The sequence below is a fragment of the Triticum aestivum genome, chromosome 2B (assembly GCF_018294505.1).
Source record: "Triticum aestivum cultivar Chinese Spring chromosome 2B, IWGSC CS RefSeq v2.1, whole genome shotgun sequence".
Taxonomy (NCBI): domain Eukaryota; kingdom Viridiplantae; phylum Streptophyta; class Magnoliopsida; order Poales; family Poaceae; genus Triticum; species Triticum aestivum.
Genome location: NC_057798.1, coordinates 666,598,271 through 666,670,359, shown reverse-complemented (window position 1 = coordinate 666,670,359; position 72,089 = coordinate 666,598,271).

Sequence of the window (72,089 nt, the reverse complement as noted above, 5' to 3'; positions counted from 1 at the left end):
ATGGGGGACGCCGTAACGGTGTACTACCCCTGATATGAAGTCTATCACCGGTCCGGATTCGGCCGTCTTAACAGGCTTTGCCTCTATCCATTTGGGGAATTTATCCACCATGACCAATAGGTATTTTTGCTTGTGGGTTCCTCCTTTAAGGGGTCCAACCATATCAAGCCCCCAGACCGCGAACGGCCAGGTGATGGGTATAGTTTTGAGGGCGGTAGGTGGCATGTGGCTTTGATTAGCAAAGAGCTGGCATCCGACGCATCGTTGGACCAAGTCCTGAGCATCTCCCTGGGCCGTCGGCCAATAAAATCCTATACGGAAGGCCTTGCCTACAAGGGCCCGGGCTGCAGCATGGTGCCCGCCGAGTCCGGCATGAATTTCAGCCAGAAGATTCCGCCCTTCCTCTTCGGAGATACACCTTTGAAGGACTCCGGTTGTGATTTTCTTATAAAGCTCTCCCTCATGGACCTTATAGGCTTTAGATCGCCGCACTATGCAGCGGGCCTCGTTTTGGTCCTCGGGAAGTTCCTGCCTAGTTAGGTAGGCTAGGAGTGGTTCTGTCCACGGGGCAATGACTGCCATTATTGTGTGGGCTGACGGTGTTATTTCGTTGGAAGAGCCACCAACTATGTCAGAATGTTCGGTGTGGGGTAGTGTTGTTGGGTCCGGGATGTTATTTCCGGACTCTCCCTCCCATAATACGGATGGCTTGAAAAGCCTCTCTAGGAAGATGTTGGGAGGGACGGCATCGCGCTTTGCGCCAATGCTTGCCAACACGTCTGCTGCCTGGTTGTTCTCCCGGGCTATATGTTGAAATTCGAGCCCCTCAAACCGAGCTGACATTTTTAGGATGGCGTTGCGGTAAGCTGCCATTTTCGGATCCTTGGCATCAAAGTCTCCATTTATTTGGGATATCGGGAGGTCTGAATCCCTGCGGACCTCTAGGCGCTGAATGCCCATGGAGACTGCCATTCGGAGACCATGTAGAAGGGCCTCGTATTCGGCTGTGTTGTTGGAGTCCGTGTACATTATCTGAAGTACGTATTGGACTGTATCTCCAGTTGGGGACGTCAGAACGACGCCAGCCCCCAGGCCAGCCAACATTTTGGAGCCGTCAAAGTGCATGATCCAGTTGGAATATGCGCCGTACTCTTTAGGGAGTTCGGCTTCAGTCCATTCGGCGATGAAGTCGGCCAAAACCTGTGACTTAATAGCTCGCCGTGGCTTGTAAGTTATGTCAAACGGGAGGAGCTCGATGGCCCATTTGGCAATCCGGCCCGTTGCGTCGCGGTTGTTTATAATGTCATTAAGAGGTACTTCGGAGGCTACTGTTATCGAACACTCTTGGAAGTAGTGTCGCAGCTTCCGGGATGCCATGAACACCGCGTATGCTATCTTTTGATAATGCGGGTACCGTGACTTGCATGGAGTTAGGACAGTGGACACGTAGTAAACTGGTTTTTGGAGAGGGAACTTGTGTCCGTCCGTTTCTCGTTCGACAACGAGCACCGCGCTTACAACTTGATGGGTTGCCGCGATGTATAATAGCATTGGTTCGCCGTGTTGGGCGCGGCCAGGACCGGATTTGTTGCCAATATGGCTTTGATTTCTTCGAGTCCGGCCGTGGCGGCATCCGTCCACTCGAAGTGTTCGGTGCGCCGCAGGAGGCGATAAAGGGGTAATGCCTTTTCTCCTAAGCGGGAGATAAAGCGGCTTAGAGCCGCCATGCATCCAGTCAATTTTTGTATTTGTTTGAGGTCTTTTGGGATATCCAATTGTGACAGAGCTCGGATCTTGGCTGGGTTTGCTTCAATTCCTCTACCGGATACGATGAAGCCCAAGAGCTTTCCGGCTGGTACGCCGAAAACGCATTTTTCCGGGTTGAGCTTAATGTCATATGCTCGGAGATTGTCGAATGTGAGCCTCAAGTCGTCTACTAGAGTTTCGACATGCTTGGATTTGACGACCACATCATCTACGTATGCCTCCACTGTTTTGCCGATCTGGTTTGCCAGACATGTCTGAATCATGCGCTGATATGTTGCGCCGGTGTTTTTGAGCCCGAAGGGCATTGTGTTGAAGCAGAATGGGCCGTATGGAGTGATGAATGCCGTTGCGGCTTGGTCTGGCTCTGCCATCTTAATTTGGTGGTAGCCGGAGTATGCGTCGAGGAAGCACAATGAGTCGTGTCCTGCGGTAGCGTCAATAATTTGATCGATGCGGGGAAGGGGGAAGGGATCCTTTGGGAAAGCCTTGTTAAGGTCCTTGAAATCGACACACAGGCGCCAGGATTTGTCCTTCTTTGGTACCATTACCAGGTTTGCTAGCCAGTCCGGATGTTTTATATCTCTAATGAATCCGGCCTCCAATAGTTTGGCTAGTTCCTCTCCCATGGCCTGTCTCTTGGGTTCGGAGAAGCGCCGAAGAGCTTGTTTGACTGGCTTGAATCCTTTTAGGATATTTAGGCTGTGCTCGGCCAGCCGGCGTGGGATTCCTGGCATGTCTGAAGGGTGCCAGGCAAAGATGTCCCAATTTTCGCGTAGGAATTCTCGTAGTGCGGCGTCTACATCAGGGTTTAATTGTGCCCCGATGGAGGCCGTTTTTGTAGGGTCCGTTGGATGGACTTGGAATTTGACTATTTCGTCCGCCGGTTTAAAAGAGGTGGACTTGGATCTCTTATCGAGTATCACATCGTCCCTGTTCACCGTGGAGCGCAGCGCAGTGAGTTCCTCGGCCGCTAGGGCTTCGGATAGTGCCTCAAGGGCAAGTGCGGCTGTTTTATTTTCGGCGCGGAGTGCTATGTCCGGGTCACTAGCAAGAGTGATGATTCCGTTGGGTCCGGGCATTTTGAGCTTCATGTACCCGTAATGGGGTATAGCTTGAAAAATTGTGAATGCCTCTCGCCCTAATAGAGCGTGGTATCCGCTGCTGAACGGGGCCACTTGGAATGTGACCTCCTCGGACCTGTAATTATCCGGCGTGCCGAACACCACATCCAGTGTGATTTTTCCTGTACAGCATGCTTCCCTACTGGGGATTATTCCTCTAAAGGTTACGCTGCTACGCTCAATGCGGCTCCAGTCTATTTCCATTTTTCGAAGGGTTTCCTCGTAAATGAGGTTTAATCCGCTGCCGCCATCCATGAGTACCTTGGTAAGGCGAAAGCCGTCCACTATTGGACTGAGGACCAATGCGGCTGGTGCTCGGGCTATTCGGAATTTAGGTTCGTCACTGGCGTTAAAGGTAATAGCCGTGTCACTCCATGGATTTGTTGTTGCTACCTGGTGGACTTCGGCGAGGCCGCGGAGTGTTCGTTTCCGCATATTATTTGATGCGAAAGTTTCGAAGACTGTTAATACCGTACTGATATTGCTGGGCTGGTGCTCTGGAGCTAGAAGCTCTTCACCACTTTTGGCCACCTGCCGTAGTATCCGACATGCTCTAAGGCTATGAGTTGGCGTGGCGCCCTCTGTACTATGAATTTTGCAGGGTCCATTGAGCCATCCCTCCAGTACGGTTCCATGCCCTTTAAAGGGTTTTTGCTTTTTGGTATTTAACCCAGGTGCCTGGTAATGATGCACCCTTTTACTTTGGACTAGGGTTGTGTTCAAGGCCGGATTATCCCAAAATTTGGTTTCGGTTTTCCAGGCGCTCTCCATCGCACAGTACTTTCGTACTATGGATGCCAAGTCGGCAAAGTGTGTAATTTCGCGACGACTTACGGCGTTGAGGATTCCTTCGTCCATGCAATTAATGCAGAGGAATGAAATTGTGTCCTCTTCACGGCAGTCCTTTATCCTGGTCATGACCAGGAGGAATCTGGCCCAGTAATGATGTACTATTTCGGCGGGCTCTTGCCGGATTTGGGATAGATCACTTATGTTTGGGTGGGCGGGTGGAGTTAAATTCCGAACTTCGTCTGATCTAAGACGCAGGGGCCAAGAAGCTTCCGAACTTGGAAGCTTGGGTTCTTAGACGTTGTCCGATGAATCTAGCCCGCTGCCTGATTTTAAGTTCAGGGCTTGAGTGGTGTTCTCCCCTCCACGGGAATCCGGCATGGAGGGGTCAGGAATCCGGACATAGCTAGTCCTTAGGATAGAGGAAGGATCACCGTATTGTTCCTCTACCACAACAATGTGGTGGGTAGCCTAGGGAGAGTTAATCTCTCTCAGATCGGTTTTAGGCCCAATCTGGTCGTAGTCTGTAGCGACTCCCAGGGCGGCGATGCGATCCAAGAGCTCGTTTGAGGAGGAGAGCTCCGTCGGATCTAACTACTCGGCGAGTTCCGAGTTGACGTGAAGATTGCTTCTGATGACCCGAGAAGTCGTCATCGGCGCGGCGGCCGAAAAGGCGGTCATAAGAAAACCACCTAGCCGGAGAGTTTGGCCAATGGCCAAAGCTCCTTTAGCAATGGCACCGTCTTTAAAGACGGGATGAGGCATCCTTCCTGATGGCGACGACACAGAGGAGCTCTCAATGAATGCACCAATGTCGGTGTCAAAACCGGCGGATCTCGGGTAGGGGGTCCCGAACTGTGCGTCTAGGCGGATGGTAACAGGAGACAAGGGACACGATGTTTTTACCCAGGTTCGGGCCCTCTCGATGGAGGTAAAACCCTACTCCTGCTTGATTAATATTGATGATATGGGTAGTACAAGAGTAGATCTACCACGAGATCGAAGAGGCTAAACCCTAGAAGCTAGCCTATGGTATGATTGTTGTTCATCCTACGGAATAAAACCCCCCGGTTTATATTGACATTGGAGAGGGTTAGGGTTACACAGAGTCGGTTAAAATGGTAGGAGATCTACATATCCGTATCGCCAAGCTTGCCTTCCACGCCAAGGAAAGTCCCATCCGGACACGGGACAAAGTCTTCAATCTTGTATCTTCATAGTTTAGGAGTCCGGCCAACGGTGATAGTTCGGCTATCCGGACACCCCTTAATCCAGGACTCCCTCACCCATCAATTGATGTCAACATGAGGAGTAGGGATTGCCATGCAAGGGATGCACTAGAGATATAAATGTATGAAAGCTCAAGAAAAGAAACTAAGTGGGTGTGCATCCAACTTTCTTGCTCACGAAGGCCTGGGGCATTTTGAGGAAGCCCATCGTTGGAATATACAAGCCAAATTCTATAATGAAAAATTCCCACTAGTATAGGAAAGTGACAACATAGGAGACTCTCTATCAGGAAGATCATGGTGCTGTTGGGGAACGTTGCAGAAAATAAAATTTTTCTATGCATCACCAAGATCAATCTATGGAGTCATCTAGCAACGAGATAGAGGAGTGCATCTACATACCCTTGTAGATCGCGAGCGGAAGCGTTCAAGAGAACGGGGTTGATGGAGTCGTACTCATCGTGATCCAAATCACCGATGATCCTAGCGCCGAACGGACGGCACCTCCGCATTCAACACACGTACGGTTGGGAAAGACGTCTCCTCCTTCTTGATCCAGCAAGGGGGAAGGAGAGGTTGATGGAGATCCAGCAGCACGACGGCGTGGTGGTGGAAGTAGCGGGGATCTCGACAGGGCTTCGCTAAGCTCAGCGAGAGGGAGAGGTGTTACGGGGGGAGAGGGAGGCGCTAGGGGCTTGGGTGCGCAACCCTCCCTCCCCCCTTCTTTATATAGGGGCCCTGGGGGGGCGCCGGCCCCCTAGAGATCCAGTCTCAAGGGGGGCGGCCAAAGGGGGGGACTTGCCCCCCAAGTCAGGTGGGGCGCCCCCACCCCCAGGGTTTCCAACCCTAGGCGCAGGGGGAGGCCGAAGGGGGGTGCACCAGCCCACCAGGATCTGGTTCCCTTCCCACTTCAGCCCATGGGGCCCTCCGGGATAGGTGGCCCCACCCGGTGGACCCCCGGGACCCTTCCGGTGGTCCCGGTACAATACCGGTGACCCCCGAAACTTTCCTGATGGCCGAAACTGGACTTCCTATATACAAATCTTCACCTCCGGACCATTCCGGAACTCCTTGTGACGTCTGGGATCTCATCCGGGACTCCGAAAAACTTTCGGGTTACCGCATACTAATATCTCTACAACCCTAGCGTTACCGAACCTTAAGTGTGTAGACCCTACGGGTTCGGGAGACACGTAGACATCACCGAGACGACTCTCCGGTCAATAACCAACAGCGGGATCTGGATACCCATGTTGGCTCCCACATGCTCCTCGATGATCTCATTGGATGAACCACGATGTCGAGGATTCAAGTAATCCTGTATTCAATTCCCTTTGTCAATCGGTACATTACTTGGCCAAGATTCGATCGTCGGTATCCCAATACCTCATTCAATCTCGTTACCGGCAAGTCACTTTACTCGTTGCGCAATGCATGATCCCGTGACCAATGTACTTGGTCACATTGAGCTCATTATGATGATGCATTACCGAGTGGGCCCAGAGATACCTCTCCGTCATATGGAGTGACAAATCCCAGTCTCGATTCATGTCAACCCAACAGAGATTTCGGAGATACCTGTAGTGTACCTTTATAGGCACCCAGTTACGTTGTGACGTTTGGTACACCCAAAGCACTCCTACGGTATCCGGGAGTTACACAATCTCATGGTCTAAGGAAATGATACTTGACATTAGAAAAGCTCTAGCAAAACGAAATACACAATCTTGTGCTATGCTTAGGATTGGGTCTTGTCCATCACATCATTCTCCTAATGATGTGATCCCGTTATCAATGACATCCAATCCATGGTCAGGAAACCATAACCATCTATTGATCAACGAGCTAGTCAACTAGAGGCTCACTAGGGACATGTTGTGGTCTATGTACTCACAAGTGTATTACGGTTTCCAGTTAATACAATTATAGCATGAACAATAGACAATTATCATGAACAAGGAAATAAAATAATAACCATTTTATTATTGCCTCTAGGGCATATTTCCAATAGTCTCGCACTTGCACTAGAGTCAATAATCTAGTTCACATCACTATGTGATTGTAATGAATCCAACACCCACGGGGTTTGATCATATCTCACTTGTGAGAGAGGTTTTTAGTCAACGGTTCTGAATCTTTCAGATCCGTGTGTGCTTTACAAATATCTATGTCATCTTGTAGATGCAGCTACCACGCGCTATTTGGAGCTATTCCAAATAACTGTTCTACTATATGAATCCGGTTTACTACTCATAGTCATCCAGATTAGTATCAAAGTTTGCATCGACGTAACCCTTTACGATGAACTCTTTTACCACCTCCATAATCGAGAAAATTCCTTAGTCCACTAGTTACTAAGGATAACTTTGACCGCCGTGTTGTGATCCATTCTTGGATCACTCTTGTACCCCTTGACTGACTCATGGCAAGGCACACTTCAGGTGCGGTACACAACGTAGCATACTGTAGAGCACAGGGGACGACCTTCGTCCTTTCTATCTCTTCTGCCATGGTCAGGTCTTGAGTCTTACTCAATGCTCACACCTTATAACATAGCCAAGAACTCCTTCTTTGCCGATCTATTTTGAACTCCTTCAAAATCTTGTCATGGTGTGTATTCATTTGAAAGTACTATCAAGCGATTTTTTGATCTATCCTTATAGATCTTGATGCTTAATGTTCAAGTAGATTAATCTAGGTTTTTCATTGAAAAACACTTTTCAAACAACCCTATATGCTTTCCGGAAATTCTACATCATTTTTGATCAACAATATGTCAACAACATATACTCATCAGAAATTCTATAGTGCTCCCACTCACTTCTTTGGAAATACAAGTTTCTCATAAACTTTGTACAAACCCAAAATCTTTGATCATCTCATCAAAGCATATATTCCAACTCCAAGATGCTTACTCCTGTCTTTAGAAGGATCACTGGAGCTTTGCATACTTATTAGCATCTTTTAGGATTGACAAAACCTTATGGTTGTATGACATACAACCTTTCCTCAAGAAAATTGTCGAGGAAACAAAGTTTTTGACATCCTATCTGCATGATTTCATAACTAATGCAGTAACTTATAATATAATTCCAACAGACTCTTAGCATCGCTATGAGTGAGAAAGTCTCATCGTAGTCAACTCCTTGAACTTGTCAGAAAATATCTTAGCGACAAGTCGAGATTTCTTAATGGTGACACTTACCATCATTGTCCGTCTTCCTTTTAAGATCCATCTATTCCCAATAGCCTTACGACCATCAAGTAGTTCTTCCAAAGTCTACACCTTGGTTTTAGACATGGATCCTTTCTCGGATTTTATGGCCTCGAGCCATTCGTCGGAGTCCAGGCCCACCATCACTTGGCCCTGCGGCCAACTCGCTTGGCCATCTGGGGCAGATCGATAGCTACGCCCCTGGCCATCAGGTCAGGTTTGGAAGCCTGAACTACACTACCGATATCCGCGGAGACTTGATCTTCGACAGATTCGAACCCATGACAAGAGCGCCGTACGGTCACGATGAGCATGGCCTAGACCTGCCATCGGACGATTTTCAAGAGAACGCACCTGTAGCTGCCCTAGCCTTAGATCTGGAGCAGATCGGGCCATCCGAGGAAGGGTGTATAGACCCCACCAGAGAGGCCGCACACTCATCGGCCATAGAGCCGAACACAGACTTTGCCTCCAATGAGGTCTGTGTCATCGGACCCTCGGACTCATCTCCGGCCATAGGCTCCAAACCGCGCACATCCGTGCATATCAAATCTGATTGGGCACCGATTATGGAGTTTACCTCCGTGGATATCTTTCAACACTAACCCTTGGGCGACGTGCTAAATTCACTGAAATCTCTCTCCCTGTCAGGAGACTCTTGGCCTAACTATGTCCGGCTTGAGTGGGAAGCGGACGACGAAGAAATTCGTTCCCCACCCACCACCCACTTAATAGCCACTATAGACGACTCAACCGGCATGCTTGATTTCGACTCTGAAGACATCGACGGTATGGAAGACGATGCCAGAGAAGAACAGGAACCACCGCCCAAAGGGTGCTAGACAGCCACCTGATCATAAGATATATACATGGTGGACACACCCAAATTAAACAATGGCGAGGAACGGAAGGATGCAACGGAGGATAATCCTCTTGAGAAGCAACCAAAGCGCCAACGTCAGCGGTGCCGCTCTAAATCCCGCCAGAGCAAAAACAGCGATAACGGCACAAGAAAGAATAATACCCCGGACGACGCTAAAGGTAACGACGGCCCCATGGACCCAGTGATGGAGCAGGATGAGCCAGGGATCGGCGAACATAGTTCGGGGCCGCTGTCCGATCAGAGCGATGCCGAGGGTAAAACTCATCAACCCGTCTCCAGAGAAGAGAACAGTTCGGACGATGATGCATTAATCATCCTGGAAAAGCACTTGGAACAAGAGAACCTCCACAAAAGGCTTATCGCCACCACGAGGAGCTTGAAGAAGCAGAAGCAAAAGCTTAAGGCCGCGCAGGATATGCTCGACCACAGATGGAACAAAGTGCTCGACACTGACGAAAAATACGATGGCGATCGCCACACAAAGAGCTACCCAAAGTGCAAGATGCTGCCTGAATTCGACGACGAGGCTATAGAGCCCATTCCGCTGAAAAATAATACGGATGATCTGCCAGACCGACCACCCTGTGGCCGCGACAGGGCGGCTAATGACGCCACACACAAGTCAACACACGATTTACGTGAGCACCTGGAAAAAAAGCCGGTATGGCCAGGTCCATCTATGGATCTAGGAAGCGTACTCCGGCGCAGGATCATGGCCACCAAAAGGACTATACTGATCGAATACGAGCTTGGAATCAACACCGAACACTACAACTGTTGGAAGCATGCCATGACACATCCAAATACAGGGGTGCCGCGCACCCCCTGTGCTTCACCGATGAGGTGCTGGATCATGAATTTCCAGAGGGATTTAAACCCGTAAAGATAGAGGCATATGACGGAACAACAGACCATGCGGTCTGGATTGAGGACTTTATTCTTCACATCCACATGGCTCGCGGATATGATATCCATGCCACCAAATACTTGCCCCTCAAGTTGAAAGGACCAGCTCGGCACTGGTTGAAAAGCCTCCCCGAAAACTCAATTGGAAGTTGGGAAGAACTTGAGGATGCTTTCAGGGCTAATTTTCGAGGGACCTATGTCCGACCTCCGGATGCAGACGATTTAAGTCACATAATCCAACAACCCGGAGAGTCAGCCCGTAAGCTTTGGAACAGATTTCTCACCAAGAAGAATCAAATCGTCGACTGCCCGGATGCCGAAGCCTTAGCGGCTTTCAAGCACAGTTTCCGGGACGAATGGCTCGCCAGACACCTCGGACAGGAAAAGCCGAGGACAATGGCAGCCCTAACAAGCCTTATGACCCGCTTTTGCGCGGGCGAGGATGGTTGGTTGGCCCGCAGGGGCACCAGCGACCCAGGCACATCCGGAATCAGGGATGGCAATGGAAGCCGCGACTCAATAAAAACAAGCGTCAAAACAGTGAAGACAACCTAGACAACACGGCGGTAAACGCCGGATTTAGGGGCTCTCGACCCGGTCAACGGAAAAAAGCCATCTAAAGGCAGCAGAGATGGACCGTCCAGCCTAAACAAAATTCTAGAAAGATCATGTCAGATCCATGGAAACCCCGAGAAACCTGCAAATAGCACCAGCAGAGAATGCTGGGTCTTCAAGCATGCCTGCAAGCTAAACATCACACACAAGGGGAGGGAGCCACCAAGTGAAGACGAGGACGAACCTCGCCAGCCGAACACTGGGGGACAAAAAACATTTCCACCAGAGGTCAAAACAGTGAACATGATTTATGCAACCCACATACCAAAGAGGACGCGCAAATGCGCACTCCGAGACATATACGCTGTAGAACCCGTCACCCCAAAGTTCAACCCATGGTCGGCCTGCCCGATCACTTTCAATCGCATGGGATCATCCGACTAGTATCCAACATGGAGGTTCGGCTGCCTTGGTGCTCGTCCCAATAATTGACGGATACCATCTCACCTGAGTCCTCATGGACGGTGGCAGTAGTCTTAATCTGATATATCAGGACATTGTCCGCAAGATGGGGATAGACCCGTCAAGAATCAGCCTAAGCAATACCACCTTTAAAGGAGTAATACCAGGCGTAGAGGCCCGCTGCACAGGCTCTCTAACACTAGAGGTTGTATTCGGTTCTCCCGACAACTTCCGAAGCGAAGCACTAATCTTCGATATCGCTCCATTCCGAAGTGGCTACCATGCACTACTCGGTAGAGCAGCCTTAGCTCATTTCAATGTAGTTCTGCATTACGCTTATCTTAAACTTAAGATGCCCGGTCCACATGGCGTCATCACAATCAGCGAAAATACAGAGCGTTCCCTGCATGCGAAATAATATGTGGCGGCTCTAGCAGCCGAACCACTGACCGGCTTCTCCAACCCAAGTAGTTAATGGGTCGTCGAAGACCACGGACACGGATAGACGTGTCCGGCACACCACTATTTGTAGCAGCCCAGATAAACCTGAGCTTGACTAACCGCTATACCCCCATATGTGGTGCTAGGGGCTGCCCGCATGAAAAGAATCCATAGTTCGGCTGGATCCTATTTACACTCAAGAAGTTGAATTCTCATGGTTCATTAAGAGTAACCAACTTTTCGCACGGTCACACAAGACTCTTTCACCTGGGCTTTTCCTTTTTTCTTTTCAGATGACCATGGTGCTACACCCTTCCAGGATATGGCACACCGGAGACAAAGGCGCCGACGTGCAGCAGGGCCCCGCTCAAAGGTTTCTTTTTAGATTAAGGCCCTGTGTAAACCTCTTTTTTCATCTCTTGTTGGTTCAAACCCTCTTGGTCGGTGTTATCGGCAATTTTATTATTCGCCGATCTAAAATATACGTTTCAAGGGCAGCAACCAATGTGTTTTTGAGAACTATGCTCTCACCACAGCAGCTCTTTTGTCATGCCAGACTAATGCACATATCCGGAAATTCAGGGATCATTATCGAGGGCGATACTCAGCATAGTATATGTTTTAAAGTCCGAATACCTTCGGGAGTGTTCAGCGTCGCGAGTTTGGCCTTATATGCATCAACTCCGAATCATGTCTTTGGTCAATAGTTGGGTTTGCCCGGCTCCCGTGTTTTGCTACCTTACGTCCGCTCTATCGGCTAAGGTGGCATCGGGAGAACTACTGCGATTGTACCCTGGTTCATCTGGATAAGCACCTCAGTAGAGAAAGCTGAAAACTAACTTTCATGATAAAGCGAGCGACTCGTCAACCACTTGATGACCCAGCAGAATCTTCACGATTCCTTCACATTAACGAAGGACCGGTTTCCCGGTCATGTATGTATACGCACCGTATTCGGATGAGCGCGGACATACTAGGAGCTATATAGTAGCCCCGCCGTGAAACTCCTATGGCTAAGTGAAAGTGTTAAAGCTATATAGTCCGATTGCCTTGTTCTCCGTGCTGTCACCTCCTTAACAGACCAAGATGTTGGATCAAGTGTGATTACACGCTTTTGCTGAACACCCCCCGTATTATATGCGTGGGGGCTGAAGCCGACGGCTACAAACCTCCAGGTTATATAGATAAATGGCCGCATAGGAGGCACTACAATAATTTACGGGCAAAAGTATAAATATAGCCTTCGCTATTAAAAGCATTGTTTTTACAATCAAGATACATGTCACTGGAACATGGTATTCTTTTAGCACTGAGCCTCTATTAAATGGACACCTTCTAGGACTTCTTCAAAATAGTGCCCGGGCGAGTCCTGGCCTCCGGGCGGACCCCTGGTTGCAATAGCGGTGGCCTCCATCTTCGTCCAATATGTCATAACACGGGCAAGAGCCATCCATGCACCCTCTATGCACGCCGACCTCTTGACAGCGTTGATATGCGGCACATCATGAAGAAATCGTTGCACTAAACCAAAATAACTATCCGGACTTGGTTCCTTCGGCCAAAGACGATCCATGACAGCCTTCATGGCAAGCCCGGACAACCTATGGAGCTCGGCCCACTCGGCCATTTGCTTATTCAACAGTAGCGAACGCCTTGGATTACTGAACTGCGACCAGAACAATCTTTCCACCTCATGATCTTTGTGATCTTTAAAATACTCTGTTGCATCAGCATCACTCTTTGCTAAATCCAAGTATGCATCTATAGAACTCCACAATTGATCAAGAGGGGCATACTTTGGATCGCCGAACTTCGTCCGCAATGAAAAGGGCTTCCCAGCCGCAATATCTCCGACTTGACGAAGCTCCTCCCGCACCGCTCTGATTTCAGAGCGACTCTCCTTGGATGCTTCCAAGGCCTTCTTTAGGTCAGCCGCTTTCGCTTGGTTTTCCCTTTCGAGGAGCTCATATTGGCAGGCGGCATTTTGCAGCTCAAGAGCCATGTTCGCTATTTTATCTTCGCTATGGCGATGAGCAGCCTGTTCGGCTTTTAACTCTTTGGCTGCCTTCAGGGCGGCCGCATCACTTCTCCTGGCTTGCTCCTTGGCTCGAGCAAGTTCTGCCCGAAGGGTCTCCATATCGGCAGCTCCATCTGCAATCAAAGCATATTGTAAATACTAGCATCATGCTCCTCTTAATATTTGCTGACCACCTGAATATACATACCCTGTGCCTTGTCAAGCCGCTTGTTCACAAGCATGATGTCCGCATTCGCCACGGCAAGTTGCCGCCTCAACTCGGCAAAGTCAGCAGTTCGGTCAGCCGCCGGATCTGCAGCCACCTGCGCACGAAAGCAACGCCATTATTACCTGAGACTATGATCCTCTGCTCGCCGCGTCTGGACGGCAACCAGATTCTCAGGGGATAGTACAAAGCACACCTTGCGTGTGCAGTATAGTCAAAAATATATATATATTACTTTGCGTACCTCAAAGCCTCTTAGCAGGCTCGTAAAAGCTTCATTCAACCCACTTTTGGCAGATGAGATCCTCTCAACCACCATACCCATTAAGGTACGGTGTGCCTCTGAGGTATCCGCTTGCTCCAGAAGACCCATCAATGTGTCCAGTTGTACATCGGATAATACCAGCTTTTTCTGTTGGTCTCCTTAGGAGCCGAGAACCCCGGACTTCGGGTGGCCGAAGAGTTACCTTCTGGCCTATTCGGATCAGGAGAGATCCTCCGGGATGACACGTCAGGGTCGTCCACCTCATGAGGCGGGGAGGCAGGAGGAGGCGTTTCGATCTCCATCATCTCGGGAAGAAGATCCCTCGAAGATGAACTTTGTTGAGAAGGGCTATGAGCCGAACTGCAAACATATGTCTCGGTTATTATTCTTAGGAAAAAGTAGGGCATATTTACTAATGTGCCTTTGTTCACTTACAGCTCGGCTGACGGCTGACCCCCTTGTGGGCGTTGTGCGGTAAGGATGCCCTCCGAGGCAGGGCCCCCTGGTGAAGGTTTCTTCCCTCATTTGGAAACCTCCGTTTCCAAGTCTTCAGGGGCGGCTCTTTTCTTCCCGATCATCCTCCTTCGTGGAGGCACTAATTCTCCCGATTTGGATGTGTAATGTATGAAGCCCGCTTTCGGCTTCCCTATTCCTCCCCTCGTCTTCTCCTAATGGCACTTGATACGGTGCGCGAGCCAGCATCCTAGTTAGTACAGGATCCGGCGAGCCTTCGGGAAGAGGGGCTGAACACCTGATCCTCTCCGCCTTTCTTATCCTGTCCTAGCCGAGGGTAGTTTTTCAGAATAATGTTGTGACAAATATAAAGACAGCATGTTCAGTCGCTGTGTTACTTACTTGGGTATCTGGATGGTTGCAATTTAGACCTGCATCCTCGGTGGTGTCCGGAAACTTTATTCGTGATCCCAAGAATAATCGATGCATCCCTTCAAGCGTCACGCCGAAGAAATTTCGAATGGTTCATGGTCCTTCCGGGTTGAACTCCCACATACGGAGAGATCAACGTTGGCATGGCAGGACCCGGCGAACTAACATTACTTGAATCACTTTGATGAGTTTGATGTCCCTCTTGAGGAGATCTCGGATGCGGCTTTGCAATGTCAGCACGTCATTAACTGGTCCCTAGTCCAGCCCCTTGTTGACCCATGATGCCAGTTGTAGCGGAGGGGCAGAGCAGAAGGTTGGGGCGGCTGCCTGCTTTGTACCTCGGGTGATGTGATGTAGATCCAATCCCGTTGCCATAGGTTGGAAACTTCCGGGAAGGAACCCTTTGGCCATAAGGCGTCGGCTCCTTTGCTTATTGTAGCGCCTCCGCACTCCGTGTGTCGCCATCGATCATCTTCGGCTTCACGTTGAAGGTCTTCAGCCATAAGCCAAAGTGTGGGGTAATGCGGAGGAAGGCCTCACAGACGACGACAAACGATGAGATGTGAAGGATGGAATTTGGAGCTAGATCATGAAAATCTAGCCCGTAATAGAACATGAGCCCTCTAACGAAGGGATCAAGACTAAAGGCTAGCCCTCGGAGGAAGTGGGACAGAAATACAACACTCTCGTTGGGCTCAGGAGTGGGGATAAACTGTCCTTGAGCAGGCAGCCTATGCGGGATTTCGGCGGTCAGATACCTAGCCTCCCTAAGCTTCTTGATGTCCTCCTATGTAACGGAGGAGGCCATCCACCGGCCTTGAAGGTTGGATCCGGACATGGTTGAAGATCCAGAGCGCTTAGACTTAACCTTGGGTGTTGGAACTCGAGGTAGGAGAAGGGAAGTATCGAGCGTGGACAGAAAAGGATAGATCTTGGCCTCTTTATAAAGAGGGTGAATATCAAACATCCTTCGTGTGGCCGTTTGGAACTTGCCTAAAACCGAGGAGTCATACTAACAGCACGGTTGGGTTACCCACGCCCGTATTGATGAGAATCCCGTGATAAGGGGGACACGATCTCTGCTTCAACAAGACGTGCCAATAAAACTGCCTCGCAATACGTGTAGTAGCAGGCTGGGAAAAATGGTTCATATAATGACCGGGCCGCTGCATGATGTCACGCTATGAAAATTTGTCAGCAGATTAGATTTGTGGAATATTGTGCTCTCTACGGTGGTACGTGGAATTTATTTTGCAGAGTCGGACATGATTCATGTGTTCAAAATCTACCTTGGAGTATTCGGAGAAGGAACCCGCCTTGCAATGCTGAAGACAATCTGCGTGCCGGACTCATCGTCATTGAAGCCTGGTTCAGGGGCTACTGAGGAAGTCCTGGATTAGGGGGTGTCAGGATAGCCGAACTATCACCTTTGGCCGGACTGTATACTTGTGTCGGACTGTTGGACTATGAAGATACAAGATTGAAGACTTCATCCCATGTCCGGGTGGGACTCTCCTTTGCGTGGAAGGCAAGCTTGGGAAATTTGGATATGTAGATTTCCTTCTCTGTAACCCACTCTGTGTAACCCTAGCCCCCTCCGGTGTCTATATACACCGGAGTGTTTAGTCCATAGAACAACAATCATAATCATAGGCTAGCTTCTAGGGTTTATCCTCTACGATCTCGTGATAGATCAACTCTTGTAATACTCATATCATCAAGATGAATCAAGCAGGAAGTATGGTATTACCTCCATAGAGAGGGCCCGAACCTGGGTAAACATTGTGTCCCCCGCCTCTTGTTACCATTAGCCTTAGACGCACAGTTCGGGACCCCCTACCCGAGATCCGCTGGTTTTGACACCGACAGTCGTGCCCACGATCCTCGTCCGTGTCCAGCGGCACCTCGTTGGCCTTAAAGAGCACCTTCCGAATTTCTTCATGTGTCATGCCGAAGAGCCCTGATAGGGTCTGGTGCTTGGCCGGATCAAACTCTCACAGATAGCAAGTCCGGCTTTGGCACGGAAGAATCTGGCAGACGAGCATAACCTGGATCACATTTACGAGCTTGACTTTCTTGATTATCATGCTCTGGATGCTCGTCTAGAGCGCTGTCAGCTCGTCTGAAGAGCCCCAGGCCAGGCCTTTCTCTTCCTAGGAGGTGAGCCACATCGGGACTCCATATCAGAACACGGGGGCCGCCACCCAATTGGTGCTGTGCAACTCAGTGATGTAGAACCACCCTGACTGCCACCCTTTGATAGTCTCCACAAAGAATCCTTTCGGCCAGGTGACATTGGGCATCTTGCCCACCATGGCACCTCCGCACTCTTCTTGTTGGCCGCTCACCACCTTCGGCTTCACATTGAAGGTCTTCAGCCCTAGGCCAAAGTGAGGTCGGATGCATAGGAAGGCCTCGCACACGACAATAAATGTCGAGATGTTGAGGATAGAGTTGGGGGGAAATCATGGAAGTCCAACCCATAGTAGTACATCAGTCCGTGGACGAACAGGTGGAGGGGGAATCCCAGCCCACGGACGAAGTGTGTGAGAAACACCACCCTTTCCTGGGGCTCCGGGGTGGGGACGATCTGTCCCTTGGCCGGAAGTTGATGAGCGATGTCCTTGGCTAGGTACCCGTCCTCCCGAAGCTCCTTGATGTCCTTCTTCTTGACGGAGGAGGCCATCCACTTGCCTCCCGCTCCGGAACCGGACATGATTGGAATGCTTTTTTGGGCGGAGAAGGCGAGAGCTTGGGTGCTGGAGCTCGAGAATGGATGGGCAGAGGAAGGAGAAGGCGTGGGTGTAAAAATGTGAATCCTTATCCCTTTATAAAGGCAGTAAGAGTCATGTGCCTCCCTGCTTGCCTTAAAATTCGCCTATTCCCCAAGCGCCATGCAGATGACACGGTTGTATTACCCATGCCCGTATTGATGAGAATCCCGTGATGAGGGGACATGATCTCTGCTTTGACAAGATGTGTCAATGAAACCACACCTCGAAATACGGAGCGGCACGCTAAACAACGGTTCGAATAAAGACCGGGCAGTGGCGTGATGTCATGCTACAAAAAGTTGTCAGCGGATTGGACTCGTGAAATATTATGCTCTCTACGATTGTGTCTGGTACTTGTTTTGCAGAGACGGACATGTTTTCTATGTTCGGAAGGCTATGTTGGAGTATTCGGAGAAGGAACCCGCCTTGCAATGCCAAAGACAATCTGTGTGCCGGACTCATCGTCATTGAAGCCTAGTTCAGGGGCTACTGAGGGAGTCCTGGATTAAGGGGTCCTCGGACAGCCGGACTGTATACTTGGTCCGGACTGTTGGACTATGAAGATACAAGATAGAAGACTTCGTCCTGTGTTCGGATGGGACTCTCCTTTGCGTGGAAGGCAAGCTTGGTGATACGGATATGTAGATTCCTTTCTCCATAACCGACTTTGTACAACCCTAGTCCCCTCCCCCCCGGTGTCTATTTAAACCGGAGGGTTTAGACTTCTAGGGTTTAGCCACAACAATCATAACCTCATAGGCTAGACTTCTAGGGTTTAGCCATTACGATCTCGTGGTAGATCAACTCTTGTAATACTCATATTCATCAATATCAATCAAGCAGGAAGTAGGGTATTACCTCCATAGAGAGGGCCTGAGCCTGGGTAAACATTCTGTCCCTCGCCTCCTGTTACCATTAGCCTTAGACGCACACTTCGGGACCCCCTACCCGAGATCCAGCGGTTTTGACACCGACAATGAGCCCATGATATATTGTGCCCTATACTTTATGCTCATATTCATTACCTTGCCTCCATGCTTAGTGTAACTTATATATTGTTGCAAGGAATGCCTTGTCTATAAAATAAAGGGGGAGTGTTGATCCTAGTATGTGTGTTGTGCAGTCCAAAGCATTTATATAGAGTGCACACATCTAGGGGGGCCTGTCTATATTTTGTAGATGTTGAGTTTTCTTATATTCATTTGTGTACTCTTATGTGCAAATCCCATATTGTCATCAATCCACCAAAAAGGGGGAGATTGTAAGGGCATATTTCACCCTATGTGGTTTTTGTGATTGATGACAATGCTTCTGCGGACTAATCGTGTGCATTGAGCATTTCAGATATCTCATGTTTAGGCACAAGACGATTCGATGCCCCTTGAAGCCGAGTGAAGAAGGCGTTACTCTATGTTTCTTTTCAGTGGATTTGAGTCATAGGAAAGCCGTACTATTAAGAGGGGGTCCGCCTCGGAAAGGTTAGGGTGGAACCAACACGTACACGTCTGTCCCTTTGCACCACATTTCCTTTGCTTCTTTGGAGCACCGACCGTTTATCCATGTCTTTGCAAAATGAAGGACTCCAAGTGGTATTGTGCTGTGGCATGCGGTAGTACTCCTAAGGGAGTAGTAGTACTATAGAGGCCCACGGTAGTACCGGCCAGGGTGGCGGTAGTACCATGCAGTGCGGTTGTACCTCTCCTCGGGCACGACAGTACCGTGGCTTGTAGGCCAGCACAGCTACTCGTGCGGAAGTAGGGGCGGATGTAATTTTTTACATCCGTGCCCTATGCGGTAGTACCGCTCCCTGGATGCGGTAGTACCATGTCGGATTTTTTGCATAGATCGAAACTCAGCGGAAGTAGCCACAGATGTAATTTTATTCGTCTGTGCCTTTCCAGCCTAGTCAAACCCTGCCTCATGGTAGTACTGTAAGGGCGCGCGGTAGTACCGCTCCGGCGGTTCTACCGCTCGTTGCGTCAATGCAACAGGGCCTCGTCTGATCTCTATCGCGGCAGCGGTAGTACCGCACCGTGTAGCGGTGGTACCCCAAGGCCTTGTGGTAGTACCGCAAGTTTGGTGCGGTAGTACCGCATGTCGCGGGATGGATAAGTGGGTAACGGTTGGATTTGTCCTCTCACTATATAAGGGTGGTCTTCTTCTCCGAGTTGACTACCTCTTCCATCCATAAGCTCCATTGTTGCTCCAAGCTCCATTTTCGCCCAATCTCTCTCTCTCTCTCTCTCTCTCTCTCTCTCGAGCCAATCAAACTTGCTGATTCTCTAGGGCTTGGTTGAGAAGGCCTCGATCTACACTTCCACCAAGAGAAATTTGACTCCCCCCCACTAATCCCTTGCAGATCTTATTACTCCTGGGTGCTTGAGCACCCTAGACGGTTGAGGTAACCGTGGAGCCATATTCCATTGTGGTGAAGCTTCGTTGTGTCGTCGGGAGCCTCTAATTAAGTTGTGGAGATTGCCTCAACCTTGTTTGTAAAGGTTCGATCGTCGTCTCCAAGGGCACCAATAGTTGAATCACGACATCTAACATTGTGTGAGAGCGTGAGGATAATACGGTGGCCCTAGTGGCTTCTTGGGAGCATTGTGCCTCCACACCGCTCCAACGGAGACGTACTTCCCCTCGAAGGGAAGGAACTTCGGTAACACATACTCGTCTCCACCATATCTGCTCTTGGTTATCTCTCACCTTTACTTGTGCAAGCTTATATTATGTTGTATCATTTGCTTGCTTGTGTGCTTGTTGTTTTTGCATCATATAGGTTGCTCACCTAGTTTCATATCTAGACAACCTACTTTGATGCAAAGTTTAATTTGGTAAAGAAAAGCTAAAAATTGTTAGTTGCCTATTCACCCCCCTCTAGTCAACTATATCGATCCTTTCAATTGGGCTCATCCAAGTACCTACAAGGGTTAGATAGCATGCAAGAGTACAAGTATATCCAAGACATATGATCATCATCATAAGAGAAATATCAAGGATTAGTCCAAGTAAGGCTCATGCCTTGCATGCATCCACATGGAGTTTCTACTCCAATTTTGAGGCATCAATGATGTTCAATTCACCTCTCAACCTGCAAAACACTTTATCATCAAGTGGTTTGGTGAATATATCCGCCAATTGCTTATCGGTACGAACATGCTTAAGTTTGACATCTCCCTTAGCAACATGATCTCGAATGAAATGATGACGAACTTCAATATGCTTAGTTCGAGAATGTTGCACGGGATTATGAGGAATCTTATTAGCACTCTCATTATCACAAAGCAATGGAACATGTTTCACATATATCCCATAATATTTAAGAGTTTGGGTCGTCCAAAGTAATTGAGCACAACATGAACCGGCGGCAATGTATTCCGCTTCGGCGGTGGATAAGGATACCGAGTTTTGTTTCTTGGTGGACCAAGACACAAGATATCTATCAAGAAATTAACAAGTACCCAAAGTGGACTTTCTATCAACCTTGTCACCGGCATAGTCCGAATTGTAATAGCCATCAAGATTAAAAGAAGACCTCTTAGGATACCAAATGCCAAATTTTTGGTGTATGTATTAAGTATCTCACTATCCTTTTCACAGCCTTAAGATGACATTCTTTGGGGCCGCTTGATATCATGCACACATGCACACACTTAGCATGATATTGGGACGGGAGGCACATAGATATAACAATGAACCAATCATAGAGCGGCAAACCTTTAGGTCAACCGGTTCACCATCCCTTGTCACTTCAATATGTCCACTAGTAGGCATGGGGGTATTCATACCTTTGCATTCTTGCATGTTGAACTTCTTGAATAAGTCCTTGGTATACTTTATTTGAGAGATAAAGGTTCCCTCCTTAGTTTGCTTGATTTGCAAACCAAGAAAGAACTTGAGTTCACTCATCATGGACATCTCAAACTTCTCCGACATAAGCTTTCCAAACTTTTCACTAAAAAGAGGGTTAGTTGAACCAAATATGATATCATCAATGTAAATTTGGCACACAAATAATTCTCCATTAACCCTTTCAGAAAAGAGAGTAGAATCAATTTTACCAATTTCAAACCCTTTTTCAAGAAGAAACTTAGTCAAGCATTTATACCAAGATCTAGGACCTTGCTTAAGACCATAATAGCTCTGTGGAGTTTGTAAACATGGTCGGGTTTCTTAGGATTAATAAAGCCAGGATGTTGTTTAACATAAAATTCCTCCTGAATTTCACCATTAAGAAAAGCACTTTTGATGTCCATTTGATATAAGGTAATGTCATGATGATTGGCATAAGCAAGTAAGATGTGAATGGACTCAAGACTAGCAATGGGGGCATAAGTCTCACCATAGTCCATACCTTCGACTTGAGTGTAGCCTTGAGAAACGAGAAGAGCCTTGTTGCGTACAACTTGTCCATCTTCATCTTCCTTGTTCTGAAACACCCATTTGGTTCCAATGACATTGTGCTTCTCATCGGTCTTTTCAACCAACGTCCACACTTGGTTCCTCTCAAAGTTGTGTAGCTCTTCGTGCATGGCATTTATCCAATCCGGATCTTCCAATGCTTCTTCAACCTTCATAGGTTCAATGCTAGAAATGAATGAGTAATGTTCACAAAAGTTAGCGAAACGAGTTTTAGAGCGACTAATTCTCCTGGTTTGAATATCATCAAAGATTTGTTTGACGGGATGATCTCTTGAGACTCTTGCTTGAACTCGTGAGAGCTTTTGTTTGGGTCGGGGTGGAACATCCTATTCATTGTCTTGTTCTTACTCTTGTCTTCCTTCGTTGTTGTTTGCGTTGTTGTTCTCCCGTGGAGGTGGAGAAGGAGGTCGCCGAGGTTCATCTTGTTGTACACACTCGTTTTCATCATCTTGATGTGTCCCACTCGTGGATGCCTCCAAGTCAACTTGTGGTTCACCTTGGTGTGAAGTTGAGGCTTCCACTTGGATGGACGAGGTCCTCTCCTTCACCTCTGTTGGGAGAATCTTGCCAATAGACAAGTCTTGGATTGCTTCCGAAGGATCTTTGTCACCTACATCAATTGGCAATTTCTCTACTTGCAAGCCGTTAGATTCATCAAACTTCACATCTACCGTCTCTTCAACCTTTCGGGTGAAATTGTTGTAGACACGGTAAGTGTGATAGTTTGAGCCATAACCGAGTAGGAAGCCCTCAAGAGATTTACGAAACAATTTTGAACGACGATGCTTATCAAGAATGTAGCAGGTTGAGCCGAATACCCCAAAGTATCCAACTTGGGGTTTGTTACCAGTGAGAAGCTCGTATGTCATCTTGCCGAGTAGCTTGTGAAGATATAGACGATTCGTTCCATGACATGTTGTCTCAACCGCTTCCGCCCAAAAGTGTTTTGGCGTCTTGTACTCATCAAGCATCATTCTTGCCATTTCGATGAGTGTCCGGTTCTTCCTCTTAACAACTCCATTTTGTTGAGGTGTGTCGGTGTCAAAACCGGCGGATCTCGGGTAGGGGGTCCCGAACTGTGCGTCTAGGCGGATGGTAACAGGAGACAAGGGACACGATGTTTTTACCCAGTTTCGGGCCCTTTCGATGGAGGTAAAGCCCTACTCCTGCTTGATTGATATTGATGATATGGGTAGTACAAGAGTAGATGTACCACGAGATCAGAGAGCCTAAACACTAAAAGCTAGCCTATGGTATGATTGTTGTTCGTCCTACGGACTAAAACCCTCCGGTTTATATAGGCACCAAAGAGGGTTCGGGTTACATAGAGTCGGTTACAATGGTAGGAGATCTACATATCCGTATCGCCAAGCTTGCCTTCCACGCCAAGGAAAGTCCCATCCGGACACGGGACAAAGTCTTCAATCTTGTATCTTCATAGTCCAGGAGTCCGGCCAAAGGTGATAGTTCGGCTATCCTGACACCCCCTAATCCAGGACTCCCTCAGTAGCCCCTGAACCAGGCTTCAATGAGGACGAGTCCGGCGTGCATATTGTCTTCGGCATTGCAAGGCGGGTTCCTCCTCCGAATACTTCATAGAAGATTTTGAACACAAGGATAGTGTCTGGCTTTGCAAAATAAGTTGCACATACCACTGTAGAGAGAATAACATTTGGACAAATCTAATCTGCTGATGTATTCCGCAGCGCGACATCATGCCGCGGCCAAGCCTTTATTCGAATCGTTTTATTGTCCCACCTCAGCGCGTTTAGCGAGGCGGTTTCCTTGGCACGTCTTGTCAAAGCAGAGATCGTGTCCCCTTATTCCGGGATTCTCATGAATACGGGCGTGGGTAACCCAATCGTGTCTGTTGGCTCGCCCCCTCTATCGAGGGCGAGTCTCGAACGGTCACGGGGAAGGCTCTTGGTATTCAACCTCTTTATAAAGAGACCAAGGCCCCGCTCCTTTCTTTCAATCTCAATCGAATCCACCCCTCGCTTTGAGTTCCTACACCCAAAACTCCAGATTCAGGCGCTTCGGACCTTCGATGATGTCCGGCTCCAACCTTGTAGTTCGGATCTCAGCCCTTCTCAGCAGAGCTCATCTTCGAGGGATCTTTGTCCGGAGATGATAGGTAGCGAAACGCCTCCCCCTGCCATACCGTCTAGTGAAGCGGGCGACCCTGAGGTGTCATTGCGGAGGGCTTTTCCGAGTCCGGCAGGGCTGGAAGGCAATCGCATGTCCCCTCAAAGCCCTTCACGTCCGGTCTTCGAAAAAGGCCATCGGACGAGTCCGGCACCGCCTGGTGTTCGGTCGGAGGAGCTGAAGGATCTGCTCAGGCGAGCGTCTATCTCAGAAGATCACCGTGCGTTGATGGGTGCGGTGATTGAAAGGATCTCATCCGCTGAGAGCGGATTACACGAAGCCGTCAGAAGTTTACTGACAGGCTTTGAGGTATGCAAAATGATGTACCCTGTGACAGTTCCGCATATAACACGCGCCCTGTGTACATAGTAGCCCCTGAGGCTCGGTGTGTTGTCAAAAAGGACAGCGCGCCGAGGATCATAATCCCAGGTATAATGTGTCGCCCTTCCTATGTAGGTGGCGAATGGTCCGGTGGCTAGCCAGACTGAGGAATTTGCTGAACTAAAGCGGCAACTTGACGTGGCGGATGCCGACATCGCGCTTGTCAATAAGCGACTTGATGAGTCGCAAGGTATGTAATTTCTCCGCGGACACCTGGTAGGGGATCTTGATGCCCGTGCCTTACAACATGTATGCTTGATGCAGATGGTGCTGCTGCCATGGAGAACCTACGGGCGGAGCTCGCCCGGGCCAAGGAACAGGCCAGAAAGAGTGATGCGGCTGCCTTAAAGGTGGCCGAAGAGCTAAAAGCCGAACAAGATACTCATTGCCGAAGCAAGAAGGAAGTGGCTGAGATGGCCGTGAAGTTGAAGAATGCTGCCGACCGCGGTAAGCTTCTTGAAAAAGAAGATCGAGCGGTGCAAGAGGACCTGAAGAAGGCCATTACCGAGGCCAAGGATGCTCGCTCTGCGATGAGAGCTATGAAGGAGGAGCTGCGTCAGGCCGGAGATATCGTAGCTGGAAAGCCCTTTCTGCTGTGGAGGAAATTCGTGGATCCTAAATGTGCTCAGTTGGACCGGCTGTGAAGTTCGGAGGATGCTTATCTGGACTTGGCGGCAAGTGCCGCGGACGCGGCCGAACACTTCCAAGATCAAAAGGATCACGAAATGGAAAAGGTTTTTTGGTCGCAGTTCCATAATCCAGAGCGCCCACTTCCATTGACCGATCGCTTGGCCGAATGGGCGGAGCTGAATAGGTTATCCGGACTTGCCATGAAGGATGTCGTGAGTCTTTTGTGGCCGAGAAGGCCCGAGCCGAAGAGTTATTTTGGCTTGGTGCAGCAGATCCTTGGTGTGGTGCCGCATATCAACGCAATGAGGAGGTCGGCATGCATAGAGGGTGTGCGAATGGCTCCTCCCATGTCAAGACATACTGGGCGGAGATGAAGGCCACCGATATTGCATCCCCAGATTCGGACGGAAGTTGAGTACCTGTCGAGCACTATTTTCAGGAAGTTCTACAGGGCGCTCGTTTAATAGAGACGCAGTGCTTGAAGGATATTATGTTCGAATAACATGTATTATTGTGAAACAATATAAGAGCTTTTTATACTTATTCCTTTCAAGAATTAAAATACCTCCTGTGCGGTAGCTAGTGTATATGTATATATAACCTGAAAGATGGCAGTCTTGGGCTTCAGCCCCCACGCATATAATGCGGGGGTGTTTGCGAAAAGGCGCATTTTCACACTTGATCCAACGTCTTGGTCCTACAAAGGAGGTGGTAGCGCAGCAAAGTAGGCAACCGGACTATAATGCTTTATCACTTTCACTTAGCCATAGGAGTTTGACAGTGGGGCTACGACATAGCCCCTAGGGGCACCACGCTCACCCGAATTTGGGGTGCGTATGTGCCTAACCGGGAAACGGTCCTTCTTCAATCCGGAGGAATCCTATAGATTCCGGTGGGTCATCGAGTGGTTGACCAGTCTCATGCTATATCATGACAGTCAGTTTTCGGCTTTCTCTACTGAGGTGCTCGCCTGGCCGAACCGGGGCACAATCGCAGTAGTTCTCCTGGTGCCGCCTTAGCCGATAGAGCGGAACGTAAGGCAGCAAAACACAGGAGCCGGGCAAACCCAACATTTGACTAAAGACATGATTCGGAGCTGATGCATATAAGGCCTAACTCGAGACGCCGAACACTCCCTAAGGTATTCGGTCTTTATGAAAACGGGTCGAACAATGCCCGTAGTAATAAGCCCCTGGTGTCCAGGTACGCGCAAAATTCTGACGTTGCCCATGCCAAAACGTCAGCCTCCTCCTTGGTTATAGCACGAAACCAAGGGATGTGTATCAACAAGAGACAGTAAAAAAGGTTTACACAGGGTCTTAATCTGAAAAGAATCCTTGTCACGGGTCCCTACTGCACGTCTGCGCCTGTGTCTCCGTTGTGCCATATCCTCGACGGGTGTAGCATGCTGTTCATCTAGAAAAGAGAGGAACTTAGTTGAAAAAGATCATGCGAAAATGTACGTTATAAAAAAACAAAGTACAATTCAAAGAATGAATAAAATTGAGCTTTATTGTCTCTTGTTGTACATGCGCGGAGCCCCTTGTATGTTTACGCCGGACTTGTCTAACCGTGTCCGGGGTCCGAACAACCAACTTAGGTGCTTTGCTTAGTGAAGCTATTTTAGTGTGTGGCTGTGAAGGCAGCCACACAATCTTTCGCGCTCGAGGAACACTCGATATTTCCCTTTAAGGAGATGATGCCTCATGGCCCGGGCATTTTAAGTGTAAGGGATGCATAATGCGGTATTGCGTTAAAGCAGGCGAAAGCTTCGCGTCCCAGTAGTGCTTGATAGCTATTGTAAATGGGGCGAGGTGGAAGGTTAACTTTTTGTGGCGGAAGTTGTCGGGTGAGCCGAACACAACTTCTAGCAGTAGAGAGCCCGTACAATGGGCATATGGGCCTGGCATTACCCCTTGAAAGGAAGTGTTGCTATGGCGAATTTTGGTTGGGTCTATCCCCATTTTGCGGATTGTGTCCTGGTATAATAGGTTTAGATCACTGCCGCCGTCCATGAGGACTTGTGTAAATTGGAGTCCGTCAATTATCAGATCTAATATCAAGGCAATCCATCCTGCATTTCGGATACTTCTAGAGTAATCCTGATGGTCGAAGGTGATTGGTTTTAACAACCAGTTGCGGGACTCCTCTGGGATAGGTCATGTGGCGAGTACCTCTATGGGCACCGCTCTATTTTTCCCTTTTGTCACGTGAAGTGAGTTTACTGCTTTGACTTCTTGCGGGAAATTATTTTGTATTCCGGTGCTCTGCTTGTGGGGTTTGTCATCGTCCTCGCTTGGTGTGTGAAGCCCCTTGTGTTCGGCGTTGAGTTTGCCAGACTGCTTGAAGACCCAACAATCTCTGTGGGTATGGTTTGCAGGCTTCCCGGGAGTACTGTGGATTTGGCATATCTTGTCCAAGATTTTGTTTAAGTTAGATAGCTCATCCTTGTTATCCTTAAGGGGCAGTTTTTTTATGATTCTGCCGAGAGCTTTTGAATGCGGTGTTGACTGCCATGCTCTTCGGGTTGTTTCCCTTGGTCCGGCGTTGGTCCTTGCTGCGTCACAGTTTCCCATTTCCATCCTTGACTTCGGATGTACTTGGGTCACTGGTACTGCATCTTGCCAGCCAGCTATCCTCTCCCGCACAGAAGCGGGTCATGAGGCTTGTTAATGCAGCCATTGTTCTTGTCTTTTCTTGGCCGAGGTGTCTGGCGAGCCATTCGTCTCAGACGTTGTGTTTGAATGCTGCTAAGGCTTCGGCGTCCGGACAGTCGACTATTTGGTTCTTTTTAGTTAGGAATCTGTTCCAGAATTTTTGGGCTGACTCTCCGGGTTGTTGAGTTATGTGACTTAAATCGTCTGCGTCCGGAGGTCGGACATAGGTCCCTTAAAAATTTGCCCGAAAAGCATCCTTGAGCTCTTCCCAACTTCCAATGGTGTTTTCGGGGAGGCTTTTGAGCCAATGCCGGGCTGGCCCTTTGAGCTTGAGGGGTAAGTATTTTATGGTGTGGAGGTCATCTCCTCTAGCCATGTGTATGTGGAGGATGTAATCCTCAATCCAGACTTTGGGGTCTGTTGTTCTGTTGTATGCCTATATGTTTACGGGTTTGAATCCTGCTGGGAATTCATAATCCAGAACCTCATCGGTGAAACATAGGGGGTGTGCGGCACCTCTATATTTAGGTGTATCGTAGCATTCGGATACTTGATGTGTTGCATTGCTTACTAGAGCTTTCTTTCTTGGCCCGTAGATATATCTAACTGGGCCATCTCTTTGATGTGAATCCGTATGCGGATCGCGTGCCGGCTTGTGTGCGGCGCCATTTGCTGTTCTATGTTTGCCATGGGGTCGTCTATCCGACCGGGTGGTCTCCCTGCTTTTTGATTGCGGGGGCTCTACGGCCTCCTCATCAAATTCGGGCAGTAGTTTGCGCTTCAGGTAGCTCTTCGTTCGACGACTATCGCCGTATTTGTCTGCGGTGTTGAGTACTTTGCTCCATCTGATTCGGAGCGCCTCCTTCGCTATTTTGAGCTTCCGCTTCTGCTTTTTCAGGCTATGCGCGGTGGCGACGAGCCTTTTGTGAAGGTTCTTCTGCTCCAGTAGCTTGTCCGACGTTAGATCGTGCGAACTGTTATCTTCGCTAGGGACGGATTGTTTATCTAGGTTGTCCTGTTTGGACGGTTGCGCGATGGCATGTTCGTCATCCACCGGTTCGCCCTGCTCTATGGTTGGGTCTGCATGGCTGCTCTCTTTGTCGAGGCGAGATTTTGAACGGCGCTTACGTCACCGTTTTGACTGCTTTTCGGGGGAATGATCCCTCATGGCGTCCCATTGTTCCTCGTCGTCGCTTCCTTTAGGTGTGTCCACCATGTATACATCATGAGATGAGGTGGTTGTCCAGTGCCTTCTAGGTGCTAGTTCATGCTTATCTCCTGCATCGTCGTCCATACCGTCGATGTCTTCAGAGTCGAAGTCGAGCACGTCGTTTAAACTTTCGACAGTGGCTACGAAGTGGGTGGTGGGAGGGCTTTGAATTTCTTCGTCGTCCGCATCCCAGCCTTCCTGACCATAATTCGGCCAGGGCTCTCCTGATAAAGAGAGAGACTTTAGTGAATTCAGGATGTCGCCAAAGGGCGAGTGCTGAAAGATGTCCGTGGCGGTGAACTCCATGACCGGCGCCCAATCGGATTTGGTCGGCCGGGGCATGGAAGGTCCGGAGTCCTGAGAGGAGTCCGACACCTTGGAGTCACGAGCTTCGTAAAGGACAGGGTTGGTGTTCGGCTCCATCGCCGTAGAGATAGCAGCCCCTGAGGCAGTGTCCAGCCACCCATCCTTGGTCGGCGCAGTCGGCTCTGAGCTAGGAGTCGGAGCGGACACTTGTGCGGCCTTGAGGGCACTGTCCGGCAGCAGAGCTAGATCGTGCCCATCGTGACAGTGCGGCGCGCTCGGCTGTGGCTCGAACCCGTCGAAGATCCAGTCTCCGTGGACGTCAGCCATATAGTTCAACCTTCCAAATATGACCTGATGACCAGGGGCGTAGCTTTCAATCTGCTCCAGATGGCCAAGTGAATTGGCCTGCAGTGCAAAGCCGCCGAATACGAAGATCTGTCCAGGGAGAAAAGTCTCACCCTGGACCGCATCGTTGTTGATGATCGGAGGAGCCATCGGGCCTAAGGATGACGACACAGAGGAACTCTCAATGAAAGCACCAATGTCGGTGTCAAAACCGGCGGATCTCGGGTAGGGGGTCCCGAACTGTGCGTCTAGGTGGATGGTAACAGGAGACAAGGGACACGATGTTTTTACCCAGGTTCGGGCCCTCTCGATGGAGGTAAAACCCTACTCCTGCTTGATTGATATTGATGATATGGGTAGTACAAGAGTAGATCTACCACGAGATCAGAGAGGCAAAACCCTAAAAGCTAGCCTATGGTATGATTGTTGTTCGTCCTACGGACTAAAACCCTCCGGTTTATATAGGCACCGAAGAGGGTTAGGGTTACACAGAGTCGGTTACAATGGTAGGAGATCTACATATCCGTATCGCCAAGCTTGCCTTCCACGCCAAGGAAAGTCCCATCCGGACACGGGACGAAGTCTTCAATCTTGTATCTTCATAGTCCAGGAGTCTGGCCAAAGGTAATAGTTCGGCTATCCGGACACCCCCTAATCCAAGACTCCCTCAAGGTGTGTATGTAGCCAAGAACTCATGTGAAATCCCTTCTAATTCAAGAAAGATGTCCACATTGGCGTTCTTGAACTCCATTCCGTTGTCACTCTGAACCTTCTTGATCTTCAATTCAAATTGCTTTTGGGCCTTCCTAGCAAAAATTTTGAAGATCTTTTGGACCTGTGATTTATCATCAAGAAAGAACACCCATGTGCATCTTCAAAAATCATCAATGACGACCAATCCAAACGAGTTACCACCGAGACTCTTATAGGCATTAGGACCGAAAAGATCCATATGAAGTAGCTCGAGCGGTCTCCTCGTGGTCATGATGTTCTTCACGGGGTGGCTTCCTCCAACCCGTTTTCCTGCTTGGTAAGCGCTGCAAAGTCTATCCTTGTGATATATGACATATTTAACACCAAGGATATGATCACCTTTAATAAGCTTGTCAAGGTTTCGCATGCCCACATGACCTAACCGTCTATGCCATAAGCAGCCTTTAGAAGATTTAGCAATTAAGCAAGTTCTAGGTTAGGCTATTTTAGTGAAATCAACAATGTATAGATCACCTCTACGTATGCCGGTAAAGAACATTTTATGATTATCTCTTCGAAGCACTTGGAAATCTACTTTAGTAAATAGGACAATGAATCCAAGGTCAGTTAGTCTAGATACGGAAAGTAGATTATAGCCAAGAGATTCAATGAGCATAACATTTTGTATGGAGCTGTCATGTGAGATGGCCACCTTACCTAGGACAACCACCTTACCTAGGACAACCACCTTACCATTTAAGTTATCACCAAAAGTGACATACTTTCGAGGGCCGTCATTTTTAGTAAGCTCACGAAACTTATCTTTATCTCCGGTCATGTGATCGGTACATCCACTATCAAGGACCCATTCCTTACCTCCAGCCATGTAGCCACGAAGGTTGGCCATAAGACCAAAGTGTCTCATAGACTCTTCAAGATCAAGGTCACTATCATCATCCTCATCATAGTATCCATGTTCAACATCATCTTGCAAAGGATCATTTCCTAGAGAGAGTGATTCATTAGATATATGATTTTGACAATGTTCATCTCTATGAATTCTAATAGCTTCGGAAATGATATTGCTAAGAATTCCAACATTTCCTTTGGCACGCATAAGATTAGTAAGCTCAAATAAACAATCTCCAAACTTAGGGTCATTGGGATTCATCTTATTCAAAGCAATAGACTTATGAAGAATCTCATCTAAGTTTTTCAAGGAATAGTTCGGAAATCGTTCCTCAAGAAATCTCCATATAGTATAAGCACAATCAAGAGTTGGCAAGCGACCAATCAAATTTCTAGGCAAACCTCTAGTGATAAGATTGATAGTTCTAAGATTGTGAATCATGTCAAGAGACTAATCATGGGTAGGATGCAAGGGGACAACAAGGGATTCACAAGGAGTAGTAATGTACTTGTTCAAGTGATATTCATGAAAAATTCCAAGCATCTCATTTTTTCACTCACTAAAGCACTCTCCATCAAGCATAGGCACTCTACGTCTAAGACTCAACAACGTAGACTCATCCATCTTCCTCCAATGGTGATTAAAACAAAGCAATGGAGACCAATGCTCTGATACCAATTAAAAGGATCGAGAAAAGGTGTCTAGAGGGGAGTGATTAGACCCTCAACAAGTAAATATAGCAATTTTTAAGTTTTTCAAGTTGAGGTTGGAAGTTAGCACAATTTCAAGCATTCACAATACAATTCAAGCAGGCATGCAAAGAGTATATGAGCAACAGAAAGTAAAGCATGCAACTTGCAAGAAAGTAAAGGGATGGGATTGGAGTGTGCAAACGCAATTGGAGACCCGGAGATTTTTGGCGTGGTTTCGATAGGTGGTGCTATCGTACATCCACGTTGATGGAGACTGAGGGAGTCCCGCACAAGACTCAAGACCCTCGCGAGGGGCCAAGCCTCACGGGGCGGACGACACAAGGCTTCCTCAGGGATGGCCTTGCCAGGTAGGCTCGCGAGGAGGCGAGAGATCAAGGCAGGGTACCTCGCGAGGTGCTCGTGATGCAAGCCATGACGATCGAGACCAGGCGGGCGCCAGGCGGGCGCCGGCCTATGCAGTGTCCTTGTTTCCTCTTTGGTGCAAAGGGGGCAAGCATAGACGTGGAGTACCGAGGCATCAGGCAAAGGTTGCCATTTCAGTGCAACGAGACCAAGACCAGCGGAGCGGCAGGATGGAGGTCACCGTGGAGCCCAAGACGGTGTCATCGCTAGTGCTTTTGGCAGCCAAAGACTAACTTTAGTCAGGATAACTTGTACTAGATGTTCCCCTTTGAAATGGCTGTTGTTGGCGCCCCTCCCGCTCAATATTTGGGAAGAGGCCCAGGGCCTCTATAAATAGAGCTAGCCACCACAGAGTAGGGGGGATCCAGATTTTGGGAAGACTAGAGAGAGAGAGAGAGGCAATCGAACTCACCCAAGCAGTTCATCGCACCAGCTCAAGAACACCTCTCGCGAGGCTGTTCTTCCCCTGTACTGTTCATCATTAGCCCCTGAGGCAATCCAGCACACCACACACTGGAGTAGAGTATTACACCACAACGGTGGCCCGAACCAGTATAAATCTCGTGTGCCTTGTGTTGTTCATCGTTTTCAGCTTAGCTCTGACGAGGTGATCAGACGTAGATAGGTAGGGGAGAGATCTTCGTGCGCACCCCAGATTTTGAACCTTAAGGGTCTATCGGAACCCAACATCCGACATTTGGCGTGCCAGGTAGGGGTGCACCGGAATCTTTCTTCCGTGGTTCGCATTCAATCTTCCGTCGTGTCCATGGCTGACGCTCGCTCGCGCCGAGCGTCGGGCTGCTCTTGCCGCCCGCGTCGCCCAGACGGCGCCCATCGGCGGGTGCCCCCGTCATTCCCCGTCGCCTGCCGCCAACGCCGCCACCGGCCCGGCGGGGAACAAGCAGTAGGCCTCGTCTCTGCATCCTTCGGTGCGGCGGGAAGGCCGCACCGCCACCCCATCGCTGACTCCAGCCGGTTCGTCGTCCCACGCCCGTCGCGCCCCCACGGACGCGCATGCCGCGTTGCTCTTGGCGCGTGAGCTCCTGCACTACCGTCCCGTCGATGACCTCTACGAGGACTGGCTCGCTCTCATCACCGAGCTCGTGAGCGCTGCAGGGGTCTCTCCTATGCCGTCCCTCTCGCTGCCTCGCCCTCCATCCTGCACAGGAGGCGCAGACCAGGAGGTGCCTCCGCCTCCTCCTCCCCAAGAAGGCGCCCTAGCTCCAAGGCGCGCGGCCCCATGATGAGATCCACCGCGTCCGGCGCCCGCGCGACAAGAAAGGAGCTGCCAAAAAATCCCTCGTCCCCAAGAGGGTGCTCGCGTGCTCCCGGCACCGGTGCGCCATGACCGCATCCCTACGCCACCACGTCAAGACCCCGTGCTGCTCCAGGCAGCGGTCCGCGGGAATCCCCAGGAGCAAGCCCAGCATCAGCAGAGGGCTCCGGTGGCCACCGGAGGCTGCCGCGCCTTCACCCCCGAGCTATGCAGTGTCGCCTGGCCAGGCAAGTTTAAGCCTGACCTGCCTCCTCGCTACGACGGCACTGTAGACCCCGTGGAGTTCCTACAGCTCTACGAGCTGGGCATCTAAGCCGCCAACAGGGACGAAAAGGTCATGGCGAACTGGTTTCCCATGGCATTCAAGGATGATGCCCGCACCTGGCTCCTGAACCTGGCTCCGGGCATGATCTCCTCCTGGGAAGAGATGCGCACCCGCTTCATCGCCAACTTCCAGGGCACTCGCGACCGTCCACTGGCCATGAGTGACCTGTGCCACATCAAGCAACAGCCTAGAGAGACCTTGCAGAAGTACATCCAGCACTTTAACAACGCTCGCCTGAAGATTCCCAGGCTGACTGAGGAGGCCATTATCTCTGCGTTCTCTGATGGTGTTCGCGACGTCAAGATGAAGGAGGAGCTGGCAATCCATGAGGATTTGTGTATGTCACTGGAGTTGTTCAACCTGGCGACCAAGTGCGCAAGGGGGCTGAGGAGGGATGCCTCTCCCTTCTCGAGCTCCCAGCAGCAGACCCAGAAGAGAAGAAAGCCAAGGCCAAAGATGTGAAGCGCAAGAGAGCAGCTGTGCTCGCAGTAGAGCCGGACACCAAGCACGGCAGGGACCAGCCGGAGTTGTCCAAGGACAGCCGATACTGTGTGTACCACGTTCTCCACACCCACAACACCAACGAATGCCAAGAGCTTAGGCCGTACGAGAAGGCCGCATCGGACGACGCCCGAAGCGCAACGATCTGGGCTACGGTCGAGGTAGAGCAAGAGGTGGAGGACGATGGGACGACTGTGGCCCTCGCCAAGGGTGGCGTGACCAACCTCGCAAGGACCGCTGGCAGGACCAGCCTCGCGAGGGAGCTTGGAGAGGTCAGCCTCGCGAGGACCGCCCGTAGGGCAACACAGGCCTTCCTCCTTTGCCAGCACCACCAAGGAGGAATGAAGACCATCATCAGGACGAGGGGGCTGGGGGCTTCCAGGAGCCACGTGCGATCGCTTGCATCGTGGGTGGCGCTCAGGCCCTAGCCTCACAGCGCATCTTCAAGCAGTTTGCTCGCGAGGTGAATGCAGTCCTCCCCAAGCTTGAGGCCATGCGCCCTCTCAGGTGGTCTGCGTGCGCCATCACATTCAGCTCAGCGGATCAGCTCAAGTACGCGGCAACGGCCGGTGTCCTCCCAATGCTTTGTTCCCCAGTCATCAGCAATGTGCAAGTCACCAGGACCCTCATCGATGGCGGGGCAGGATTCAACGTTCTGTCCGTCGAGACGTTCAACAATCTCCAAGTGCCATATGATCAGCTTCAGCCGACCAAGCCTTTCTCATGAGTCACTAATAGTTCCACTGTCCGGATAGGGCAGGTCCGCCTTATTTTCACCTTTGGACAGCGCAACAACTACCGCACCGAGCTTATTGACTTCGACGTCGCCCACATTCGCCTGCCATACAATGCCATCCTCAAGTACCCAGCCCTGGCCAAGTTCATGGTAGTGACTCACCATGGCTACAACGTCCTCAAGATGCCAGGAAGCGGTGGGGTCATCACGGTCCCCTGTGAAGAGAAGGATGCGGTGTGCTCCCTCGAGCGCACCTTCCAGGCCACGTCGATCGAGGACCCGGGCAGCAAGAGTGGAAACCTCCCTGGAGCAGCTCCCAAGAAGAAGAAGACATCACCTGGTTCAAGGCGCGCCCGTCCAAGGGGCGCCACCCTCCATCGCATAGGAAGGCGCGCCTGGCGCCCTCCTCGGGCAGGGCTCGGGGGCTCTGTCCTTGGGCGCCATCGACTTTTCCAAGGTCACGAGGGAGGCGCTCAGGCACCACTTGGAGGCGTTCTTCACGGCATGCTTCCCTCAGGAAGGCGTAAGGAAAGAAGGACCCAACCCTCAGGAGTTCATCACCAAGGCCACTCAAGTGTTGGAGGGATCGAGAGTCATGCGCGGCAACCGCCGTCTTCCCGGCATAGCTCCCCATCCAGGCGAGGATGGCGGGCTGCGCGTCTGCATCGACTACCCAGGGATCAATCGAGTTGCTTCTCATGAGTGCGTCTGGCCTTCACGCGTGGGGCGTTGCGCGGGCCCACCGCACAACTACGTTTGCATGCCCTTCGGCTTGTCGAACACGGCTGCAGCCCACCAGTGCCCGCTGAGGAGCATTCTGGAAGCTCAACATCGCGTGCTCATGGAGGAGATGGAGATGGACCTCATCGGGCTGCCCGGACCTCCTGAGCCTCTCGAGGCTCGGAGTCCCGAGGGCTCGTGAGGATCGGTTCCTTCACCCTGCATCGTCAGCTACTCCGACACTTGCTCTGCAAAAGTATTAGGTGACTTCTTTTCAGTTTTCATTTCAACTGGGAGCGCCCGCATGGCTGCATCATTCCCAGGTCGTGTGGGTCCGTCCCTGCGGCATGCATCTGTTTTGCTTATGTTCTCTGCTTACCTTGTTGGGGGCGCCCCTCGGGCTGCATCATCCCCAAGCCGCTCGGGCCTGACCCAGTGGCGTTTGCTTTTTCCGCATCTATCTAAGTGGATTTGCTCCTTCATGCTTAACCTACTAATAATTATCGTCTGCTGCCTACTGCGAACCTCTCCACTCTCATGCAAAGCGCTTGCACGTTAAAAGGGGTGCCTGAGCATCATGACTCATGGGCCCTTACTTGCTCTCCAGCCCTCACCCCCTGGCCTTGACCCACGGTATCACGACCTGTCATACCAGCGGCGGCTGAGCTTGCTCAAGGGCCGGGACCTGAGCACGTAGAGCATTTGCATTCTAACCACCTTGCAGGAACATACCACTGACAAAGGCCTAGAGCCAGGCGCAACCCGCCTCGAGGTAGGGCCTCGTGAGTCCTGCGCTGGCTCACGGGTGCCTAGATACACCTCTCCTAGCCCTACCGTGCCGACCACGTGTTAGGGCGGGGCTGTACATGCCCCGGGGGCTCCTCCCGGAGGGGAGCCCCCTCCCACGCACCAGTGGAAGCACCATGCTCCGTGCAGGCTGACGACACTGCCGAGGAGCGGCTATGCCCGTACACATACGGAAGCACTATGCTCCGTGCTGGTGATAAACAACTGAGGGCGGCCCACGGCTGTATCAACCTCAGGGAGCCCAGAGCTCAGTGTCTTGCACCATTGCAAAGCCTCCTCTCGGGAGTGCCGCGCGAGGGGGCTGGACACGGGGGTTGCGCCCGGGCCACGCCCGAGCACATGCCATCCAGCCAGGTCCCTCGGACCTGGTCATTGCGCGCCCCTCGCCAAGTGGAGCCAAGGTATGAAGACTCGTTTGAGCGTCAAGGGGGACTCCTGAGCATCGTGACTGAGGAGCCTAACTGGTCACGTAGCCCCTCACTCCTTAGTTACGAAAGGCTAACGGCGGTTGAGGTATGCACGGGGCCGGGCCCTACCGACGTAGAACAACAAATCCTCTCCTTCAACCCCTCCCTATTTGTTGTTCGCGCGTCAAGGGGGACTCCTGAGCATCACGACTCAGGAGCCTAACTTGTTACGTAGCCCCTCACTCCTTAGTCCCGTCCTGGTGATCCGGTCAGGGCTAACGGCGGCTGAGGTATGCGCGGGGCCGGGCTCTGCCGATGTAGAACACAAGCAAATAGGAAGGAAATCGCAAAATCTAGCAAATCCAGAAGCAAATATTACAGACCATAAATTGTTCACACAATACCAGACACTAATTTAAACGCCCCCACGAGGCATGGTGCATGTTGCAGGAATCAAAGCATGGAAAAGGCTGCGAGAGGATCACCCCTGGGCTGCGCCACCGCTCGTGGTAGAGTCGCGCTTGGCAGCCCCACCTCCTGGGGTTGCGGGGCCGGCAACACCTCCCTTGGGCGCGGTGTTAAAGGCGCGGAACTTCGACAACAAGGCCTCCGCTCGACCCTTGACGGTTTCAGCAGCAGCAGCAGAGCGCTTGGCGTCCATGGGCTCCAGCAGGTCATCGAGGTTGGCATCGGGGTTGCGGAGGTAGACGTGGCTGAGGATCCGCGTCAGCGCTGCGGAGGAGAGGACGCGAGCCTCGACTTCAGCCATGGGGCCGATGCCGATCATGACCTCCTCAAGCGCCTCGACGAGGAAGGGAACCAGCTTAGTGGGGCCTTCCTTGGCTCTCGCCAGTGGCTTCTCCAGGCCCCCGTCATAGAGCGTTTTCAGCGCTACGCGGGCCCTCTCCTCGTAGAGCGCGAAGGTCGTGCGGTCTTCGGCCAAGATCTTCCCCTTGCCATCCAGTTCGGCCCTCTCCACCTTCAGCGTCTTCAGCCAGTCACGGTCGGCTGATAGTTCGGCGGCGCACTCCTTGACAGCAGCCTCCCAAGCTTTCATCTACTCCTCCTTCACCTGGTGGTCGCGAATCTCCTTGGCGAGCTCATCACGCAGCCCTTGCAATTCGCCCTCCAGCATCTTGCAGTGGCCCTTGGCGGTAGAGGCGTCCTTCAACGCCTCGTCGCGAGAAGCCATGGCCTGGGAGGTGGCTTGCAACCGAAGACCAACTTTAGTCAGGATAACTTGTACTAGATGTTCCCCTTTGAAATGGCCATTATTGGCGCCCCTCCCGCTCAATATTTGGGAAGAGACCCAGGGCCTCTATAAATAGAGCTAGCCACCACAGAGTAGGGGGGATCCAGATTTTGGGAAGACTGGAGAGAGAGAGGCGATCGAACTCACCCAAGCAGTTCATCGCACCAGCTCAAGAACACCTCTCGCGAAGTCGTTCTTCCCTTGTACTGTTCATCATCAGCCCCTGAGGCAATCCACCACACCACACACTGGAGTAGGGTATTACAGCACAACGGTGGCGCGAACCAGTGTAAATCTCTTGTCCCTTGTGTTGTTCATCGTTTTTAGCTTAGATCTCACAAGGTGATCAGACGTAGATAGGTAGGGGAGAGATCTTCGTGCGCATCCCAGAGTTCGAACCTTAAGGGTCTGCCGGAACCCGACATCCAACATAGTCCCCCTCGGTGTCTATATAAACTGGAGGGTTTAGACTTTTAGGTTTTAAGCCACAATCATCATAACCTCATAGGCTAGACTTCTAGGGTTTAGCCGTTACGATCTTGTGGTAGATCAACTCTTGTAATACTCATATTCATCAAGATCAATCAAGCAGGAAGTAGGGTATTACCTCCATAGAGAGGGGCCGAACCTGGTAAAACATCGTGTCCCCCGTATCCTGTTACCATTTGCCTTAGACGCACAGTTAGGGAGCCCCTACCCGAGATCCGCCGGTTTTGACACCGACATTGGTGCTTTCATTGAGAGTTCCTCTGTGTCGTCAAAGATAGGCTTGATGGCTCCGTCAATCATCTACAACGATGCAGTCCAGGGGGAGACCTTCCACCTCGGACAGATCTTCGTATGCGGCGGATTCGCACTGCAGGCCAACTCGCTTGGTTGTCTAGAGCAGATGATAGCTATGCCCTAGCCATCAGGTCAGATTCGGAAGCCTAAATTTCATGGCCGATATTCGCAGAGACTTGATCTTCGACGGATTCGAGCCCATGACGGATGTCCTCGGCCACCACGATGAACATGACCTAGATCTATCATCTAGCCGCACACAGGAGATAGCGCATGTGACCGCCCAGGCCCTAGAGCCGGAGCGCACTGCATCGTCCGAATACGGGAAGCTCAACCCCACCGCGGAGGCTGCAGACTCTATGGCGCTCGAGCCACACACAGACCCAACATTAGGCTGGGCTTGTGTTACCGGAACCCCGGACTCGTCTCCGGCCATGGGCTCCAGACAGTGTGCGTCCACATCCATCGAACCTGATCGGGCGCCGGTCTTGGAGTTCAGCTCCACGGACATCTTCTAGCACTCGCCTTTTGGCGACATATTAAACTCATTGAAGTCCCTCTCCTTGTCGGGGGAACCTCGGTCGAACTATGTCCGGCTCAAATGGGAAGCGGATGACGAAGAACTTCATTGCCCACCCACCACCCACTTCATTGCCACTATCGAGGACTTAACCGACACGCTCGATTACGACTCCGAAGACATCGACGGTATGGACGACGATGCCGGAGAGGACCAGGCACAAAAACCACTACCTTTAGGGCAGTGGACGGCTACATTGTCATATCATATATACATGGTGGACACACCAAAGTGGAATGAGGCCGACGGCGATAACAGCATGCCAGTCGATGAACCTCCTAAGCATCGGCGTCCCAAGCGCCGACCTCAATCCGGCAAAAAGAAAAACAGCAACATTATCGTGGAGAGCAATGATAATCTGAACAAAGCCGACGACCCCGCAGACCCAACGCTGGAGCAAGGCGTGCGAGAGGACGGCAAACACAGTCCAGAGATGTCGTCTGAGCACAGCGATGTCGAGATAGCAACTATCAACCTCACTCTGAAGAAGAGATCAGCCTGGGCAACGACGAATTCGTCATCCCAGAAGAACCATTAGAATAAGAACGCCTCCATCAAAGGCTTATCGCCACTGCAAGGAGCCTGAAGAAGCAGAAGTAGCAGCTTAAATCCGCACAGGATACGCTCAATGACAGATGGAACAAAGTGCTAGAAGCTAAGGAAAAATACGGCGGTAATCGCCAAACAAAGAGCTATCCCAAACGTAAGCTGCTGCCCGAATTCGACGATGAGGCTATTGTGCATATACCACCGAAAAACAATACAGCCGACTGGCCAGACCGACCAACTCGCGGTCAAGACAGAGCGGCCAGCAATGCCATACACAAGCCTGCACCCCCTCCCTGTAAAGGAAGGAAGGCCGCGTCCCAGGACCAGAAACACGATCTACGTGAGGACCTGGACAAAAAAGCTGGCAAAACGATGTCCATCTATGGATCCAGGGAACGTGCCCCCACACGGGATCACAATTATCAAACAAAACATGCCGGCCATTTCCCAGCTTGGAACCAATACCGAACATTACAATCATCGGACCCAATCCGCAACACAGCCAGATACAGGGGTGCAACACACCCCCCTGTGCTTCACCGATGAGGTGCTGGAACATGATTTTGTAGAAGGGTTCAAACCTGTAAACATCGAGGCATATGATGGAATGACGGACCCCACGATTCGGATAGAAGACTTTATTCTTCACATCCACATGGCTTGCGGAGATGATCTCCACGCCATTAAATATTTACCCCTCAAACTAAAAGGACCAGCTCGGTACTTGCTGAAAAGCCTCGTCAAAAATTCCATCGGAAGCTGGGAAGAACTTGAGGATGCTTTCCGGGCCAATTTCCAAGGGACCTATGTCCGGCCTCCGGATGCAGATGATCTAAGTCACATAATCCAACAACCCGGAGAATCAGCCCGTAAGCTTTGGAACAGGTTTCCCACTAAGAAGAACCAAATTGTCGACTATCCGGACGCCGAAGCCTTAGCGGCCTTCAAACACAGTGTCCGGGATGAATGGCTGGCCAGACACCTCGGCCAGGAAAAGCCAAGGACAATGGCCGCCTTAACTACGCTCATGACCTGCTTTTGTGCAGGCGAAGACAACTGGTTAGCCCGTAGCAGCACCAGTGATCCCGGCACCTCTGAGGTCAGGGATGGCAATGGAAAACCACGACGCAATAAAAACAAACATCGCAACAACGAAGAAAGCCCAAAAAATATAGCGGTTAATGCCTGATTCAGGGGCTCCAAACCCGGTCAACGGAAGAAGCCATTTAAAGGCAACAAGGATAGTCTATCTAACCTGGACAAAATCCTAGACAGGCCCTGCCAGATCCATGGCACTCCCGATAAACCAGCTAATCGTACCAACAGAGAATGTTGGGTCTTCAAGCAGGCTGGCAAACTTAACGCCGAACACAAAGGGAAGGGACCTCAGAGCGAAGACGAGGATGAACCTCGCCAGCCGAACACGAGGGGACAAAAGAAATTTCCACCGGAGATTAAAATAGTCACTACAAAAAAAACATCTGTGAGATTTTGGGCCGAACGAAAAAAAATTCTATCATACTTATGACACTTCTATGATGATAATTGTGACAAAACCGGGTATCATCATAGATGTGGTGGGATCCTACTTCTATAAAAAATAATCATCATAGAAAATGGGCTTTTCATCTTGGGCGGGCCGGAGACGCAGCTGCATGACATTCTTTGGGCCGTCCATGATGGAAAAAACCGTTGTAGAAGCGAGGGTGAGGAAAATTTCGGTGAGTTCCCGGTTACAGTGGGATGTCGGGGGCCGAGCGATGCGTGTTTCTCTCGTACACGTACGTGCGTGTGTGCGAGGCGTTGGTTCTAACTGAACCCGAGCGAGGCATTGGGTCTAACTGAACCCGAGCCATTGCACTGCAGGCTACGTGTTACTGAACCCGAGCGATCGAGCGATTCCTTCGCTACTGCTGCTAACTGAAGCCGATCGATTCTGCCTCTGGATGAACAGTGAGCGTTGCAGGGGGTTTGGATGAACAGTGAGCGTTGTGGGGGGTTTGGATGAACAGTGAGCGGTGGGGGTGGATGAACAGGACCCCGTGGCATTTCCTCTGGATGAAAAGGACCCCGATCGATTGAGCCAGTTGGGGCGGGATGAACAGGACCCCGTGGAGGGCTGGATGAACAGGACGACCCCGTGGAGGGCTGGATGAACAATAGGCGGTGGAGGGGTGGATGAACAGTAGCCCGTGGAGGGGTGGTTGAACAAGAGCCCGTGGAGAGGGGTGGTTGAACAGTAGCCGGTGGAGTAGCGCGCGGTGGAGGCTCCATGAACAGGAGCCCGTGGAGGCTGGAGGAGGTTGACGGTGGATTAACAGTAGCCCGTGGAGGCTGGAGGAGGTCGACGGTGGAGATGAACAGTATCCCGTGGAGTCCCGTTTTGCGGTACGCCACACCCCTCCCGATGAACAGGACCCCCGTTTCGACCATAGCGCTCCAACACAAGTCCGTTTCGTCTGTTTTGCGGTATGCCGCACCCCTCCCAATCAACAGGACCCCCGTTTCGACCGTAGGAGGTCCGTTCCCTCCATTTTGCGGTACGCCAGACCCCTCCCGATGAACAGGATCCCGTTCCGAACGTGGCCGGTCGAACACAAGGCCGTTTCCTCCGTTTTGCGGTACGCCAGGCCTCGTTTCCATCGCCTATTCCGTCCAAGTCGGTTGGCTCCCACATGTTCTGTTGCCTCCTGATGAACACGACACATTCCGTTTGCCTCCCGATGAACACGATGCATTTCGTTGCCTCCCCATGAACACGACGAAGACGCAGTTTCTCCTTTCTGACCCAGCCATGTACAGGAGCCCTGGCCGTACGTACGCGCGAGTAGGCGTTCGAGACCGCGCCCGTATGTATGTACGTGGCCGTATTTACTTTCTTGCACTCTAGCCGGTGTACGTACGTGTACATGCTACGTGCGCGCCTCTACTACGACACGTGCGCGCCTCTACATCGACCAGTATGTACGTTCACGTTCGTGACCAGAATGACAACACTATGTACGCTTCGACCAGGTGGGTCCCGACTGTCAGGCACTTCCTTCCATGTGAAGATGTATCTGGTGGGTCCCAGCAGGAAGGGCGGCGAATCCTTTTTTTTGCCCGGACGCACTTCCTTGCGTGCGAAGATCTAGCTGGTGGGTCCCAGCAGTCAGGGGGAAATGTTTTTTCGCGAAATACGGTGGCCCGTCCGGTGGGTCCCCGCTGTCAGGTGGAGGAATAATTATTTTGCGCGTAATAAGGAGGCACTTCCTTGCTGTGGCGGTGGACCCAGCTGTCAACCTCTCCATGTACAGTCCACGTCTGATGGTAGCCGTTCCTTGACCACGTTGACCATGCTGCGTCGAGAGCACCAGGGTGGGGGACGATGGCGAGACCTAGGAAGGGGACGACACGGAGCCGGGGAAGACGCGACAGTGGATACCCACGGGTAGAGGAGTATGAGGGTTCACTGGTTCGTTGCGGTGTGAGGTTGTCGTCGCCATAGAACAACAGGGGGTGTGGGTGAGTAGAGGGATGGCCTGGCCAGCGGTGGGAGTAGTAGGGGTGGTGAGGCCTCCACCGCATCGCAGCCAGCCATGGGAGGCAGGAGCACGAGGCACGACCGGTGCTAGTTTGGGCGGCTGGAGCAAGAAGACCAGAGGTTGAAGAAGCACTACGGCCGTTGGATGGACATCGTACGGTCACTGGAGCTAGAATCATGCATATTGACTAAGTTGACAAAGCCCTCCATTCCCGTCAACTTAGTAGGCCCACAATCAACCTGCCACTATACTGGGTCCCAGCTAGCAGGGGGAGTATTCATCTTTTTTGTGTGTAATAAGGAGGCACTTCCTTGCGTGCGAAGATATAGCTAGTGGGTCCAAGCTGTCAGCGGTGGTAACATTTTTTCGTGAAATACAGAGGCTCTTTCGGTGGGTCTCAGATGTCAGGTGGAGGAATCATTATTTTGCGCGTAATAAGGAGGTATTTGCTTGCGTGCGGCCGTGGACCCTGCTGTCAGCCTTACCACGTACAGTACACTTCAGATGCATGCCAAGAGCACCAGGGCGGTGGACAACGGCGAGGCCTAGGAAGGGAACGACATGGAGGCAGGGAAGACTTGGCAGTTGTTTCCCACGTGGAGGGGAGTACGACTGTACGAGGGTTTACTGGTTCATCTTTCGTCGGCGGAGAATAACAGCATGTGTGGGTGAGAAGAGCGATGGTTAGGCCAGCGATGGCAGTATGGTGGGGCGGTGAGGCCTGCGCGGCAGCACAGCCGGCCGCGGGGAGGAGGGAGAAGGCAGTCCCGCCGATGCTTGTTTGAGCGGCTGGAGCAGGAAGAGCAGAGATTGAAGAAGCACGACGACCGTTGGATGGAAATCCAACAATCACTACTTGTGTGTCAACATTTTCTTAGGAAAGCCTCAAATCTATGGAATACAGCATACAACCCATCTTCCATTATTTCTAATAATTTATAGCCCATTTGCTAATTCTTAAGGTTTTTTTGGAGCCCATATTCTTTTTGTAACCATTACAGCCCATATTGTGGCCACGGTTAAAAAATTATACGAAATTTTGCATATTTCGGTGCGGTCCGAACTATTTTTAATCTCGAAATTTCGAGTCACATTCAAAATTATTTTAAAAATAAATGTATATCAATATAAAATCCAACAAATTGTCCACGCATAAAAATAAATGCAATTCAAAATCTTGAAATGAAAAATAGAAATTTGAAACTAATTGCCGGTTTGATGTGTTCTTAAAATGTACATCCCATTTCTCATTACTGATAGGCCATTTTCTCGGCCAGCCGAATCTACTTACTTGGCAAATCACAAAAAAAAACTGGGTTGTGGCCGTGGACCTAGATGCGGTCATGGACCCAGCTGTCACCCTCTCCATGTACAGTACTCTTCCGATGGAAGTCGGTCATTGACCACATTGACCATGCCGCACCGAGAGCACCAAGGCGGTGGACTACGGGGAGGCCTAGGAAGGGGACGACGCAGAGTCGGGGAAGACGCGGCAGTGGATGCCCATGCGGAGAGGAGTACAAGGGTTCATTGGTTCGGCTGCGGCGTGAGGCTGTCGTCGCCGCAGAATAACAGGGGGTGTGGGTGAGTAGAGGGATGCCCTGGGCCAGCGGTGGGAGTAGTAGGGGCGGTGAGGCCTCCGCGGCATCACAGCCGGCCACGAGAGGTAGGAGCACGCAGCATGACCGGCGCTGCTTTGGGCGGCTGGAGCAAGAAGACCATAGGTTGAAGAAGCACTATGACCGTTGGATGGACATCGTACGGTCACTGGAGCTAGAATCGTTCATATTGAGTAAGTTGACAAAGCCCTCCATCCTCGTCAACTTAGTAGGCCCACAAGTCAGCCACCCACTATGGTGGGTCCCAGCTAGCAGGGGGTATTCATTTTTTGTGCGTAATAAGGAGGCACTTCCTTGCGTGCGAAAATATAGCTGGTTGATGTCTACTACACAACCTTCTTCTTGTAGACATTGTTGGGCTTGCAAGTGCACAGGTTTGTAGGACAGTAGCAAATTTCCCTCAAGTGGATGACCTAAGGTTTATCAATCCGTGGGAGGCGTAGGATGAAGATGGTCTCTCTGAAACAACCCTGCAACCAAATAACAAAGAGTCTCTTGTGTCCCCAACACACCCAATACAATGGTAAATTATATAGGTGCACTAGTTCAGCGAAGAGATAGTGATACAAGTGCAAAATAGATAGTAGATATAGGGTTTTGTAACCTGAAATTATAAAAACAGCAAGGTAACAAGTGGTAAAAGTGAGCGTAAACGGTATTGCAATGATAGGAAACAAGGCTTAGGGTTCATACTTTCACTAGTGTAAGTTCTCTAAACAATAATAACATAGATAGATCATATAACAAGCCCTCAACATGCAACAAAGAGTCACTCCAAAGCCACTAATAGCGGAGAACAAACATAGAGATTATGGTAGGGTACGAAACCACCTCAAAGTTATTCTTTCGGATTGATCTATTAAAGAGTTCGTACTAGAATAGCACCTTAAGACACAAATCAACCAAAACCCTAATGTCACCTAGATACTCCTTTGTCACCTCAAGTATCCGTGGGCATGATTAAATGATATGCATCACACAATCTCAGATTCATCCAACCAACACAAAGTACTTCAAAGAGTGCCCCAAAGTTTCTACCGGAGAGTCAAGAACGTGTGCCAACCCCTATGCATAGGTTCATGGGAGGAACCCGCAAGTTGGTCACCAAAACATACATCAAGTGGCACATGATATCCCATTGTCACCATAGATAAGCACGGCAAGACATACATCAAGTGTTCTCATAAAAGACTCAATCTGATAAGATAACTTCAAAGGGGAAACTCAATTCATCACAAGAGAGTAGAGGGGGAGAAACATCATAAGATCCAACTACAATAGCAAAGCTCGGGATACATCAAGATCATGCCATAGGGGGAACACAAGAGAGAACATGAGAGAGAGAGATCAAACACATAGCTACTGGTACATACTCTCAGCCTCGAGGGTGAACTACTCCCTCCTCATCATGGAGAGCGCCGGGATGATGAAGATGGCCATCGGTGATGGGTTCCCCTCTGGCAGGGTGCCGGAACGGGCTCCCAAGAGGTTTTTGGTGGCTACAGAGGCTTGCGGCGGCGGAACTCCCGATCTATCTTGATATTCGATGGTTTTAGGGTACGTAGACTTATATAAGCGTAAGAAGTTGGTCGGGGGTGCTCGAGGGGTCCACGAGGCAGGGACGCGCCCAGTAGGGGGGCTCCCCCCTATCTCCTGGGCTCCTCAAGTATCTTCTGGCGTGGACTCCAAGTCTCCAGGATGATAATCTTCCAAAAAATCATGTTGCCGAAGGTTTCATTCCGTTTGGACTCCGTTTGATATTCCTTTTCGTCGAAATACTGAAACAGGCAATAAAACAACAATATGGGATGGGCCTCCGATTAATAGGTTAGTCCCAAAAGTAATATAAAAGTGTATAATAAAGCCCATAATCATTCAAAACAGATAATAATATAGCATGAATGCTTCATAAATTATAGATACGTTGGAGACGTATCACTGGTGGGTCCGACCTGTCAGCAGGGGGAACTGTTTTTGCGAAATACAGAAGCCCTTCCCACGTATAGTCCACGTACAGTGCGTAATAAGGAGGAACTTTCCTTGCGTGCGACCATGGACCTCGTGGGTCCCAGCCGTCATGCTCTCCACGTACAGTCCTCTTCTGATGACTCTCATATGTTGACCACGCCGCGCCAAGCACACTGAGGCAGTGGACGACGGCGAGGCCCCAGACTGGAATGACCCAGAGATGGGGAAGACGCGGCAGTGGAGTCACAGACAGAGAGGTGTGGGAAACTTGACTTGTTCGGGTGTGGTGTGGGCCTACACTCGGCAGAGAATAACAGGAGGTGTGGAGTGGAGGGATGGCCTGGCCATCGGCGGGGTAGCATTTCACTAAGGAGCGCAAAACAATGCTGCTGGACGCCGAAGGCTGGAGCAGGCGGTCCCAGCAGCGCTGGGGGAAGAAGACGAGAGATTGAAGAAGAATGTAGGCCGTTGGATGTAAATCCAACGCTTTCTTAGGCTTCGACCTACTGGCCCACATGTCAGCCAGTCCATTTGTTTCTTTAGTCCATTTGGTGGGACGGGTGAAACAATGATGTAGCATCTATGCAGCCCGTTTATATATATGGTAGAATTTAATTCCATTTGCATTTTTCTCAAAATCCGCGGACTTGCTGGGCTGGGTGAAAATATCATGTTGGGCTAGACGGAGAAATGTTATAAAAACATAAACACATGATTGCAAATCTATTACTGCATTGGTCAGTAAAATCTTTGCAAGCTTATGTACACAATCACTAGGATTTAACTTGCCAAGTTATATATAAACAATTATTATTATTATTTTGTAAGAACTTTCAACTTACGAAATAAAATATCATTTAAATTTGATGAGTTAATAGTACGTGGGGTATTATTATTATTATTTAGTCTAGACGTGGGACAGTTGAGTTGGTTCTAGGGAAAAGTATTGGGAGAAAACTCAGTTTACATCGAAAAAGAAAGTGGGAGAACATTCAGAGACCTGCTGGGTCCACCTGAGGAGGGGAATATGTTGGGAGGAAGGAGATTCAAAGCAGGGCAGCCGAGTGAACTAGTGTTTTTAACGGACAAGTGAACTAGTTACATACATAAACAAATAGCCACTAAAAAAGCAATCAGGTTAATGGGTTCTTAAAAGAAATATTTTGGACAAAACAGATAATTACGACACATAGGCTAATGCATGAAACACTCAGATGATAAAGGTGCTTATAAACAGATAAAGTACAACATCTAGACCTTCCTGGCACGCTTGATCATGACGCTGCGGCTGTCCGTGTACTCCTCGGTTACGGGAAGCAGACACGCCCTCATGTCCAAGATCTGCCTGTACATGTCGTAGCATGCGTATGCATCCTTGGTCGCGTAGGTTATGTAGGCTAGATTCAGAGGTACCTCCCACGTGTTCAGGTCCTTGGTATCATTGTCTTCTTTCATGTTGGCGTATCAGGGGTCGATGATGGTCTCGGCGAGGTCAACCACGGAGTCCTTCTCCTGCCCGTTGCTGATGATCTTGTATTGCTTCTAGATGTCGACAAGCTTGTTGCACCAGATGGCCGAATCGTCGCGTTGTTCCTTCTCTCCATTGTAGTGAAGGTGCAGTTGGCGCTACCGATGAAACGGGCGAATGCTCCAGAACCTCTGATGGCCCTACAAAAGTGGTAGATGAGAACCTCGTCCCGCACACATACCTGGGCGACGGCGATCCACTGGTCCCTGTTAGGAGATGAATGGATGGGCACAAGGTCTAGTCCTGCAACCTTGTGCTTTCTCGTCCTGTAGGTACTGCTTGAACTCAGCGAGGCACAGCTTCACCGAGTCCGGATCGTTGGTGTACATCACATTCAACTTGGTGCAGCCATAGGACTGAACGGCGAACTCAAAGGGGAACTCCCTGCTGAAGTCCATATCCAGCAGGCTCACCCCTGGATCGCCATTGGAGTCTCTTCAAGTGAACGAGTGTGTAGGCGGCAGCGGCAGTTCGTTTTTCAGCTCTTGGGGAACTGGATTCAACAGTAAACTGAGTGTGTACAGGCAACAGCGGTTACTACCCCTCCCTCGTCCGCTGCATGCCCGGCAAAAGATGCACCCTTGGCGCATTCAAGGGCCTCCATTAAGAAACCTACTCCGGCCACACGTCGGTTCACGAGCGGGCCTGTATTGGTACTTTAATAACTGGAGTTAGTGGTCACTTTACTTAAATTTAATTAGCTTTAATAGAAATTTATACTTAAAACAAGCAATGCATTGGCTTGTTCTATCACTGCCACAGGATCAACATGCACAACAATTAGAATTATTATTCTCAGGACGCACATGATCAGCACATTTGTCGCACTTTCACAAAGATAATACTACCAAGTTTGAACTATTTGTTATGGTTGTTGTCCTCTGCATCATCATGTCGTGTTTCCCAGCTTGCAAGATTCAGAACCAACAAATGAGATCCAAATAATAAGTACAACAAAGATGCCTACACATCTCATTGATTCCCAGCTTGCAAGATTCAGAACCAACAAATAAGATCCAAATAATAAGTACAACAAAGATGCCTACATATCTCATTGATTCCCAGCTTGCAAGATTCAGAACCAACAAATAAGATTCAATTAATAAGTACAACAAAGATGCCTACACATCTCATTGATTCCCAGCTTGCAAGATTCAGAACCAACCCATTAGAGCCTTTTGATAAAGTGAATATCGGGATTAAATCCATCTTGGCTAGCCATGTCATACAATCGAAGAACTTGGCGAATGCTCTTGACCGTCACAACATCTGTAGTTGAGTATTCCTGTTTGCACAACACAAACAAGAAGAGCATGATTTCACTTTAATAGTGGCCTCCTTGAACTCAACCTGCAGCTCCACTTGGATGAGGCCTGCCTGGAGTTTCATGATTCAATTCATGTGCCTATTTCTGCAGTTCACCTGAAATGAAGCAAAGATTGCATCATTCAGCTAGCAAGAAGTACTTGCTCTCGTGAGCTGGCAGGTTCTTCTTTAGTAGTTGCACTAAAATTGAGGAACATTAAGGTTGGTTGTCCGGCTCATGTAAGGTGCAACTACAATTTTCTTATCCTTTTGTGTAGCTCCACTAAAATAAAGTGCCATTGTGGTGACAATGACGGCTCATCTTGCACAGGCTAATAAAATGTTGCACGAGATTACCAACAGAACTTGACGGAGATTTTGGAAACTCCAATCACCATTTTGTGCAGTTCCACCAAAAATGAGAGATGTTGCCCACGTGACATTTTAGTTGAACTGCACAAGACACTCATTCCAAAAAAAGTGTTTTGTGTAGTTCACCAAAAGGTCACAATAGCAACAAGGTGAAATGGATATCCCTATCTGCACAAAACGATAGAAAGTAAACAGTTGTTGGTCAATAAGAATATACGAAACATATACAAAATGAAAAGAAGCATATTAATTATGTTCATGGAAATCACGCAAAGATAGTAGAAATTTTAAAACGTCAGCAATGCTTCATGTTACCAGAAGCTTTACGATCAACAATGAGATTACTCAAATATGGGATTACTTTAATGGTGGCATTGCTTGTTTACTAGACATAGTAAACCAATAGCAGCTAAAGAGTTTGTTTAAGGGCATGGGACCGTGGGGACACCAGGACACTCAGCAGCGTAAAGGAGCAACTTACTTACCATACTGGGGAAAACAACAGGAGTGCCATTTGTAACATAGTTTAATTGCATCTTATCAATGGAGGCATTAGATTAACAATAACACTGGTTAGACATGTCCCTGAGGTAACAGTGTGGTCGCTTCATTTTACATGCGCCCTTACATTAACAACAACAAAAGGTTGGTATAAGGACATGCGACAGTGGACGCATCAGCACAATGTACCTACAAGGAGGCATAAAGTGGTGATGCCGAGTTTGTTCATGCTATGTGAGGGCAGCAAACCTAATCCTGGAGACCTTGTACTATGTGAGGGCAGCAAATCTAATCCTGGAGACCTTTTACTATGTGAGGGCAGCAAATCTAATCCTGGAGACCTTTTACTATGTGAGGGCAGCAAATCTAATCCTGAGACCTTTTACTATGCGAGGGCAACAAATCTAATCCTGGAGACCTTTTACTATGTGAGGGCAGCAAATCTAATCCTGAGACCTTTTACTATGCGAGGGCAGCAATTCTAATCCTGGAGACCTTTTACTATATTAGGGCAGCAATTCTAATCCTGGACATACTCTGTTGACTTGTCCACCAGCCGTCACTTTCTATCCTTTTTTCAACCAATAATAGATCTGTTCCTTATCCAGTTTGTACTACGGTTTCCCATTATTTCCCTTTTCAACCAAGAGGCCGGTTGGGTATCCGGTCTCTACTACTTTCACCATATTATTTCCTCTTTGAATCAAGTCCTAGATTCATGCTACAACTTTCCCCCCTTTCTTTGTTGTTTGAACAAAGCCCTAGATTCAAATGTATGAAGTAGGTTTACCTCTAATAATACTAAAATTTAGGTGGCTTTGGAAGAGCTAATGGGAGTAGAAAAAGATGCACATGCAGACACGTGGGGAGCTGGGGCAGTAGAGCAAGGCCGCTTTCGAAGAACTTATACCTGAGGGTCTTCGGGATGTCTGCGGCGGCAGGTCAGATCTGCGGACAATACAACAGGGAGGAAGAAGGGTCAGAGGACCTCCCGAGTCGGCGCTGTGTCGGAGAGAATGACAGAGGCAGAGGATCGGGCCCGTCCGGCAGCTATGGGTTTCCTCCCTCGGCTATGATGACCGCGTGAACGATGCACCTTTTAGTCCTCTACACACACCGGCCGAAGGGATCTGGCAGGATCTGTGACCAGCGGTGAGCAGAGAGAAAATGTTGCTACCGTTGTCTTTTTTATATCTAGAGAGGATGAGAGAATGAAGAGAGCAACCCTAGTAAAGCAAGCGCTCAGGCCCCTGCATACATATATAGTGGAGTGATTTTCTTTTTCTCTCCATAACAAGCGTTTCAATTTGTGTACGTGGCATTAAAGAAAAGAAACTCTCTATTTGACCGTTTGACCATAACTTTGAAAACTTCATAAAAACTTCATACTAACTCAGAAAAATTTAAATAAGATATCAAAATGTTCATAAAAGCATCACCTATATGTGCATGTCATTTGCATTCATGAAAAAATTGTTGGCCAGTCCCCATCTTAGTTTTAGCTCATATGATCTTAGCATGAACAGTAAAATCTAAAAAAAAACTAAAAAATCTATAAAAAATTGGTGGCAAACTTTGACCAATGTTTTGAGTGCTTGCCAAGTTTCATAAGGGAATGGCATTCATGGAAGCCGTGGTAAAAAAATGAAATTTTGAAGCATTGATTTTTGTTTTTTTTTCACGACTTCCACGAATGTCATTCCCTTACGAAACTTGGCAAGCACTCAAAACATTGGTCAAAGTTTGCCACCAAATTTTTTTAGAATTTTTAGATTTTTTTGGTTTTATTGTTCATGCTAAGATCATATGAGCTAAAACTAAGATGGGGACTGGCCAACACTTTTTTCAAGAATGCAAATGACATGCACATATAGGTGATGCTTTTCTGAACATTTTGATATCTTATTTGAATTTTTCTGAGTTAGTATGAAGCTTTTATGAAGTTTTCAAAGTGATGGTCAAACGGTAAAAGGGCAAAAGCATAAGAGGAGCAAAGTGGTTTGGGCAGGAACAAGTGTCTTCGGAAACTAGGGGTAAATCTGCCGAGCGTGACCCAACTAGGGGCATAAAATCAATTATCCCTTAAAGAAAAGAAACTCTCAATTTAAGGTGACTACTGCACGACTCCTACTTACTACTAGTAGTACTAGTATTGTTCACTTGTGCTCCCCGCCTCTCCATTCATTGAACAACCCCACGGGTGAATAAACATACAGTAAATATTGTATTTATATAGAACGAACAAGCTCGAACTATTTTTGCGTAGTTAACAGTTGAGGGCGGGGCTTTTCCCGGGCAGTACGCGCGGCAGTTTTCGGGTAGGCGGTTTGACAGAGAGGCAAGGAGGGTGAGCAAGTGGCGGATTCTCAAACATACTGCTGGAAAGGTCGGGCTGTGCAATTTGACGGCGCGTTACTGCTGGAAAGACTTGTGATATGACCACTCACTATAGTCATGAATTACTGGCGCTCTGACCGGGGTGATGCCCCCCTTTTGTTCCGCACTCTAATCTGGTGCATGACACGTCGACCCGGATGCTGGCTCTCCCACATGTCGGAGTAGTAAGAAGGAGCAAAGAATGATGCGGTATATACTAGTACTACTACTACTCAGGTCGGAGGAGTGCGAACCATGGCAACCCAGTGAACCAACAGTGCGAACCATGGTAGCCCAGTGAACCAACAGTAGAAAACAATGTGGTGATATGGACATAAAAAACAATGTGCTATGGTCCACACTGTAGCATGTACAATAACACTCCTCTTTGTTTTGATCCCTGAGTTAGAGCTAGTTTGGGTTGAAATAGCCTCAAATTATCGAAACAAGAGGGGTTAGTTTGAGCTAGTTTGCTCTAACCCAGCTAAAAAAACTAGCCCAGTGGAGAGGTTCTAATTGGGTTAGTTATCCTCGGGCCCACTAAAAGATAACTAAAAAATCTCCCCTGCCCGCACCAGATCGCTCCCCCCTTTCGCACGACTCCTCTCTGTTCCACATAGGGCCGCCCGCCCAAGCGCCCTTGCCATCTCTCTCCTCCGGCCGCCCTCTCCTTCCGGCCGCCCTCTCCCTCCGGCCTTTGAAGGTCGCCCCGCTCCCCCTTCACCGGTTGTTTTTCTCCCTCTGTCATGGGCGGCGGTGGCACATCTACCAGGGAGGTCGTGAGAGGGGTGACTTTGTTCATTCCTTCTCTTTCTCACAGCCATATCATTGATCTTGCTCGCTCTAGCGCTAATTCTGATTTGGAAAAGTAGATCCTGATCAAACTTCGTATAGATTTGTGGTGCACGCATGGAATTGTTTGATGCTGCTTGAGGAGGTAATAAATCTTTCTATAGGCCCAAAGATTCAGTTCACCTTTCTAGGTATTTCAGTTTCAGGCTTGCATTATTTCTAGAGGCCTAAAGATTCAGTTCACCTTTCTAGGTATTTTAGTTTCAGGCTTGCATTATTTCTAGAGGCCCAAAGATTCAGTTCACCTTTCTAGGTATTTTAGTTATAGGCTTGCATTATTTCTAGAGGCCTAAAGATTAAGTTCCCAGTCGATGGCAAGCGGCCCTGCTACCCATGCCGGTGTCGACCTCAACTCGCAAGGGCCGGCATCGGAGGGGTTCCCGGGGCTTGGGCTCTACAGAGCCTTCCTCCAGAGCGACGATGGCGAGCTCCTCCCTCGGTGCGTGAGGGGCTCCGGGCTCCCTTCCTATCGTGAATGACCTCCATGATGAGTTAGCTCATGCTTTGTTTCATGGAGTGTTTTTTTTGTGAAGCTTGATTGACGACTTGTATGTTTAAGTGGGATATCTCATTTGTATGGACATAGTAAAAATTATCATGTTTTGCATGCTTGATTTGTAAAGATGGTTCGTTTATGTCAATTGTGAGCGGGAGGAGGCCACAGAAGAGCTAGCCACACCAAATCCGGCAGGAAATAGGGTCCAAAGTAGTCAAATGATTGAGAAAGAGCATTTATTGTCAATCTAACCCTGCCACCCATACACCTCTTTGGTTTAGAGTTAGTTCAGGGTTAGAATCTAACTCTAACCTCTAATTGAGTTAGAGTTCTCCTCGTCTCGGTTCATCGCCATCATACTTTCCCCATTCCCGTGTTTTCAGTATCCTGTGAATCAAAGAGGCCCTTTTTTGCGGGAAAAATCAAAGAGGCCCTTAGACTGGTTTAGGTCCGGTCATTTTTTATAAATGTGTTATGTCCAAAATTTAATGAACGTGCTCCAGTTTCTACGAGAATAATCCGGGTTCATGTAGTAATTCATTCATTTATTTATTCTTCTGCGGGGGGTTTGCATGTAATTCGTGAGGTCTGAAATGTAAAGTACTCCGGCATATGCTCCGAGTCGTGCATGCACTACGACCCAGATGCTCTATGTCCCACATGTCGGCGAATGGGAGCACGTGAAAATAGCCTAGGAGTACATATAGGAGGATAAATGTGTGAAAAAATATGTACTGTGAAGCGTAGCTACGGTTCAAAAGGGAGACCTAAAGTGATGAAAGCTATAGGTCGCACGCACCCAACTAGTGGTACTAGACATACGACTAATTTTTCCCTCAAGAAAAAGTGGCACGAGTGCTCAGTACTCCTATTCTATCAACACGAGTCTCATCTGACAACAGCGTCCGTGCTACAGCTAGCTCTCCTCCCTCGTTTCTCTCTTCTAATTCTAAACTCGGCCGACGCCTGGTGGGCGGGGTGGGTTTGCTCAACTGCGGCCCCACCTCACAATGAAAACATTACGACTAGAATAAAAATGCCATATACTCCCTTCGTTCCTAAATATAAGCCTTTTTGATACTATTTCAAATGGAATATAGCATACAGATGTATGTAGACATAGTTTAGAGTGTAGATTCACCCATTTTGCTTCGTATGTAGTAGTCACTTGCTGGAATCTTTAGAAAGACTTATACGTATTTGGGAACGGAGGGAGTACTATAGTAATAAAACATTAAGGCCACGAGGCGATGCAGTGCTGGTTACAGGAGGCAAGAAGAAGAGATGCATCCATCAACGACGCCCACCTCCTCGACTCAGGGCGTGATGTCTACTACACAACCTTCTTCTTGTAGACATTGTTGGGCCTGCAAGTGCACAGGTTTGTAGGACAGTAGAAAATTTCCCTCAAGTGGAAGGTTTATCAATCCGTAGGAGGCGTAGGATGAAGATGGTCTCTCTCAAACAACCCTGCAACCAAATAACAAAGAATCTCTTGTGTCCCCAACACACCCGATACAATGGTAAATTGTATAGGTGCACTAGTTCGGCGAAGAGATGGTGATACAAGTGCAATATGGATGGTAGATAAAGGTTTTTGTAATCTGAAAATATAAAAACAGCAAGGTAACTAATGATAAAAGTGAGCGTAAACGGTATTGCAATGGTAGGAAACAAGGCCTAGGGTTCATACTCTCACTAGTGCAAGTTCTCTCAACAATAATAACATAGATAGATCATATAACAAACCCTCAACATGCAACAAAGAGTCACTCCAAAGCCAGTAATAGCGGAGAACAAACATAGAGATTATGGTAGGGTACGAAACCACCTCAAAGTTATTCTTTCGGATCGATCTATTAAAGAGTTCGTACTAGAATAACACCTTAAGACACAAATCAACCAAAACCCTAATGTCACCAAGATACTCCATTGTCACCTCAAGTATCCGTGGGCATGATTATACGATATGCATCACACAATCTCATATTCATCCAACCAACACAAAGTACTTCAAAGAGTGCCCCAAAGTTTCTACCGGAGAGTCAAGAACATGTGCCAACCCCTATGCATAGGTTCATGGGCGGAACCCGCAAGTTGGTCACCAAAACATACATCAAGAGGCACATGATATCCCATTGTCACCACAGATAAACACGGCAAGACATACATCAAGTGTTCCCATAAAAGACTCAATCCGATAAGATAACTTCAAGAGGGGAAACTCAATTCATCACAAGAGAGTAGAGGGGGAGAAACATCATAAGATCCAACTACAATAGCAAAGCTCGGGATACATCAAGATCGTGCCATAGAGGGAACACGAGAGAGAGAGATCAAACACATAGCTACTGGTACATACCCTCAGCCCCGAGGGTGAACTACTCCCTCCTCGTCATGGAGAGCGCCGGGATGATGAAGATGGCCACCGGTGATGGGTTCCCCCTCCGGCGGGGTGCCGGAATGGGCTCCCAAGAGGTTTTTGGTGGCTACAGAGGCTTGCAGTGGCGGAACTCCCGATCTATCTTGATATTTGATGTTTTAGGGTACGGGGGAATATATAGGCGAAAGAATTCTATCGGGAGGTGCTCGAGGGGTCCACGAGATAGGGGGTCGCGCCCTATAGGAGGGCACGCCCCCTATCTCCTGGGCTCTGCGAGGGTCTTCTGACTTGATCTCCAAGCCTCCAAGATGATATTCTTCCAAAAAATCATGATGCCGAAGGTTTAATCTGTTTGGACTCCGTTTGATATTCCTTTTCTTTGAAATACTGAAACAGGCAATAAAATAGCAGCATGGGCTGGGCCTCCGGTTAATAGGTTAGTCCCAAAAGTAATATAAAAGTGTATAATAAAGCCCACAATCATTCAAAACAGATAGTAATATAGCATGAATGCTTCATAAATTATAGATACGTTGGAGACGTATCAGCATCCCCAAGCTTAATTCCTACTCGTCCTCAAGTAGGTAAATGATAAAAGAAAGAATTTATGAAGTGTGAATGCTAGAAGGTGCACAAGTTTGATCAATGATAATTTCAATCACCTTTTCTAGCATGATAATATGTCATAACAGTAGTTCATCTCATAAAACTTTTCACGAACTAGTAACAAGCAATTCACATGTTAAAGCATAGACCATAAACTTTCTTGAAAACTAGCAAACTTCATACTTTGTCATGAAACAATTGCAATTCATCTTACTTTCAGGAAGGGTCTATGTCAGAGCTTTGATTTAGCAAACTTCACATACTCAACTATCATATAGTCTTCTACAATTGCTAACACTCACACAATACTTGTGGTTATGAAGTTTTAATCAGACACAGAGAAAGATTGGGGCTTGTAATGTTACCTCCAAATGTATTCACCTTTCGGTGATGTCAACAATAATAGTTCATGCTAACGTACATCCAATTGGATATATATATCAGGATCACCCTAACACAAAGTGCTTGCCAAAGGATAAAATGAAAAAGGGAAAGGTGAAGATCACCTTGACTCAAGCATAAAGTAAAAGACATAAAGTAAAAGATAGGCCCTTCGCAGAGGGAAGCAGAGGTTGTCATGCGCTTTTAGGGTTGGATACACAAAATCTTAATGCGAAAGAACGTCACTTTATATTGCCCCTTGTATATGGACCTTTATTATCCAGTCCGTTGCTTTTATTGCTTCCATAACAAGTTCGTACAAAGCTTATTTTCTCCACACTAATAAGTCATTCATATTTAGAGAGCAATTTTTATTGCTTGCACCGATGACAACTTACTTGAAGGATCTTACTCAATCCATAGGTAGGTATGGTGGACTCTCATGGCAAAAACTGGGTTTAAGGATATTTGGAAGCACAAGTAGTATCTCTACTTGGTGCTAGGAATTTTTGGCTAGCATGAGGGGGAAAGGCAAGCTTAACATGTTTGAATGATCCCTGACAATATACTTTAACTGAGATGTGAGAAAACATAACCCATTACGTTGTCTTCCTTGTCCAACATCAACTCTTTAGCATGTCATACTTAATGAGTGCTCACAATTATAAAAGATGTCTATGATTATATATTTATATGTGAAATCTCTCTTCCTTCAATATTCTTTCATGAATTGTTCAAATGACTAATACAATGCTTGCTAACCGTCAATAAATTTACAACCTCTACTTCTTAGATGTGAAGTCGTTACTCCCCATGGGATAAGCAAATGAAACATATATAATTTCAGATTTATGGCATTCAACTCATTCAACCATTTACTCATAGGATATAAGTGAAGCACACGAGTAAATGAAAAACGACTCCAAAAAGATATAAGTGAAGATCAATGAGTAGCTGAATAATTATGTAACTATGTGAAGACTCTCTCTCAAATAAGAATTTCAGATCTTGGTATCTTATTCAAGCAGCAAGCAAAACAAAATAAAATGACATTGCAAGGATAGCACAACTCATGTGAAGAAGCAAAAAACTTAGGCTCAACCGATACTAACCGATAGTTGTTGAAGAGGAAAGGTGGGATGCCTACCAGGGCATCGCCAAGCTTAGATGCTTGAGACTTCTTGAAATATTATCTTGGGGTGCCTTGGGCATCCCGAGCTTGAACTTTTGTGTCTCTTTAATTCCTCTCGTATCATGGTTTCTTTTTATCAAAAAGCTTCATTCACAACAAACTCAACAAGAACTCGTGAGATAGGTTAGTATAAACCAATGCAAAACCTTATCATACTGTAACAAATCACTAAAATAATTATTCAACATTGAATACTAAATGCCTCTGCATATTTAATACTCCTATCCTCAAATAGAATCATTAAACAAGCAAACATATGCAAACAATGCAAACATAACAGCAATCTACCAAAACAGTACAGTCTGTAAAGAATGCAAGAGTATCAATACTTCCCTGACTCCAAAAATTATGAACTAAAATTCCCACTATAATAAATTTATCAGAGATTAATATGCAAAAAGATTCAACATTATACCGTTCTCTGACTTTTCTAGGGAATTTTTGCAACAGCGGTAAACTTTCTGTTTTCAAACAGCAACATGTATACTAGCAAAATAAGCATGGTAAAGGCTATCCTTGACTTTTTTATTGAACCTAAAGATGCAAAACATTATTCTAACTAACAGCAAGCAATAAATAACAAAAGAAAATGATGCTCCAAGCAAAACACATATCATGTGGTGAAGAAAAATATAGCTCCAAGTAAAGTTACCGATGAACGAAGATGAAAGAGGGGATGCCTTCCGGGGCATCCCCAAGCTTAGTTGCTTGGTTGTACTTGAATATTACCTTGGGGTGCCTGGGGAATCCCCAAGCTTAGGCTCTTGCCACTCCTTATTCCATAGTCCATCGAATCTTTACCCAAAACTTGAAAACTTCAACCACACGAAACTCAAAACAAAACTCGTAAGCTCCATTAGTATAAGAAAATAAAACCACCACTTAGGTACTGTAATGAACTCATTCTAAATTCATATTGGTGTAATATCTACTGTATTCTAACTTCTCTATGGTTCATACCCTCCGATACTACTCATAGATTCATCAAAATAAGCAAACAACACAATGAAAACAGAATCTGTCAAAAACAGAACAGTCTGTAGTAATCTGTATCAAACGTATACTTCTGAAACTCAAACAATTCTTAAATAAATTGCTGGACCTGAGAAATTTATCTATTTATCATCTGAAAAAATAATCAACCTAAAAGCACTCTCTAGTAAAAAATGGCAGCTAATCTCGTGAGTGCTAAAGTTTCTGTTTTTTACAGCAAGATCATATAAACTTCACCCAAGTCTTCCCAAAGGTCCTACTTGGCACTTTATTGAAACAAAAGCTATAAAACATGATTACTACAATAGCATAATCATGTGATCACACAAAAACATTAACGATAAATATTGGGTTGTCTCCCAACAAGCGCTTTTCTTTAATGCCTTTTTAGCTAGGCATGATGATGGCAATGATGCTCACATAAAAGATAAGAATTGAAACATTAAGAGAGCATCATGAAGAATATGACTAGCACATTTAAGTCTAACCCACTTCCTATGAATAGGGATTTTGTGAGCAAACAACTTATGGGAACAATAATCAACTTGCATAGGAAGGCAAAGCAAGCATAGCTTCAAAAATTTAACCACATAGAGGGGAAACTTAATATTATTGCAATTCCTACAAGCATATGTTCCTCCCTTATAATAATTTTCAGTAGCATCATGAATGAATTCAACAATATAACCACCACCTAAAGCATTCTTTTCATGATCTACAAGCATAGAAAATTTACTACTCTCCACATAAGCAAAATTCTTCTCATGAATAATAGTGGGAGCAAACTCAACAAAATAATTATCATGTGAGGCATAATCCAATTGAAAACTAAAATCATGATGACAAGTTTCATGGTTATCATTATTCTTAATAGCATACAAGTCATCACAATAATCATCATAGATAGAAACTTTGTTCTCATAATCAATTGGAACCTCTTCCGAAATAGTGGAATCATCACTAAATAAAGTTGACACTCTTCCAAATCCACTCTCATGTTCATCACAATAAGATTCAACATCCTCCAAAATAGTGGGCTCACTACTTCCTAAAGTTCACACTCTTCCAAACCCAGTTTCATCAATATAATCATCAGAAATAGGAGGCATGCTTTCATCATAATAAATATCCTCATCAAAACTTGGGGGACTAAAAATATCATATTCATCAAACATAGCTTCCCCAAGCTTGTGGCTTTGCATATCATTAGCATCATGGATATTCAAGGAATTCATACTAACAAGATTGAAATCATGCCCATCATTCACATATTTCATGCCAAGCATTCTATGTAATTCTTCTTCTAGCACTTGAGCACAATTTTCCTTTTCATCATACTCACAAAAGATATTAAAAAGATGAAGCGTATGAGACAAACTCAACTCCATTTTTTGTAGTTTTATTTTATAAACTAAACTAGTGATAAAACAAGAAACAAAAAGACTCGATTGCAAGAGCTAAAGAGATATACCTTCAAGCGCTAACCTCTCCGGCAACAGCGCCAGAAAAGAGCTTGATGTCTACTACACAACACTACAAAAAAATACACTTCCGTGATGATACGTGTTTGTCACAGTAGGTCGCGTTTTTTGTCATGCATGTACATCCATGACAAATTTATGACAGAATCAAGATAGCCAAACCTGTGCTATCATAGAAGTGTTCCATGGCATTACCAAAATTATCATCACGAAAGTGTCCACTTCCATGACGATAAATCGCGCGTCACAGAAGTGATTTCGTCAAGGGTGGCCGACACGTGGCATCCACCGTAATGGAACGCTGTTAAGCTATCGGGTCGGGTTTTGGATCCGATAACCCGTTAACAGCCCTGACCAATGGGGATTTTCCACGTGTAAAATCATCATTGGCTAGAGGAAACACGTGTCGGCTCACTGTTGGGACAGATGTCATCCACTCATTGGACAGAAGGCGCCTATGATACGTCGATACGTGGCACGGCCCAACAGAGGCCCATTCCTGTGAAAAGGCCGACCCGTTTGACTTGGTCAAAAGGTGGCGGGTCGGCCCATGGAAAGCCTGTTAACGGTTTGTTCGCATATAGCCCATTTACAGCCCGCTAACCCAATGCCCGTTACGCCCTATCCGAATTAGGCCCAGTAGCGTCATCTGGGCCATCCAATATGATTCCATCCCGTTTTCACTTCTGGCCCATGTATGGCCCATGACGTCTTTCAGACCATATGAGGCCCTATGTAACTCTTGGCCTATTAACGGCCCGTGGTGAAACTGGCCCGCAATGAACAGTGTATCACTTTACACCCATTAACGGCCCGTGGTGAAACTGGCCCGTAATGAACATAAAATCACTTTATACCCATTAAGGGCCCATTATTCAGTTGGGCCGTTTCCAGCAAATGTTATCTTTCGGCCTTCTCAGAGCCCATTTATTATTGGGCTCATTTCCAGCATTCGTTTACTTACGGCCCATTACTGTCATTTTCTACTTGTGGGCCAAATTCAGCCCATGGTTACATTGGCCCGTTTGTGGTTCGTTAATACGTTGGGTTGTTTTCATAGCGTCATCAAATACGGCCTATTAACGATGGCCTGTTATGGTCATACGGCCCATATAAGGCCCATTGATGATACGGCCCGTAGAAGGCCCATTGATGATACGGCCCGTAGAAGGCCCATTGTTTCTCCGGCCCGTAGAAGGACCATTGTTTCTACGGCCTATAGAAGGTCCATTGTTTCTACGGCCCGTAGAAGGCCTACTGTTTCTATAGCCCGTAGAAGGCCCACTATTTCTACGGCCCGTAGGAGGCCCAGTGTCACTACCGTAAATATTAGCCCATGGTTATTGTGGCCTAGTTTTAAAAAGAACTACACTGACTACAAGCAAACAAATAAACAAGACAACAAGGAAATAAATAAGAAAGCGACTTATGCTAGGCTATCACGGTTGTTACACATATTACATCCACTGGGCATCAAAGTTCGCCACTAGTGCAAATATAGGGAACAAAGCAGCATATCATATACACTGGTTGTCAAAGTTGGCGACTAGCGCAAATAAACGCGACAGCAAAACAAATCCAGAACTAAAACCACTTCAGAAGAGCTCAAGAAACAATATCCTGGGTACCCATAATGCTGGCAAGATGCTTAGCAAGCTTATTAACTTTCTCTTGTTTGGCGCTTAAATCCTCCAGCGCTTGCTGTTGCACCAGAAAATATGCATCTGAATTATGCAGGGACTTCCTCGGTCCTTCAGCTTCCTGTCGCGGCACATCTGATCGATGTCTTTCAACTTGAAGTTGAGACTCAAGAAGACGAACTGATTCAGGCAGCGAGTTCGAAGAGCTTGTGCCAGCAGTAGTGGCCAGTAACTCGAACACTACATCAAGACATGACTTTTGGGTTCCCTCACTATCGTCAAGATAGTTTTTATCAGCTTTCTTGGAGACCAACAAGGATGTCTCACTATCTTGAACCTTATCTGCATTACTTCCTTTACCATTGGATAACGCAGTACTGTTCTCCAATATTTTGTCCACATTCTAAAAGAGAAACAAGCAGACACATCACATGTTTACCATCTTGTATATGAAACTCATTTTGGTAAATGAGTTCAGTAGTAAAGTGGACAGGATAACATCATGAAACAAGCATATATCTATGTACCATGGTCACTTTATGGTCTATATCATTCTAGTTTTTGTTGCCAAATCAAGATAGAGACACAGTTCAAATAATATTTGTTCAAGACAAAGCAGAATAGACAGAATATAAGTGTGGGTAACTATAGAGCAATAACAACACTTGTAATGTGCATGACATGAGAACATAACTGTTTATTCAATTGAAGCTGAAATCAACATAGAGCAGGTTACAACAGCAAACCAATTAAAGAAACAGGTTTAAAACATACCTGTTGCACCATTGGAGTTTCAATTCCATCCTTCAAATTTCAAAATAGTTGGTATGAGTAAATACAGTAATGCAAGACCAAATGAGTATGAACCATAGCTACAGAAACAGACCTGAGAACAAATCTTCTTCTCCTTTAAGCGTTGAGTTGGGATTCGGAGTGGTGGTCCTCGTGCTTTGGGCACTGCAGTTCCCTTACTAACCGCTCGTGTTTGGGTGCTCTGTGGTGGAGGCGGTGATGTGTCAACTGGAACTGGGTTACTATCTGCCGGGGTTGGGGTTAGAAGGGGTGTAGCTAGTTCTCTGTCCAACTGGGTAGGGGTACAATCTGCGAGAGTCTGGGTTATTTGTGGTGGATCTGGTCCTTGGGCAAGTACAACTGTGGTTCTATCTGCATCAACTGGTAGCACTATCTTTTCTGAAGACCGTGTTGTTACTCCCTTAGATACTGCCATCACGCTCTCCAATTCAAATGGTTGATAAACAAGGAAAGTAATTGAAAGTATAGACATTGTATGATAGGCAGGTGCAATGGATAATGGGGAATAAAAGAGGGCATGAAATAATTCATATTTATGTTGTCTAACCAAACAGGATAGCATGACACAATTTCACATATATGATGGCTAACTAAATAGGATAGCATGACACAATTTCACATTATGATGGCTAACTAAAAAAGATGGAAAGACATAGTTCAAAATATGAGACTATGTAAATAGGATGACATGACATAACTATATAATGTGTTTATTAAATAGGTTGGCATGCCATAATTCGCATACATTCATGGATAGAATGCCATAATTCTAAATATGATGACTGTAAACACTAAACAGGATGAGATGATATAACTATATGATGTCTTTATTAAATGGGTTGCCATGCCATAATTCAGATAGATGATGTGTATGTACTATGTAAACATGATGGCATGATATAATTCAAATATATGATTTATATAGTAAGCAAGTAAGCAGATGGCAATCTATATATGATGTAAAAACTAAGCAATGCAAGACAACATGCATGACATGGGTAATATAACCCTGCCAAGTTTGAGCATAGACCTCAGGGGGGAAATAGGACTGGTCATCACTCTCTGAATCCTCCTCTGAGGAGCTCTCTGTAGCTAGCAAGATGTCTGCTTCAGCAGGTAGCATTGTCTGCTCTGAATACCTTGTTTTCACTCCAGATACTTCCATCACCGCTTCAAATGGCTGATGCATAGGAAGAGTAGTTGAATATACAAATGTTGTCGACAAATGGAACACTTAATACAAAAAATGATAGCATGATATAATTCACATACATGATGATTGGCTAAACAACATGGCATTGCATAATTCACATATATAATGCCTTTGCAACAAGATAGCATTGTATAATTCACATATATAATGTCTTGCAACAAGATGGCAATGCATAATTCACATATATGGTAATTAGACACTGAACAGGTGGCATTCACACAAAGCATGTCTAAACTAATCAAACGGCATAGTAATGCGAGACACCATACGCACGATATAAGCAACATAACCCTGCCAAGTTAGAGCATACACCTCGGGGGGGGGGGGATAGGACTGGTCATCTGTCTCTGAATCCTCCTCTGAGGAGCTATCCATAACCAGCGAGATATGTGCTTCGTCAGATAGCATAGTCTGCTCAGAAGACCTTGTTTTCACTCTAGAATTTTCCATCACCGTGTCAAATGGCTGATGCACATGAAGAGCAGTTGAATGTACTAACATTGTTGACAAATGTAATATGTAACGGGAAAAAAGGATGGCCTGATATAATTTACATATAAGATTACTGGCTAAGCAGGATGGCGTTACAAAATTCACATATATGATGCCTGGCTAAACAAGGTGGCGTTGCATAATTCACATAAACGACGAATAAACTAAACAGATGGCATTCACACAAAGGATGTCTAAACTAAGCAGATGACATATTTGATGTATAGAATAAGCAATGCAAGACATCATATGCATGATATAACCAACATCAGCATGCCAAGTTAGAGCGAAGACCTCAGGGGGTAAATAGGAGTTATCTTCTCCTTCTGAATCCCCCTCAGAACATATATCTTCCTCTCGATTACAATCCGAAATGTGTGGAGGGGGGCTGCCTTTGCGCCTACCATGGAAGGACGTTTGCATGAAATTATATTGCCATGCAAGGCTCGTGTCTTTTGCTCTACATGTTCAGTTCCTTTGTTTACAATAACTGTCATGCATAGGAATAAAACATAGTGAGATTATGTAAGGAGTGCATGCAGAAATCCAGAGTGATGGTAGCAACCTGTGGATAGACCCAAAACCAATAATAGCAGGCAGATAATGGCTTCAGTTAATAAATACAGATAATGGCTTCTTTACTGTTTGTTTCCCACCCAACATGAAACTCATAGTAGACACCGGAGATTAACCAGATAGTAGATAGATACTATTGATAACGGCCCCGATATGTACCCCACAACCATTTAAAAACTCAAGTTTGACCATTAGTTTGGAGCTGACTCAGAGTCTAATCGGTGAACAGGATGATAAAGTAGCATGTAATATTAAGCGATGCATAACGTAAGCAGACACGAAAGAGTGCGACCTCTCTTGCGGACCCCTGTGTCCTCGAGGTCATCTGCTCGGTTGATGATGGTAATGCAGTTTTCATGGCTGCCAGCGGCGGGGAAGAAGATCTGAGGCGGCGAAAGACAGTCTGGAGGCCGGATCCCTGCTGTGCTGGACCCTTCTGTCGTTGGAGTAGCTGAGCTGGGGTGGACGACGGCACAGCAGGAGCGAGACAAACCACGCAAGGTTTTCTTTGACAACTATCTGTTAGAGAAGTAATTCTGTAAGGGCTCGTTTGAATTGGAGGATTCCAACAATGCAGGGATAGGAAATAGACAGGAATAGGATAGGAATGCACGTGCAAAACAGAGAATTTAAAAACATAGGATTTCTGCCAATCTGGGTGTTTGATTCACAACAATTGGAAGATCACAGGATGCAAAGAAGCATGCTGAGATTAAGTCAAACCACAAGAAAATGTACGGTTATAATGCTATTATGCTACTATCTCTTAGTCTTGTGCTTCATGAATAGGAATTTGAAAAGGAGGACAAGTGAAAATTAAAATTCCTACGTTTTTTCTTTCAAGGAGACACTAAAGGAACAAATCTGTGTGCTCAGTAGACAATATATATAACATGTAGAGTAAAAAAGAGATGCAACAAGTGTACAACCTCTTTGGCGAAGCCATGTCGATCTCAGCGTGATTGGGTTGGCCGGTGAGGATGCTCCGGCAGACTTTGCTGTCGGACGAGGGGAAGAAGATCTTAGGCGTCTGGAGATGGATCCCGAGGTAATGATATGTTGTGATGGAGGGTTTCGTCATTGGAGCAGCTCCGGTGAGTTGTACGACGCCGAGGCTGAAGCAGGATAAGAGAGACAACGAACAACGTTAACCTGAGTGGAATTCTAATAGCATCTCCAATACATGACGTAAAATACATAAACACAAAGTGCGAGATGTAAAATACATCAGCCGCTCATCTCTGAACTTAACTATTGAAACTGAACTTAACTGTCGAAACTGAACCTAACTGTCGAAACTGAATTTTGCTGTCGAAACTGAATTTTGCTGTCGAAACTGGACGCACTAGTAAGGTGAGGCTACACGTCGGTCGACTGACTTTTTCATCTCTGGTCAGTCGATTTTGCAGCCGTTGGATACGAAATCAAGGGCCTGCGGTTCATCTTCAACCTCCACCCCCCTAAGCCGCCAGCCACCACCGGCCAAACAACGGCCTCCCGCCGCCCGCCTCGAAAACACTCCTCATCGCCGGTCCACCGCCGCCCCGGCCATCCCTCTAGGGCCCCCTGTGCCGAGCTTTTTCTCCGACGATCCCCACGCCACCGCCCCGCCAACGACCCACCACCGCCCCCATCCTGAACCCTAAGATAGATAGTGGGGTACCTCTCCGGTGAGCCCCCCTCCCCGCTGTGGATGGTTCTTCCTTCACCCCGGCGAGCCCACCCCTCGAAAATCGACTGACCCAAAAGTCGATTCGGTCGACTGAAGTGTAGCCAAATCGGAGCAGCATCGCAAGCAAGAGCAAGAGCGAGAGCAGCAGCACGAGCAAGAGCAATAGCAAGAGCAGACCAGGCAGGGGACCGAGAGCAAGAGCAGAGCAGCAGCGCGAGCGAGAGCTAAAGCAGCAGCAGCTCCTAATGATGTGGACGTCGCCGCCGAGGGAGCGACACTGTGGAGGAAGTGGCCGACGCCGCCGTGGATGGAGCCGCGCCGTGTCGGCTCGGGACCGAGCGTCGGCAGCACCGTGAGATCGAATCAAGAAGAAAATGCGGCGATTAGTGTACAACCTCTTTGGTGGCGCCAATTAGGCCGCAGCTTCATCCGAGGAAATGGTGATGATGATGCTCTTCGGGTACTGCAGGTGAAGATGATGGTGTGGGAATGGTGGTGGCGTGAAAGACGAGGGGAACGTCGGGGCAGCTCCTTGGAGGTGGAGGACGGGGTGGCTGAACCGGCGGGACGATGAGATTGACGACGGATCCTCATCCGTTACGGTGGATGAGGGATGTCGAGGTGTTGCTGTGGACGACGTTGTTGGGGAAGAGGCTCCGGCTGGGTGGCGGATGGAGCAGGGTGTGGGGTTTCGTCGCGGGTTTTCGCGGCCTCGGTGTACGAATGGGTGGGCGGATGGGATGGCAGTGGGGAACCATGGCTTAGAGACGCCCTTGTCCGAAATGTGGGGTAAGTTACGAAAGTACCCCCCACCTATTTGAGGCGGTTCTTTCGGTTCAGGGGTACCACGGGCATTTCGCGTGTCAGGATTTCACACGAGGTGGGAGTTTTCGCGCGCGTTGTAATTTCCGAATAGCAAGGCGCGGGTTGAGATGGAGGGAGTTGTCGGAGCACAACGAGACAAAGATATATCTTAAATATTTCGGGCTAACAAGGCGCGGGTTGAAATTTCCGGACAAGCCTAACGTGTACTGTACCAAATCAATACGCGCTACAAATCTCATTCAAAACTTTGAATTCATGTTATGTTCATTTAAAATATTTTGCTACGTGTATAATGCATGCAACCTACTACTCAAATGAACATTTTAGTGCATTCCAAACGTATATACTACCGCTTCAATATGAACTAAATTTGAATAAGATCTACAGTAATGATTGTTGTGAAGTCGAAGCATTTGAATTCGTTTCTCTGTTTTAATAAGATCTGCAATCATCACTATTGTCAAGTTAAACCATCGTTTGTGTATTATCTTCACAGCACACCACATGATTAGTCTCGAGTTACATATGAACTATGTGTTCTATATGAACTCGAACTAGATTTTTTGAATCCACTTTATTTTGATTTCAAATCACATTACATTTCTAGCTATAGCTAGATCTTCATAATCTAAACCATGTCTCATATGTATAATGTGTTTATCACATTATGTATGGTGCCCCGCCCCCTGCGCCTACAAGTATTTAGATGTGAGTTGCAAACACCACACATTACCACAAATTCAAATAAAATGTGAGAATGTTCGATATATAGTATTGTTTAGATTGCTCGATATTTAGTTGTAAGCTGCAAACACCGCACATTATCACAAATTCAAATAAAATGTGAGATTGTTTGATGTATAGTATGGTTTAGATTGTTCGGCATTTAGCTATGAGTTGCAAACGCCATGCATTATCACATTATGGTATAACATGTGCACAACACGTGTATCACCACTATATTGATGCATGCAATGTTTAAAACACTATGATCTCCTATTCAAATATATGAATCCGCTTTCATATAAAAATATGATCTTTGTTAGTCTCTTACACCCACACAATCCTCTAACCTTTGTAGCTACCACTAACTTTCTCTCGTGCATGCACACACCCTCCTCGCCCTCCCCCTCCCTCGGCATTCTATCCACTGAGCACATTCATTTTTTTCTTTAGGTCGTTCTCCCAGAGTCTACACAACTCCTTTCCGACACACACCAATTGATAAACCTCTCTAGCGATGCCTGCATACAGCAAAGACACACAACTTCAATCTCCTCCTTTATGTGTCCTTGCCTCGTGTCTCTCATATGGTCAGACACACGTGTAAACTCTCACCCCTCTTTTCATCGATCTCACAACCGCACACTCCTCCCCCTATCTAGCTAGTAGTTGGGCCTCTCGCACCACCTCCTAGCTCCATTGTCTCTGTATATCCGTCTCGCTGGGCCTTATTTGCCTCTAACAAATGGACATACACCGACCGATCTCTCACTATATATATAGCCAGCTAGGTCCTTATAACTCGTTTTTACCCACACATCGATCGATCTACCTCATTAGTTGTGTCTCTCCCTTCCTCCGACAAACAACAATTAATCTACCGATCTAGTTAGGTTTGCTTACCAAACACATGGTTCCCCTTCATCATCCATGGATGCGTCCCGACAGATCTATCACGCACAGGCACACACAGAAACACATCCCCACTCTTATGGATAACATTGCAGTTCCACCGTCAGTTTGTCTAGTAGGCCTCTCCCAACATCTCCGAGAAGAAACTCCATCACCCATCCATCACTCTACCCCTCTCCCTCCCTCTCCCTCCCTCTCTCTCTCCTCTCTCTCTCTGTCCCATCATATTTCTCGTCCTTCAGTTATGTATGGATGTCGACCGATCTCCCTCAAGACATAGCTGGGTCTCTCCTTCTCAACACATATACGAGTCGTTCTACCTCTATAGTTAGGCCTCTGCCTACCCCTCCCCCCACCCCCTACCCCCCACACACACCGATACATCAAGCGCTCTAGTCATGTCTCCCTGCCACACACAAACTTGACATGTGCCCTCTAACGTTCCGGTAGGCCAGTCGCCCTATATCTTTGACTTGCACAGACACACACACACACACACAATTTCGATGGCTCTCTTCATCGATCTCGCACCCACCCACTTGATCCTCTCTTTGACTCTATTGATAGCTATGACCCCTCCCTCTCTTCTCGTGGATTGCCCGACCCTCTATGTATGATATGGATAGGCCTCCATTTCACACACATTGCATGCAAAATTTTGTTTGAGATGTCATCGACACATATTCCCACAAATAATTCACGAAATCAACCCCCCACCCCCACCACAAAACAGAAAACACTCACGAACGCAGTTTGTATCTCTCACACACACCCACGTAGGTGGGGGACGTGCACGAAGAGAAGAGGTGCATGCACGGCGCACGTACTACCATCTCTTTCCCAACCACACCCGCGCGGGTACACGGTGGAGCTCATTTCTGTACGAAAAAGGCAGCCCACGTGGTAATTTGGCACATATACTGGTTGTCCACTTGGTGGAGGTAGGATCGTCTACCACGGGTGAACAAACAAATTGCGACTTGACGCGTTATGTTAAATTAAAAAAAGAGGCAAACCATGTGGGGACTACCTTAGAGGCAAGGCTCTATACACTGGAGTACTTTTGATGTGTCCCGTCAACTTGCAGAATGAGGAGAAGCTTGCTTAGTACGCCGTCTCCCCCGCCCACGGGCGCGGTGGCTCGCAGGATGAGGTGAAGCTTGCTCCTCCCTCGCCCATGCGCGCGGTGGCTCGCAGGACGAGGAGAAAAATTTACTACTCCCTCCGTTTACTCCTCGTCCATACTACCTTGGTTATAGAGATTATATCATATTGTTTGGAATATATATGTCCTTTAGTAGATTTCAATATGAACTACTAGTACATACTCCAAACACTGATGTATATAGACGTATTTTAGAG